The 72089-nt window shown below is 45.2% G+C and overlaps 1 pseudogene; it reads right to left on the reverse strand.

Moving 5' to 3' along the window:
- Nucleotides 1-5555: 5555 nt before the first annotated feature.
- Nucleotides 5556-32698, reverse strand: LOC146830222 (uncharacterized; annotated as a pseudogene).
- Nucleotides 32699-72089: the final 39391 nt, after the last annotated feature.

A 72089-nucleotide genomic window follows, 5' to 3' on the forward strand; every position in this document is an offset into this window, starting at 1 on the left:
CGCAGTCCTGGGGCAAAGCGAGAACGACACAAGATGACAAGTACAGACGACGAGTTGAGACGGCGTGTCCAGCACGAAGAGAGGCAAACCCCTAGGTTTGTTTGCACTTTGCAGTTGATTGTTCGTGATGTTTTTCCCTCCTTCACTTACAGATTAACCAGGACACTTCCACTACTTTGGGAGAAAGCCCCGGGCCGCTGAAAGGCTGGTGTATGTAGGAAAAAACAAATAGGGCTTTGAAAAACAAACGCCTCTCTGCGTGGCTTCCCGCCAGTGAGGGCGCGTTTCACCAGGGACCCCCATTGTCATGCGGGAATGTGCGAGGGACTAATGTACTCGAGGAGGCCAGCCGATGGGTGGAAAATGGCTGCATCGCACCACGCGAGTCTACAGCGTGTCTTGCTCATGCTGCCTGCACGCACCAGTAGGCTCTCTGATTGGTTGACAAGGTCCACCAATCACAGTGCTTATTTGGTAGTTGCCAACCAATCAGAGAGCCGACTGGCGCGTGTAGGCAGCGTGAGCAAGACATGCCGTAGACTCGCTGCCTTATGGGCGTGTTAAAAAAAGAGAAAGAATCGAAAAAACACGCCCACGAATCCGATAGAGACGGGGCTTGTTTGGAGAGACAAAGCTCTTCTCCAATGGCTGACCAGCATTTAAGGCCAGCCAATGGAGAAGAGGGGCGGGTTGAAGCCCCATTTCTCAAAGTCATTAAATCTCACGAGCGAGACTGCGCAAGCGCAGCCTTCGCTAGCCGAGACCTAAAAAGGGATGGATATCTGTACTGAGGCTGAAATTATAATGTATGAAGCAAGAGTTACCTGAGAAAGTTCCATAAAATATGGAGTCTGTGGTGAGAACACATCGGACTGATAGAAGAGGTGTAACCAAAGAGGGGAAGGGAGCTCTGTAGATGGGAACCATGGAAAATGGAAGGTGATTCAGAGGAGAAAACAACTAAACTACTGTAAAAGACCCTGGCCTTTGGAAATTATAGAAGAGGTGACCCGAGTGTGATAACTTGTCTGGGATACTGAAAAACTATGCTTCTGATTAAAATAAGTAAATCAATATTGTATTTTAAAAAATAATATCAAATGATATGTTTAAATTCTGTTTCTTGCGGCGTTCTGTGATGCCCCGTACCGTACATGAGAATTGTGTTGAAGGGAGAACCACGTTGTCTCTTTACATTTTACAGAGATTGCAGTAAATGCAGGGATGGCATATTTATTAAAGCGCTATATGCCACCTAAGTGATCCTTCACGGGACTTTAGAACTTTGCTGGAGAAGACAGCTTACAACACAACTGGACAGTACGAGTTGAAATAAAAAAAAATATAAAATGGATTAAACCCAGAAGGATGAATAAATTAAAACATGTAAATAAATGTCAGTAAACAGTGCTGCTCTAATAGCTCTCTATATCCTAGGCTTCTAACAGTGTTTTGAAATAGACCAATGACTTCACGTGTTTAGGTTTGTCAGAAAAGTTACTGAACAATACTGCGCCTCTGTCTCTTAGTCTAATAAAAGTACACCAATCTTTAAAAATAAAATGTCGCTGTTGTTTCCCGTTTCGAAGCACTGGCTATTCTGACTGGAATGGAAGTGGGACCACTGGGATTCGATGCCACCATGTGATTGGCTTCCGTACAGCTGTCAAGCGGCCAGCTGTGACGTTAAGACCACCTCCCAAACAGCAGAGGCTCCACACGAAACAGAAAATAGAAGATCTGACTCAATGTTAAAAGGAGCATGTTCTCGAGGCAGCTTTTGCTATTTTTACCCCAGCCTTTGAGTCAGTCTAAAAGCTGCTGAACATAACGTGTTTTCAATTAGGCGAGACTGTGCAGTAAATAAACATCGGCGAGTGCGCTTCATCCACCCAGAAAGTAATGTACAATTCACAGCGCCTGCATTAAAGGGCCGACTGCTTTCCAGGCGGGAACTCGTCAATTAATCTAACGCTACACCCTCTCTCTGGGGATGCCCGACAGAACCGTGTACTCATTCCATCAGCATTAAACACTACAAGAACAGAATCATAAGAAAAGTTTTGGGTTACAACTCCTGGCTAAAACGGCATCTGCAAAATACATTAACAAGTAATCACAAATCTATAACCAAAAGAAAAAGTGGGTGACAATGATACAGCCAGAAATTCTAAACATCGAGGGGGCTTGGTGTGCTATTGGCAAGCAGGCTCTGCAGTACTGATTTCTGTGCTGGTTGCCAAGGACCGGCCAGCTTTCTCCATGAAAATACGATACATGTCAACAACGGCCCCAGTATTGTGGGAATACTAAGCCTGCCTTCAGGTCCAAGCATGGCGGGCTTGTAGTTTTACGCTATCCAATGCGCGTGTGGCCTACATGTCCTAGGATGCAAATGTAGTGGGTTCAAAAGCCCAGACAGGCTCAAAGTCACAGTGTCGTCGTTACATTCAATGGCTCGATAACATTTTGGGAACGTGGAAGTGTCTGCAAACCCTACCCATGATTTCACTGAATAATCTGCACACACAAAATGGCCGCGCCGTCTCTGCGTATGGCACCGCAATGCGTGCCAGAGCAGGAAAGACTACGTGGATATGTCCACACCCACCTCGTGCTCAGACCAAGCCATGTGGCAGGGCAGCCCCTGGGTTTGCTGTTTTTAAAAGTGCGATCGCTACAATTATAACCCTATTTCTCATTTTATCTGCACCAGACGTAAATCTTTCTGGCCATTTGCTTTCTAAAACAGTTCCAAGTGAATATTTTCGAACACAGGCAGGCACTGTGCATTACTGCAGTCCACCGAAATGCAAACAACGCGTTTGCTTTTCCTATGTGTACAGAGTAATTTGACCCGTGGCTCGAGAAACTCGATATATTGAAGCCATTATGAAAGGTTCAAAGTTCACCAGAATCCGCCTAGTCTTTTAACAACACCTACACAGAGGAAGCATGGTTACCAAGGAGTAATAAAGCACATTACATTTCGATTACCTTTTGCCTCTTATTCGGAAGAAAGAAAACTCCAAAGCTTTGTCGGAGTGCTGCCTGCACGAAAAACTGTCCTAATTCAGTAACCAAGCTGTGTATTCTCGGGTTTTTCTCGAACACGTTAGGTAACGCAACCCTTCCTCCTTCGCATCTGTGCAGGGGTCTCAAATGGATCAAAGGCCTCCCAAAACCGCTAGCATTTCCCTTATTTATTTAGTAAGGCGCTGACTTGTGATGATGCCACTTCGTAGCGCTATCATTTGTCAGGCGTTTGGCTGTGGCGCTATACAGACATGTAGACTAAAACATCCACTGAACTGATGCAAGATTGCCCCGATGGTCTCGGGTTTAAATCTGTGTGGGCCCACTCTGCCTTTCATCCTTCTGAGATAGATTAAATGAGTAGTACAGAGTTAGGTCACAAAAACACATCCGATATCGGAGTACGAGACCCCCTCGAGGTATCCACAAATGCTGGGGTTTACGTCGAGTTTCTGTCTGCAACGCAGAGCAGATTCCCAAGAGCTGTCAGGTATATAAATGCATGTTCAAACAGCAACCCCTGGGGAATTACATTTTGAGATAAACGACTTTCGTGTTGTGATTCTGTCTAGCGCAAGCAAGTTCCATGCGCTGTTCTACGATACAGGCAGACCTCCTAACTCGTGATTTTTAGTGGGCCGGCATTATGTGATTGAACATGAAGTAAAATGTGGGAGAATATTTCTTTACCAGCTGCGGGCCGTGACTGAGATCATTGATTCCAACCAAGATCAATGATCCGTGTCATGGCGATAAATCGACATTCCGTGAGCGCTACGTGGCCAATGCTCTAGGGATTCATATTTTTGTTAAAAATGTAATTGTACATTTTCCTGTTAATGGTGTGACACTGGGGAAGGGGAGTAGTCACCTGTCCCAACTTAAGGGTGCCAGAGACCAGATCGAACACACGTGACTTGCCGAGGATCACACCTTTTTAGTAAACATGGACCACAGGGTAGGAGTTTTTCTGTTAAGGTGTTTCCACACATGGGCAACTCTTGCTCAGCAAACCAGACCCCCTCCCAATAATGTCGACTGACTTGATATTTCCACCCCCTGCTCCGTTCTGAGATCAGAAACTTTAAGCGAAGCGCGCTGCCTCCTAACGACTAAATACCAGATAGATAACGCGACCCAATTCACCGTTTCGTGCATCATTAATTTCACCACTGTATCAACAACAAAAAACAACAGCAGAATACACATTCTGTTCAAAGCGCCTGAAACGGGATCATGCCAAACAGCTGGGGGAAAAGACTTGCATGTGGAGTTTGCTGGTCACCGTGTTTCGGGGGGCGATGACGGCGCTGCTCTTCTGCCGGGTAGCCTCGGAGGCGGCGGCCGCGAGCCTCTCGGTGGATTTCTCGAGCTCCCGCTTGCCAGCCGCCCTCACCTCGGTGTGCAGGGCAGCCCTCTTCGAGGAGGCCAGCCGATGGGGGGAAAATGGCTGCATCGCACCACGCGAGTCTACAGCGTGTGTTGCACATGCTGCCTGCACGCGCCAGTAGGCTCTCTGATTGGTTGACAAGGTCCACCAATCACAGTGCTTATTTGGTAGTTGCCAACCAATCAGAGAGCCGACTGGCACGTCAAGGCAGCGTGAGCAAGACATGCCGTAGACTCGCTGTCTTATGGGCGTGTTAAAAAAAGAGAAAGAATCGAAAAAACACGCCCCCGAATCGCAAAAGGACGGGGCTTGTTTGGAGAGACAAAGCTCTTCTCCACTGGCTGACCAGCATTTAAGAGGCCAGCCAATGGAGAAGAGGAGAGAAGAGGGGCGGGTTAAAGCCCCACTACTCCAAGTCATTAAATCTCGCGAGCGAGACTGCGCAAGCGCAGCCTTCGCTAGCCGAGACCTAAAAAGGAAGTTTTTGGATTTGCCACAGGTAAAAATCGCAAAGTAGAGCTAGCAGTTTTAAAGCTGCTCTGCCAGCCTGCAATGGCAGTGTGGGAGAGATGATACACCTGGTCACACTCGTGGTGCCACAATAAGTATAGCAGTCTATGAGGAACACTTAACGTATAGACCCCAGGTACATCAGGAATCATACTTTAGGGACCAATGTATTAGTAAACTTATACCAATTGGAGATAAGCCAATTAAACATACACTTTTAAGGGTCAGAGTACTTGCACAGAGGCCTGGGATGCAGGGTCCAAAGGCACTACAGAGTAATACACAGCAATAAATCCAGCAATAGTAGAGCAAAGGTTGTGTGGGGAAAAGCCTGCAAAAAAGAGTCTCTCCTCACACTTATCTATATAACTAAGCATTGCTTTTGTCTTTTTGCTACATACAGCCAAACAGCATAGCATTTTATCTACTCATGAAATAAAAATACGTTTTCAAAAACAAGGACAATACATAGCATATCACATGTTACGGATCTTCATACGGCATGATGTTTTATCATGAAACTTAGTTATAAATATTTTCTCAAGTCAATTACTTGCATTGAGGCTAGAACATGGCATTTTGTCACAGTAAGAAATGTTTGAATCTTGCTTGTTCCAAATAGTGTGTTATTGCACATTTATTTTCACAGGTGTTTTTCTACATGTGTGAATACAAATTCATGATACAAGAAGAATTTTATTAAAGCACAAACAGCATCATTGAGAGGGAACATTAGAAAGTGATTGAATGGGGTATTCCGGTCTTTGAAAAAGTTATTGGTCTTACACCAATGCGATTATGATCTTTACCTTTATACTTTCAACAATTATGCACATAATTATAATTACCAGTCATGTACCCCTGTGCAGGGCAAGGCGACAATGTTTATAATAGGAAGAAAATGTCAAATAATAGAATAAGTGAAGTGAAATAGAGGAAAATTATTATATTTTGAATTTGTCTTCTGGGTTCACTTTTGTATCCATTCTATTGCCCCAATGCGGATATATTTCAAGTCCAGTTGCTTCTTTAGTATTCCATATTCTAGGCTTTGAGTTTTCTACAATGAAGGGATTCTCTGATTATTTTAAAATATCTGAATTTTTGTGAACCTTTTCTCATATTTGCCACAATGAATTGCCTTCAATGAGGGTATCTGAGTGAAGCTTTTTCTAGATTTGGAACAATGAAAAGGTTTTTTATCAGTATGGATTCCCTAACAGATATTTCTTATCAGTGAAGCTTTCCCCACATTCAGTGCACTGATAGGGTTTCTCACCAGTGCGGGTTATTCAATGTTTTAGATGGCTTTCTCCGTAGTGAACTCTCTCCCTCATTCAGTACACCAATACAGTTTCTCACCAGTATGGATTCTCTGATGCTTCAACAGTGAGATCATCTGAGTGAACCTTTTCCCACATTCAGTACACCAATAGGGTTTCTCACCGGTGTGGATTCTCTGATGCTTTAACAGCGTACCCTTCTCAGTAAAGCTTTCCCCAAATTCTGAACACTGAAATTGTTTCTCACCATTATGGATTCTCTGATGCAAAAACAAATGGCTTTTCACAGCAAACGTTTCCCGCATTCTGTACACTGATGGGATTTCTCACCAGTGTGGATTCTCTGATGGCTCAACAGGGTATCCTTCCAAGTAAAGCTTTTCTCGCATTCTGTACACTGAAATGGTTTCTCACCAGTGTGGATTCTCTGACGTTTCAAAAAAATGGCTTTTCAAAGTAAAGCTTTTTCGGCTTCTGTACACTGATAGGATTTCTCACCAGTATGGATTCTCTGATGGGTCAACAGCATACCCTTCTGAGTAAAGCTTTTCCCGCACTCTGTACAATGATAGGGTTTCTCACCAGTATGGATTCGCTTATGATTCAACAGTGTGCCCTTCAAAGTAAAGCTTTTTCTGCAATCTGTACACTGATAGGGTTTATCACCAGTGTGGATACTCTGATGATTCAACAATGTGCCCTTTGAAGTGAAGCTTTTTTCGCTTCTGTACACTGAAATGGTTTCTCGCCATTGTGGATTCTCTGATGATTCAACAAATGGCTTTCCACAGCAAAGCTTTTCTCACGTTCAGAACATTGATAGGGTTTCTCACCAGTGTGGAATATCTGATGGTTCAACAATGTGCTCTTCAGAGTAAAGCTTTTCCCGATTTCTGTACAGTGATAGGGTTCTTCACCACTGTGGATTCTCCGATGCTTCAATAAATGGCTTTTCACAGTAAAGCTTTTCATGCATTCTGTACAGTGATAGGGTTTTTCACCAGTATGGATTCTCTGATGGCTCAACAGAGTACCCTTCTAAGTAAAGCTTTTCCCCGCATTCTGTACACTGATGGGGTTTCTCACCAGTGTGGATTCTCTGATGCTTGAACAAATTGCTTTTCACAGTAAAGCTTTTACTGTGGTCTGTGCAATGATAGGGTTGCTCACCAGTGTGGACTTTGAGGATCCAACAGTGTGATCTTCTGAGTGAATCTTTTTCCACATTCTGTGCAGTGGAAGGGTTTCTCTACAGTATGGATTCTCTGGTGTTTCAACAAACTGTTTTTCTTAATGAAGCTTTTCTGACATTCTGTACACTGATCGGGTTTCTCCCCTTTATGAAGTCTCTCATGTACCAACAATCTGCTCTTTGCAGCAAAGCACTTCTCACATTCCTTACTCTGACAGGGTTTATCAGCAGAATGGGCTGTCTGATGCATCAACGGTGTGCAGTTGTCACTGAAGCAGTTCCGACATTCTGTACAGTGATAGGGTTTCTAACCAGTATTGATACTCTGATGAATGTAATGTATGCTATTACAAGTGATGATTTTCTCGCAATCGGTACACTGATAGGGCTCCTCACTAGTATACACACCATGCTTCACCAGTTTGCCCTTATCAGTAAATATTTTACCATTTTCTGTACAGTCCCAACAGTGATTTCTTCTCAGTGAAGTTTTTCCAACATTCATTACACTGAAAGTGTTTCTCATCAGCACAAATTATCTGTTGCTTGACCAGTGTGCCATTCTCAGGGGAGCTTTTCCCACATTCTGTACACTGGTATGACCTATCCTCAGAATGAACTATTAGATGCCTGTGAGGTGAAGAGCCCTCAGTTCAGGTTTATCCACATTCTATATATAGCTAGATTTTCTCCCCTGAAAACATTCTCTTATATTTCAACAGAAATGTTCTGGGGGTCACGCTTTTCTCACACTCTTTATACTGGTATGGTTGATTCTCAGGATATTCAAATTAACTGCACTAATTTCACAAAAGAATTTGAATTGTGAGAGTGCTGAGTGAAGCTTATTTCCCATTCTACACTAGTATTTTTTCTCACTGGAACAGATCTGAGGTAACTATCTCGGGTACTAAGTCAGAGTAAAGGTTTTCACACTCTGTATACTCAAAGAGATGATCTCTGGTGTGGATCTTTTAAATTGTCCATAAAGATGAGCTCTGCATGAGCTTTTTCACACACGAGGCCTGTGTTTCTGCACTGAACCTACATCATCGGCTGTGTATCCAGGTCCAACCTCCAGCTGAGAGTTTTCTCAGACTCTGCACACCGATACGTTTGATCATCTGGTGATGCTGCCAAGGGCTCTTCTAGTGCTGGGGTGCTGCAGGTCTCTTCTTTAGGTTATTTGATTCTGTGAATGAGAAACAAATATCTGTGAGGGTGGGAATTAAATCAAGTAACTGTTTTCATCAAAGGGACTATAAAGATAGAGAAACTGAATGAGGAAAGCATGATTTTGAAGGGGGAGGCACAGAAGGAGAGAAGAGAAAAGCAACAGGGGTCAAAGATATTAATGTTTAATGTCATAGATAGAGCATAAATGTCATTTACACTTTTCTGGTTTCAACTGGTGACGTAGTCAAACCTGTTTATCTGATTGGCGTCCGCCAATCAGATCAGAATCATCGGACTGTTCAGTTTTGAAAAATATTGTGCCCCTTAAACATGACACTTAACTGATTGGTAGCCCAACTACAGCACCACAACTACGAAGATTGACTAGTAAATTCCAGGACTAATAGAGTGTTCCTCTACTGACTCAGACTCAACATACCAGATCCCTGGAAGCACAACTGGAACCGCCCTAGGATCTTATTGACTTTGTGAAGTAAACTTCCATAATGCAATTAATATTGGATTACTTCTCTGAACAAATTAGCAGCATTTCAGATCTAAGGAGCTATTTCATACCATTGCAGACATACAATGTTGTAAGGCAAGTTAGTTTTCTCCCATAAAGCAGTGATGTGAGGACGTGTCATGCCAATTCAAAAATCCATACAGATGTTTTTCAGCATCATATTTCTTCTCTTGTACTCATTGACTCACTGGGTAAGGAAGCATAAATCAACCAACAGAGAATAGACACAGAAAAGTGGTATCTGGAGGAATATAGTCTATATTTAGAAACCCACTACTAGTAATAGACACACATCAGTGAATCATAAATCACACATGCATACATGGGAGTACAAAGCCAAGAATTATTTATGATCCCAACACAGGTAGCCCTACCTCGCAGAGCACACGTGGGATCCAAGACAGCCAAGGTCTGGTACAGTGAGGAAGGGCAAACAACCTCCTTCTGTCGCCATATAAGAATCCAGGACCATGAGAGCCCCCCTAGTCTTGCAAACGTAAGTTATACCCCTAAGGAAGCCAACTCACACCCATCAGCAATCTTCTTCTGAAGGTGTTCCGCCACCATAGCACCATGCTGTTCCAAGGGAATGGGGCTTAGGGTAAGAGGTGTGATAAAGGTTCAGGGGGATCTGGGAGGGAGACACCCTTCTCTGCCAGGGACCACGGAGCATGCTCACCATAGAGTTGACTGCTGGGCAAAGAGTCACCTCTCTAAGACTGACCATGACAGGGAGTGTCTGCCCACCTCCTTGCTGCATGGCATAAATGTTGTTACCTTAATAAAGAGGAGATTTTTGAGACGCAAAATAAAAACCTGGCCCTGATACACAAAAACTGGCCCTAGGCTAACCCCAGACAACCTTTCACTCCTACATTTTCTACACAACAATTTTGCCACAAAGTCCCTCACTCTTTATGCACACACTCCCAAAACACAAATAATTATTTCCCAGCTCTCTATGCCTTCCACACATAAGGGAGAAACATGAACCTTCCAAAGAGGATAGTCCACAGGGAAAACATCACTTTCTAGAGAGAGCTCTAATCTACAATCATGCAGGGTCTGACATGACATGTGACCTGAGGTGCAGGGACGGGGGCAGAATTATATACCCTCCTCAGCACACCAAGAAACACAATGTGCAAAGAAATCAGCCTTAGCAGAGGGGTAGCGTGTAGCCAGGATGATGCCTGCCACTTTAACTGCAACTCAAGAGTGCTCATATATCCTTGCTCAGTATCAAACCACAAATGTGGAGAAATGTTTTTTTCAGGTTGTATTCCTTTAACCCACATCAGGCCTATTCTGACATAAGTTGAGGCGCTTTATGATTCAATACATATTAAAGTGAACACTATATGTGCAAGAGATTTCAAAGGTAACTTACAGTGTGAGACGATTATAAAAAGAACACTGAATGTATATAGTAATTACAAACAATACAGGATCATTATAGTGTATGCACTCGTCTGATACCAATTACCATTTTAATATAAGTGAGACATTCAGCAATGACTAAACACATTCCCAATCAGGGTCCTCACCCCATTCTCAGTGATGCCTCATCTTTGTCCTCAGTAATATCCAGCCACACTCACACGTCGGATCAGTGCCCCATCTATCAGTGATGTCTATCTCTCTCTCATGTAACCGGTCCTAGGATGCTTGTTTCCAGTCCAGGGAGGACCTGGCCTGGCAGTTCGGGATGGACTGTTCTCATTGGGAACAGTGTCATGACTGATTTGCATATGGCTGGGTTCAAACTGGAATGGCATGGGGGGCAAAAGAAAGTATGAATTTAGGCTCAAATCTCTGTACTGGGGTGAATGTATGACATTGTTCTGCATTCTGTCTATCAATTGTTCTTTTTGCATTTATCTTTCTCGTGACCCATGGAAACATGCCAAAGGCATCGCTCTTTTGCAAAATCCCTCACTTGATGCAGCTTGACCAGGAAACTATCAACCAATCTCTCTCCTAGAGCTTCTATTGTTAAGTGTTCCTATGATGCTACCGGAAACTCAGAGGAGCACTGGGGCTGCAGAAGCCCTGGGGAACACAGATTGCAGAGAGCCCAGGGGAGCACTGGGACAGCAAGAAGGCTAAGAGGAGCACTGAGGCTGCAGGGGGACTCACTCGAGCAATGGGGTTGCAGGGGTGGGCTCAGAGAATCACAGAGGATGTATGCAACTCAGAGAAGAACTGAATCTGCAGGGTGCTCAGACTAGTACTGAGGATGCAGAGGGCTCACAGAAACACAGGATGCAGGGAACTCAGAGGAGTACTGAGGCTGCAGGGGTTTAGAGGAGCACTGAGGCTGCACGGAGATCAGAGGAGCAGTGAGGCTGTAGGGAGCTGAGAGGGGGATTGAGGCAAGCAGGGGCTCAGAGGAGCATTAAGGCTGGAGAAGTCTCAGAGGAGGACAGGCTGCAAGGAACTCAGAGGATTGCTGAGGCTGCAGTGAGTTCAGGGGAGCACTGATGATTCAGGGCACTCTGGGGAGCACTGAGGCTGCTGGGAGCTAAGGGGAGCACTGAGGCTGCAAGAGCTCAGAGAAGCACAGAGACTGTAGGAGCCTAGAGGAACAATGATGCTGCAGGGGGCTCAGATGAGTACTTAGGCTTCAAGGAGCCCAGGGGAGCCCTGAGGTTGCAGGACAGTCAGGTGGGAACGAAGGTTGGAGAGGGCTCAGAGCCGTACAGATGCTGCAGTGGCCTCAGAGGAGCAATGAGTCTACAGAGAGCTAAGAGGAGCAGTGAGGCTGCAAGAAGTTCAAAGGAGCACTGAGGCTGCAGTAAGCTCGGAGGAGCACCGATGCCCCAGGGAGCTTAGAAGAGCACTAAGGCTGCAGGGAGCACAGAGGAGCTCCAAGGGTGCAGAAGCTCGGAGGAGCACTGAGGCTACAGGGAGCTCAGAGGAGCTATAAAGATGCAGGGAGCTTAGGCAAGCAATGAAGCTGCAAGTAGCTAAGAGGAGCACTGAGGAGGCAGGGGGCTTACACAAATACGGAGGTCGCAGGGAGCTCAGGGGAGCACTGAGGCTGCAGGAAGATTAGGGGAGCACTGAGGTTGGAGACCTCTCAGGGGAGCACTGAGGCTTCAGGGAGCTTAGAGGAGTAATGATGCAAGCAGTGGCTCAGAGGAGCATTGAGGCTGAAGAGGGCTCAGAGGAGGACGGAGACTGCAGGGAACTCAGGGGAGCAGTGAGGCTGCTGGGAGTTAAGCAGAGCACTGTGGCTACAAGAGCTCAGAGACACATTGAGACTGCAGGAGCCTAGAGGAACAATCGTGCTGCAGAAGGCTCAGAGGAGTACTGAGGCTGCAAGGATCACAGGAGAGCACAGAGGTTGCAGAGAGCTCAGAACGGACACTGAGGCTGCAGATAGTTATGTGGAGCACTGAGACTGCAGGGAGATTAGGGGAGCACAGAGGCTGCAGGGAGCTCAGAGAATCACTGAGGCTGCAGGGCGCTCAGAAGAGCACTGAGGCTGTAGACGGCTCCGAGACATACAGATGGTGCAGTGGTCTGAGAGGATCACTGAGGCTGCAGTGGGGTCAGAGATGTACTGAGGCTGCAAGAAGCTCAGAGATGTACTGAGGCTGCAAGAAGCTCAGAAGAACACTAAGCATGCAGGGAGCTCAGAGGAGTACCATAGCGGCAAGGGGCTCAGAGGAGCACCGAGGTTGCAGGAACCTCTGAGGGGTAATGAGGCTGCAGGGAGCTCAGATGTACACTGAGGCTGCAGGGAGCTCAAAAGATCCCAAAAGCTGCAGGAGCTCAGAGGAACACTAAGACTGAAGAGAGCTCAGGAAAGCACGGAGGCTGCAGAGAGATCAGAGTAGCATTGAGGTTTCAGGGAGCTCTGAGGAGCATTGAGGCTGCAAGGGGCACAGAGGACCACTGAGGCTGCAGGGAGCTCAGAGGAGCATTGAGGCTGCAGGGGGCTCAGAGGAGCACTGAGGCTGCAGGGAGCCAAGAGAAGCACTGAGGCTACAGGGAGCTCAGAATGGACACTGAGGCTTCAGGGAGCTTAGAGATGCCTTGAGGTGACGGCTAGCTCATAAGGGAACTGAGGCTGTTGGGAACTAAGAGACATACAAATGCTGCACTGAGGCTGCAAGGGGCCCAGAGGAGCAGTGAGGCTGCAGGGAGCTCCCTGGAGCAGTGAGGCTGGCATAATCTCAAAGAAGCACTGGGGCTGCAAGAAGCTCAAATGAGCACTGAGGCTGCAGGGAGTTGAGAGGAGCAGTGAGGCTAAAAGGAACTCCGAGACTAACTGAAGCTGCAGGGAACTAAGAGACGTACAAATGCTGCACACAGGGAGCTCAGAGGAGCACTGAGGCTGCGGGGAGCTCAGTGAAGCAATGAGGCTGCGGGGAGCTCAGGGAAGCAATGAGGAGCTCAGGGAAGCATTGAGGCTGCGGGGAGCTCAGGGGAGCACTGAGGCCGCAGGGAGCTCAGAACAGACATTGAGGCTGGAGGGAGCTCAGGGAAATATATTGGATCGCTGAGGCTGCAGGGGCCTCAGAGATGCACTGAGGCTGCAAGGAGCCCAGAGAAGCACTGAGGATGCACGGAGCTCACAGGCATACTGTGGCTGCAGAGTGCTCAGAGGAGCAGTGAGGCTGCAAGAGGGGGGAGCACCTGGGCTGCTGGAACCTCAGAGGGGTAACGAGGCAGAGTGAAGCTCAGACAAACATTGAGGCTGCAGGAGATCTCAGAGGAGCATTGAGGCTGCAGTGGGTCAGAGGAGAACTGAGGCTGCAGGAGGACTCAGAGGAACATTGAAGCTGCAGAGGAATGAGAGGAACACTGAGGCTTCTGGGGGCTCACGGGAGCACTGAGGCTGCAGGGGGCTCAAGAGAGCACTGAGGCTGCAGGGGGATCAAGAGAGCACTGAGGCTGCAGAGAGCTTAGAAGAGCACTGAGGCTGCACAGAGCTTAGAGGAGCACTGAGGCTGTAGCAAACTCCGAGGAGCAGGGAGGTTGCAGAGGGCTCAGAGGAGCACTGAGGCTGCAGGAAGCGCTAAGAAGTACTGAGGCTGCGGGGAGCTCACTGGAACACAAACGCTGCAGGAGGCTCACAGGACCAATGAGTTTACAGTGGTTCAGAGTAGCAATGAGGCTGCATGGAGCTCAGAGGAGCACTGAGGCTACATGGGAGTTCAGAGGAGAACTTAAACTGCAGGGAGAACAGAGGCATCAGGAATTCCTGGGGAGCAATAAGGCGTTAGGGGGCTCAGGGAAGCAGTGAGACTGCTGGAAGCTCAAAGGAGCACTAAGGCTGCAGGGACCTCAAAAGAAGCAAAAGAGGCTCTAGGAGCTCAGAGGAGCACTAAGGCTGCAGGGATCTCAGAAGAACAGTGAGGTTGTGGGAAGCTCAGATGAGCACTGAAGCTCGAGGAGCTCAGAGGAGCACTGAGGCCTTAACAGGGAGCTCAGAAGAACACAAATGCTGCAGAGAACTCAGAAAAGCACTGAGGCTGAGGGGGGAGGGGGGTCAGAGGAGCACCAAGTCTGCATGGAGAGTCAGAGGACCACTGATGCTTCGGGGGCTCAAAGGAGCACTGAGGCTGCAGGGTGCTCAGAGGAGCACTGAGAGTGCAGGGTGCTCAGAGGAGCACCAAGGCTGCAGTTGGCCTCAGAGGAGCACCAAGGCTGCAGGGGCCTCAGAGGAGCACCAAGGCTGAGTTGGCCTCAGAGGAGCACTGCGGCTGCAGTTGGCCTCAGGGGAGCATTGAGGCTGCAGGGGGCTCAGAGGAGCACTGAGGCTGCAGGGGGCTCAGAGGAGCACTGAGGCTGCAGGGGGTTCAGAGGAGCACTGAGGTTGCAGGGCGCTTAGAGGAGCAGTGAGATTGCAGGGCGCTCAGAGGAGCATCGAGGTTGCAGGGGCACAGTCAGAGGAACACTAAAGCAGCAGGGAGCTCAGAAGAACACGGAGATTTACTTCAGGGGGCTAAGAGGGGCACTGAGGGTGCAGGAAGCTCAGAAAATCACTGAGGCTGCAGGGAGCTCAGAGGAGGAGTGAGGCTGTGGGTAGCTCAGAGGAGAAGTGAGGCTGTGGGAGGCTCAGAGGAGCACTGAGGCTGCGGGGGTGGGGGCTCATAAAAGCACTAATGTGGCAGATAATTCAGAAGCACTGAGGCTGTGGAGGTCAGAAGAGCACTGAGGCTGCAGGGTGTGTCAGAGAAGTACTGGGGTTGCGGGGGCTCAGAGCATCACTGAAGCTGCAGGAGCTCAGAGGAGCACTGAGGCTGCAGGGTGATCAGAGGAGCACTGAGGCTGCAGGGAGGTCAGAGGAGCCCTGAGGCTACATGTGGTCAGAAGAGCACGGAGGCTGTGGGGGCTCAAAGTACTGAGCCTGCACGGGGCTCAGAGGAGCACTAAGGTTGCAGGGAACTCAGAGGAGCATTGAGGCTGTAGAAAGCTCAGAAGAGCTCTCCGGCTGCATAGTGCTCCGAGGAGCATCAAGGCTATGGGTGGTTCACAGGAGCACAGAGAATGTGGGGTGCACAGAGCAGCATCAAGGCTAAAGGCAGCTCAGAGGAGCACCGAAGGTGCAGGGAGGATCAGAGGAGTAATGAGGCTGCAGGGAGCTCAGAAGAGTGCAGAGGCTGTAGGGAACTAATAGGTGCACTGAGGCTGCAGGGACACAAAAGAAGCACTGAGTCTGCAGGGGTTTATGGAAGTAGCGAGGCTACACAGGTGGAGTGGAGGGAGCTCAGAGGAGAACTGAGGAAGTGGGGGCTCATAAGAGCACTATTGCTGCAGAGAGCTCAGAGAAGCACTGAGGCTGCAGGGGAGGGTCAGAGGTGCACTAAGGCTGCACGGGAGGGTCAGAGGCGCACCAAAGCTGCAGGGGAGGGTCAGAGGAGCACCGAGGCTGCAGGGGAGGGTCAGAGGAGCACCGAGGCTGCAGGGGAGGGTCAGAGGAGCACCGAGGCTGCAGGGGAGGGTCAGAGGAGCACCGAGGCTGCAGGGGAGGGTCAGAGGAGCACCGAGGCTGCAGGGGAGGGTCAGAGGAGCACAGAGGCTGCAGAGGAGGGTCAGAGGAGCACTGAGGCTGCAGAGAGATCCAAGTAACACTGAGGCTACAGGGGGTCCAAGGAGCACAGAAGGTGTAACACCCCAGAGGTGCACTTAGACTTCATGAGGCTCAGAGGAACACGGAGGCTGCAGTGGCTTAGATGAGCACTGGAGTGTAGGACACTCAGAGGCAGCAACACAGACTGGTCAGATGTGCACTAAGGCTACACAGGTGCTCAGAAGCAGCCATGCCAAGTTCCACGTATAGGGTGTTATACTAAGACATGCAAGTGTGGTGGTCGCCTTGACTCTACTTGCACGCTGCTAGGCAACGGACCAGGAGAGTGACCGACGGAGGAGAGGAGCTACATTATTAGCAGAGCAGCGAGTACTATGAACTCCTTGCTACAGAGGAGACCCACTCTGCGCACAGGCCTTAGTCTCCATCTGTTTAAATTCTGACAAAATAAAATGTGACACTACAAGCAGTCTGCAACTGAACCCTCACCACAGCACGCCGTGGGCTGGGGCGTGACTGACTGCATTGATTCAAGCACAGACCCAGTCGCAGCTTAGGAGGCCGTACCATGTCACTTGGTCTGCCTGTCACAAGATAATCATTCTATCCAGAGTCAATCATTACCCTTTAGCAGTGCCCTTACACGAATCTGGGGGGTGGCACCTTGCCCACCGTTTTTCTGACAACTGGTGCCACCCCACGGAAGTAGTGTCACTGACCATTACTGGCTTGCATTTATGGGCAAATTCATTTTGCTCTTTCATAGTATGCGTTGCCCACTGCCAGGGAGTGGGAATGGTGACTCTCAGCTTCATACGGCATGGCCATGAGATAACAGTGCATCACAGTAGCCGGCTGCTTGTCGGCTAGACCGTGGAGGATCGGTCGCTCGACGGGAATATTCACAACTGCACAGCACCATCTACTTTCCTCCAGCCCTGCCTGCCGGCCCGATGATGACTACTCCAGCTGATCCTGGCAGCGGCTGTTGTGACTCTTCACACAATTGAGCCGTAATAAACAGGACTTCACATAAAAGGCGGTGTTATTTATTGTTATACTGTTTTTCTGCCTTTGTTTAATTAGCAATCATTTAGGCAGCTCTCGAAGACATTTTTAAAGTCCTTTCTTAAAATGTTGGTTGTTTAAGTATGCACTGAAAAGAGGTAAAAATATCGACTTCAGGTGATTGCCTTTATTTTTGTGCAGGCCAGAAAAAAACAGCCATGTGGCGACCCTGTGGTTCCAGCCGATGTGCTTGGTGGTGGAATGGTTTGAGCTGGTGTTTGAACGCACTGGGCAGGGCTGGCTGGTTCAGATTGGGAATGTGGCTACTGGAGGAGACTGGGCAGGACCACGCTGGCTCTGATGCGTGTTAATGGGCTAGAATGGACTGGGCATGACCACACTGGTTTTGGTAGGTGCGAGTGGGGCTAGAGTGCTTTTACCTGCCTGGGCTGGCTCCTATGGATGTAAAGAGGGTGAGAGCTGATTGAGCATGAGTAGACTTGCTGGATGTGTACAGGGTTTAAACACAATTGGTCTGGCCAGCTGTTTCCGATACTGTTAATGAAGTTAGGGTGGACCGGTTTGGTTCAGGTTAAATCCAATGGATGGTCAAGAGGTTACAATGGACCATATAGTCAGTACAGTGCTCATCATTGCACAGGCGGTGATAATGCCTGATATTTAGCTCTTCATATTGACTTCATTACTTGATTTTACTAGGGAGAAAGTGTCACACTTTAGGTAGGTGATTGTCTCTCTGGAGTACACAGAAACCATGGAAATGTAACACATAAGCAATATACAAACTTGGCAGCTATGCAGAAACCTTGTAAATGGAGCAGGTGAGTCTGCCTGCCGAGTGACTGGGACTCTGGCTACTACAGGATCAGCAGCAGGGCAATGACCGGAGGAACTACAGGGTCAGCATCAGAGCACTGACCGGAGCTACAGGATCAGCAGCAGAGCACTGACCAGAGAAGCTACAGGATTAGCAGCAGAGCACAGACCGGAGGAGCTACAGGATTAGCAGCAGAGCACTGACCAGAGGAGCTACATTATCAGCAGCAGAGCACTGACCAGAGGAGCTACAGATTCAGCAGCAGGGCACTGAGCAGAGGGGCTACAAGATCAGCAACAAAGCACTGACCATTAGGGCTACAGGATCAGAAGCAGAGCACTGACCAGAGGTGCTACAGGATCAGCAGCAGAGCACTAACCTTAAGATTTTCAGCAGAAATGAACAGAGGATCCTAACTCCGCTCTTCGTCTGAACTAGTTCCTGCTCTGCATCTCGAGTCGAGTTAAGAAAGCAATAGAGATAGAAAACGGACTGAACGAGATATAGACTCTCCACGCATTATCTCGTTTAAAGATGCCCACCCCACAAGCCTCCAGGAAGTAGATACAGCCGTTGAAAGCTTCTCCTGGCACCATCTTGGAGCGTGACAGGTCTCCCTTACAGTGAAAGATGCGGAGCCATGCAGTTAAACAAACAACGCGGCGTCTGTAACTCAGCTGCCTGCTCAGTGCTCACCTTCTATATTCAGCAGCACCGCCTCCCTCAGGCCCCTGCCTCGTTCTCCCATGGGCCCCAGTGTCCCCTGCTCCCCGGGGGGCTGCTGCTGGTGGTGTGCTTGATGCACCCCTCACTACACATGGACAAAGGGCAGAGACAGTTTTATGGGAACAGGAGCAGATGCATCAGGGAGCTCTGAAGACACGAGCAGGCAGGGATACATCATTTCATTGTACACCTTTTGACATTATAACTGCGAATAACCAGTATTTTAAGGCGTGACATTTCAAACTTAATTTGGGCACACAAATGGCAAGTTTAATTAGAGGATGCAGTTGAAGGAGTTTTTTTTTTTTTTTTTTAAATTACCATTTTGAATTTTCTTTTCACAAATTAGAGCTATACATCATGTCACCTGGATAATTAATAGGTCCATTAAGTGCAAAGAGAGAAAAAATAATTTTATATTATCTAGTCATCCAAATGAGGAAAAACACTTGTTATAATTTGCAGACTTCGAAAAGGAACAACTAGTGTTGCCGCTGGGCTCTTTTATACCCGTATGACCAGTATTTTTACGTCATAGATGTCAAGTTTTCAAGTTGCTTAGGTGTAAAATGCCTATTGTTTCAGTGTACATTTGAATGACATTCAACTGCCAAATGAATGACACTTAAGGGGATACTTTCACACAAGTTACAGCAAGCAATGACACAGCCTCAATAATTGTATGCAGTTCAGTTGCTGGAGCAGGGTTTTCTGTTTAAACCCGAACATCAGCTTATATTTCTATATGTCATAATTAAAATTACTAAGGAATAATTACTAGATATTAATTTTGTCGAGTTGAGTGTTCTGACTAATCAACCTTACTAATAAAAGAATTACACGTGGGGATGCAATCACATGGCTCAAATTAATATGTGAACTAAGTTGGTGAGCAAATTAATTAAATAAGTGTGGCTGAAGTGCTATTTGTTATGTGTTTGCGCTTTGAAATAATATGCTTTAATGCTTCTTTATGTCGCAGATGGCTAGGTAATTACATACACATAAGGGTATTAGTGGGAATTAACACTGTATAATTATTACGATGTAGTAACGTTGTTTTGTGTTTCTTTTAATTAAGATTGTCCATTTTGGCCTATTGAAAGATGGCCGACATTTACAGTCTGCATTTGAGTAGATGAAATACGAAGAGAGGCCTCGCTGAATATGGTTGAAAACCTGACCTCGGCCTCTGTCTGTGCTAAAAGTTTCCGAAAGGACAGCAGCTCTGGGCTCATCGCCAGATATCCTTGGAGGGAAACAATTGCCACAAATGAACATTTGATAAACTTGTGGTGGCTTCACTATAATTCCGGAGAAGAGCATCCATGAATGTTGCAGATTTAGTTTGTGCTTCCTCTTCCGTGTTTTTATTTTTGTGATATTCGAGAGAGGAGGTTTTTTCTAAATGTTGCGAGCCAACATCCTTTCCTGCTCGCTCTGCTCCACGGACGTTTAGAGCTTGTTTGTAACTTTTAATGTGTAAGTTTTAGTATAAATATTGTTAGACTAGAGAGGGTCTAGGGCCACTTCTTCCCGAACTTATGCTCGAGAGGATCGATGCTGATTGAGAGGACGGCGACTCGAGAGACTTTGAGAGACCTGTCCTGACCTATAATACGACATTTAGCTAGAATAGGTAACTATGAGAATAATGATTTTGCTATTGAATGACTTTTCATTTGAACTAATTTAGATAAAATAACCTTTGATTGAATTACAGTGTCGGGTGGTTATTTCTTTGTCATTTATTGAGATCTCAAATGTGTTCTTATTATTTAAATCATGACTCGAGACAAATCAATTAGGTTGCATTGACCTCAGATTAGATGCAGATTGATTTAGGAGAGTTCTCTCGTATATTCAGTATGGATAGAGTAATAGAATGAATGTTAGTGTGATGGGCCCTAGCGTATGGTGAGAGTATGTGCGTGTGACTGTGGAAATACTCTATCCGTGGAAGTAGGGAGAATTTATAAGCTCTGATCTGCAGCAGTTTCCTGGTAGCAGTATGATGGTTTTGATTATTGTCTTGATCTGATAAATTGCTTGTACATAGGTTTCAGATTTATTGATTTATTGATTGATGTTGATACATGTACTAACACTAAATGTTGAAGTCGTCGTATTGAGTTATATGTAGTGTGCACGGCTTCTGGGACGTAGGGAGTCGGTGACAGTTCCGTAGTAGGGCAGAGGGAAGTGAGTGCTGCTCTCGGGAAAGACGGGATTGTTGGCCCTGTACGCATGCAGGGGAAAGCGTGTGACAATTGAAGTTGCGCGTCGCATTGTCTGGGTTCGGATTCAGTGAAATCGTCGTGTGTTACTACTAGAGATATATTTTCTGTATAAGAGAAGTGAGTATGGTAGCGAAGATTATCTATGAAACTCTGGTCTTAAGTCCCAGAGATCCGTAAGGTTTGCCGTTAAAGCTTACTGCTGGAGAAGTAATAGGTATTCTCTGAGCTTGTTTGAAGGACTGGGCAGAGGTAAGCGCTGTTTGGTTAACGTGTGTTATAATTCTGTAGCAGGACAGACTGTTCGCTGTTCTCGGGAAAGGCAGGATTCTGTGTAAATGTGCTACATTTTCTGGTATGAAAGTGCGTGAATGTATGAGCATTTAGTTAATTGCGAAACTCTTTGGAGCATTCCGGGAGGAAACAGTTGATGGATGCATGTTAGAAGGGTAGAGTAGAGGGATGTGCTACTGTGTCAACGAAAGTAATAATTCCGTAGTGGAGCAGAGGTAAGCGCTGTTCTAGAGAGAAGCGGGATTCTTGTGAGAAAGACCTTTCTTTACTATTCTGTGGTTAGCGAAACAGACAATGGAGATGTTTATATGTTGTAACTAATAGATTTTGTAGAATCTGAAATAGAGTCTACTGAGAAGGCTTTGTTAAGGAGGGGTAGACGAGTGACAGAAGACAGGAGTAGAAGCGACTGCAGCGACTACTGACGTCAGAAAAGACCGCGCTGTGATTGGATAGTGGGTTAGAACAGCGAAAGCGCTGTGATTGGTGCGTTGGTGTGAGCCGCGCAGGGATTGGAAGGAGTACAGGGTGACGTAGACGCTCCGGGATTGGTGCGTTAGCGTGAGTCTTGCTGTTATTGGACAAAAGATCGTACAGTTGTAGAGAGGACTAGAGGGTTGTGGTAAACGCGAAAATGTATTATCAACCGGAGGAAAAGAAAAAGAAATCCTTGTTCGGTAAAATTAAAAAGTGGTTCGACAAGGATAAGGACATAATAACTAGAGAAGGTGAATTACTACCTCCGACAAGAACCCCTGCATCCTTCATGGTTGTGAAATATGGGTATCATACCTGTATATGGTTAGACAATTGGGCTAAGTACACTAGAGAAGATGGTGTTCTAGCATTCCCGGAACATGGTTCATTTAATCTGGCTGTGTTGAGAAATTTACAGGAAAAAATGATGTGTCTAGAGCCTAGACCAAGGCCGACACAGTTCGAGGCATTGGTAGAATGGGAAGATGAGGTGCATGAGCGAGAAAAGCAGAGGAGTGGAGGTGACTATAGGTACATTTTTGGGAGGAAATATGATCGTGAAACTCATCATGATCGAATGAGGAGATGGCGAGATGCTAGTATGTCAGAAGGACTGTATCCTATGAGAACCGTTGAAGAGACGGAAGGGAGGAAAGGTATGGACAAGGTACAAGATGCAGAGTTGAGAAGGTATGGGGCTAATGACTATGAGGATGAAGTCTTGGATGACATGATTTACAAAAGACCGCCTCCATATAGACCAGAACCAGAAGTGAGAACACCAGTTGTTACTCCAATAAGAGATACTTTGCGGATTGTTAAAACAGAAGTTGTGACACCTGATTTGAAAAGTGGTAGCTCTTTCACGGAAAGAGAGAGAGAGAGAGAGATAGAATGCAATCTGGGATGAGAAAACAAGAGAATTAGCAAGAACGACATCTGAGTTGACTGAGAAAATTAGGGAATTAACGAAGAATTTGGAAGCTGTTACAGTGCCTGTAACCATAGGTACGGTTGTGCCTATTTTTGATAAGCAAAGAATGGGTGAAAATGGTTTGACAGTTCCATATGTAGGAAATGGACTAGTTGGTTCTCCGGGGGAGTCAGGATTGAGGACAAGAGAGAATCAGTTGAGACATACCATATGTGGTGGAGAGTCGGATGTACAGCCTAATTCAGGATTGAATACTGGTTGTTTAGGGGGATCGATTTTGGAACCACAGAGGATGGTAGAAAAAGTGAGTACAGTGAAAAGGTCTACAGAAATAACAGCTGAGGATTTGAATGATTGGTTGAAAGTTCTCCAAAAGAAGGATAAAGATTCTCAGGCAATTGATGTAGCTAGGTTGCGCATAGAATTGGAGGAGCTTATTGCGGGAACAATTCCTACAGAAATATTGAAAAATCATCATGATGGAGAGTTGTTATTCATGAGTAAGAGTATCACCTGGAGGGCTAAGAGTACACATGATAGGTTAAAAGGAATAGCGAGTGAAATGGGAGTTGACATGGATAAAGTGAAAGCTTTGCAGAAGCCTTACAGAGTGGATTTCTCTGACAAGGACATTGAGAATTTAAATGATGTTGGCAGAACAGGGCATATTAAGGAAATGATTTCCTTATTGCGAAAATGGGGTGATGTGGAAAAGTGGAAGGATAGGTGGTACAAGAAAAGGGAAGATTCAGTGGACAGGACTTATACAGCATTTCCCATGAGAGAAAAGGAAAAAACAGTGGATGCCTATCCTATGAGAGAGATTCCTGGAGGAGGATATGTACATGTCCCATGGACTAGACAGGATATTTTGTCATTTACGAAATGATTTCCCTCGACTGAGAGAAAAGCCCGTCGAGTGGTATAGGCAGGTATTAGGTATAAATGGCCGCACACTGCTCGTCACACCAGCAAGTTGCCCCATGGAACTGTGGGCGATGTAGTAGCGATGGCGAGTACGCCTATGCTACGAAGTGTATGAATGAAGTAGTATGTGTCGCATTAGCCATCCCTGGACACGTGTTTCGAGGTAGTTGCCTCTCGTCAGCAGGGAAGTGGTATAGGCAGGTAGACAGGTTTGTGAAATTGTCAAAAGTGCTGTGGATTGATCTGAATAGTCTGTTTGATATAATTGTTCCAGCAGACTTGTGGGCAGAGTGTAAGATAGTTGTAGATTGGCCTGCTAAGGAATACCCAAGAGATCAGAAAACAGGCGCTCCCGACCCGGAGGTTATGAGGAAATATGAGCAGGTTATAGTGTTCCTGAAGAATAAGGTACCCCCTAAAGAGACAGACTGGGTGAAGATAGATCGAACACATCAGGAGGCATGAAATAATCAGTTCATGCTTTTTATGAAAGGCTGATATTGGCTTTTAAACAGTTCAGTGGAGATGAACACCTGGGTGATAAGGATTTGAGTCATTTTGTATACAGATTTGTATATGGCTTGAGACCTGAAATCAGTGAAATGATTCGTGAGCACACAGTCGATTGGCAGAGTAAGAAGATTGATGAGATCTTGAGACATGCGAAGTACTTCAGTGATGAAATTGAGGCAAAACAAAGAAAGCTGAAGGAGAAAGCAATGTGGGCACAGGTGAAGGTTGCGGAGAGACAAGAAGCACAGCTGGTTGAACAAGCAAATAATCCAGGAAATAGGCCTAGATATGGTACAGGGAAAGTAAAGGGAAATTTAGAAGAGGCGAAGAAGAAGTTTCCATGTCACAACTGTGGACAATTGGGACATTGGAGATCCGAGTGTACGAATCCACCATTAGTGAGTAATGAGAATAAATCCTTGAATCAACAGGTGCAGAACGAGGGGTGTAATCATCAGCAGCAACAGCAGAAGGTTGTTAAGCAGCAGAATCAAGAGCCAAAACCGCCCTTGCCACAGAACAGAGGGTCTCAGAAATATAACCAGGACTCAGGATTCTACAATGATGAACAGGTAAACAAACCGAGACGTACTAACCCAGTACAGCAATACTGGCTAAAAAATGAGGGGAGTGTGTCTGAAGGGGACTACTGACGGTGCCGAAGAGAGGAGGACGAGTGCATACTTGGAGCAACTCTAGAAATAGACCAGGCAGGACCATTTGTAGATGGGAAAATAAATGGGGAAAGTGTTACTTTTTTAGTAGACACAGGAGCGACGAGATCAACTGTCAGGTCAGCAGATGTAAGAAATCCTCCTCTCTCGGACGAAGCAATCCAAGTGGTTGGTGTAGCTAATACACAGATTAAGACTCGTCTTACTGAACCAGTAAGGGTAAGAATAGGGAAATTTTCATATATGCACCGATTTGTGGTGTGCGACACCAGTCCAGTGAACTTACTAGGTAGGGACTTATTGTGTAAAATGAATTGCACAATTTGTTGTACTCCGGATGGAATAGCCTTTGAGACACCAGATGAGGATGTCTTATATAGGATGACTCTAGACAATAGAGAAAGTGAGATTGTTGGAACATATGCTGTATTCAATCCAGATGACTTGCCTCAAGAATTGAGAAACACAGTGAAAGCAGTAGTCTGGGATTTTACTGGCGAAGATGTGGGATTGATGAATAATGTAGATCCAGTAAAGATTACAGTGACAGAGGGAGTTACTTACCCTAATATCCCACAATACAGATTGACACCAGAGATAATTGAAGGAATAACACCTATAATAGATAAGATGATTCAGCAAGGTGTTTTGAGAGAGTTACTGAGTAGCCCATGTAATTCACCGATAATGGGGCTGAAGAAACCTAATGGGAAGTTCAGGATTGTGCAAGATTTGAGAAAAGTTAACAAGATTGTGGTATCATGCTGTCCCATTGTGCCAAATCCATCAGTGATTTTGTATCAGATTCCTCATGATGCTGAATGGTACACAGTAATTGTTTTGTGTCATGCTTTCTTTTCGATTCCATTGCATCATGACAGCCAGCCGATTTTTGCATTTCGGTTTGGACAGCGTATTTTGGCATGGTGCCGAACCCCACAGGGGTATACAGAGAGCCCTTCAATATTCAATCAGTTGCTGAAAAAGTCTTTGGAGAGTCTGACTATGCCTGAAAGTTCAGTTCTAGTACAGTATATCGATGACCTACTTGTGGCATCGAAGACACGTGAAGCTTGTGAAGTAGATACCATAGCTTTACTGAATCATCTGGCAGATGGAGGGTTAAAGGTATCTCCAGCCAAGTTGCAATTTTGCAAGAAAGAAGTACATTATCTTGGACACAATATTGAAAAAGGTCTGAGAAAAGTGACCATTGACAGGATCAAAATTATCAGAGGAATGAGAGCCCCAATGACCCAGAGAGAAGTGCGAATGTGTCTGGGAATGGTGGGTTATTGTCGTCAGTGGATAAGTAATTTCTCCTTGATAGCAAAGCCATTGGTTAAATTGACCAAAAGTGAAGTAAAAGACCCCTTGGAATTGAATGCAGAACAAATGGCAGCATTCGAAGAATTAAAAAGCAGATTATGTGAGGCTCCTGCTCTGGGAATGCCAGACTATGAGAAGGAGTTCGAACTGTACTGTAGTGAGAGGAATGGCTGTGCACTTTCAGTGGTAATCCAGAAACATGGACGTATGAGGAGGCCAATTGCGTACTTCTCATCAACACTTAACCCGGTAGCTGTGGGTTTACCAGGTTGCCTGAAAGCAGTAGCTGCTACATGCAGAAGCTTGGGACAGAGTGAGGGTATAATAATGGGATATCCTGTACGGGTATTCGTACCTCATAATGTGGCAATTCTTTTGACAAGAAGCAGAACTCAATATATGTCACATAGTCGGCTGACTAAATATGAGAAAATCATTCTGGGAGCATCAAATGTGACTCTTGAAAGATGTGTGAATGTGAATCCAGCGACATTGTTGCCAGATGCTGAAAATGTGAGTGTGAGGGATGATATTGATCATGATTGTTTGGATGTACTTGATTTCTGTACAAAACCGAGGCCAGACATAAGAAATCTGCCACTTCCTGAGAGTGATCATGTGTTGTTTGTGGATGGATCATGTTTGAGAACAGAGGAAGGTGTGCTGAGTGCAGCATATGCGGTGTGTAAAGTTTCAGAAGTTATGGAAGCTTCATGTTTGAAAGGAGTTAAATCTGCTCAAGTACTGAATTGGTGGCATTGACAAAGGCTTGCAAGATTGGGAAAAATGTGAGAGTGACTGTAATGACTGATAGTCAGTACGGATTTAGAGTGGTTCATGATTTTGGCCAACTTTGGCTACAGAGAGGTTTCTTGACTTCGAGTGGAACTCCTATAAAGAATGCTGAAGTGATTGGGAAATTGCTTGAGGCGATACAGCTGCCTAGCAGTTGTAAAATGTGCTGCTCATGGACAGGGAGATGATTTTGTTACCCTTGGTAATAGGTTCGCAAATGACATAGCACAGTATTGTGCAAAGAACAATCAGTCGATTAACAAGGGAAGAGAGAAGGAAATGTCTTTTTGTTCCGTGATGTTTACTAATGTCCTGGAAACATGGGATGAGGTGAAGCAGTTGCAGGATGAAGCAGGAGATGAGGAAATGAGAGATTGGATCAAGGCAGGTTGTGCACCAAGGGAAAAGGATCATGTTTGGATCTATAGAGATGGAAGACCAGTCATGCCAAATTCCATGTTGTCAACAATGGCAAGAATGTATCATGGCCAAGGTCACCTGGGGAGGGATGCTATGATTAGGTCTTTTAAACAGACCTGGTACAATGCAAAGTTCAGGCTGATTGCAGAGAGCATCTGTCAAAGATGTTTGATTTGTCAGCAGTTCAATACTGGGAAAAAGACAGTGGTGAGGCTAGGAACAATAGGCAGAGAAGGAGGTCCTTTTACCAGAATGCAAATAGATTTCATTGAAATGCCTCAAGTGAACAGATTGAGGTATGTTCTAGTGGTAGTCTGTTTGTTCTCAAGGTGGGTGGAAGCCTATCCGACTAGGAGAAATGATGGAATAACAGTGGCTAAGTTGCTGTTAAGAGAGTTGATTCCTAGGTACGGGTTTCCAGTGACAATTGAGTCAGACAGAGGGGGACACTTCTACAATGAGCTCATGAGTTTGATTTGTGAAGCATTGAGCATACAGCAGAAGCTACATTGTGCATACAGGCCAGAGGCTTCTGGCGTTGTTGAGCAGATGAATGGCACAATCAAAAACAGGATTGGTAAGATGTGTTTAGCCACTGGAATGAAATGGCCTGATGTCTTGCCTCTAGTACTAATGACTATTAGGTCTACTCCAGACAGAACTACAGGGTTGAGTCCACATGAAATATTGATGGGACGTGCAATGAGACATGCATTCGTGCCTGTCAACAAGTTAATGACAATAACTGATTACATGATTTTGGATTACTGTAAAGGCCTGGCTGACGCAGTTCATTCTGTGTTTCACCAGGTTGGAGAAGACGCCACTACACTTGAAAAGAAGCAAGCCCATGATTTGAGCCCAGGGGATTGGGTGAGAATAAAGGTGCACAGGAGAAGAAATTGCTTGGTTCCAAGGTGGGGAAGGCCAAGACAAGTCATTCTGACTACAACGACTGCTGTAAAGTGTGCTGGAGTGAAGAACTGGGTTCATGCAAGTCATACTCTGAGAGTTCCTAATCCAAAAGATGGGACTGGGAAGGAGTATTTTGAGGAGTCAGATTCCAGTGATGATGCAGACACTGAGACAGTGAGAAGAAAAAAGAATCCTGAAAGGGGGGAAAGAGAGTCAGAAAGAGAGTCAGGTGATTCTTTTTTCTTACCAGAAGAAGTTTCAAGAGTTTCAAGAAGAGCATTGAGAACCTCAGAAGAGAGTTCAGATTCTGGAAAGGTGATTGAAGTTTCAACGAGCAGTGAAAAAGAAAAAGAGAAAGAAAGAAGAGAAAAGAGCAATTCCACAGAGACTACACCTGAGTCAGATGAAGAGATTGAGAATCCACCTGAGATTACTTCTGAAGAAGTAGGGTCAGAAGAAGATAGAGAGGGACAGATTGCGGAAGACCCCCGAGGAGGTGTTGGGAACATTCCTGATAAGCTAGGTGAAGGGACAAGTAGACAGCAAGAAGATTGCGTGTCGGAGACCCGAGGAGGGACAGTAGTAGGGAAATCTAAAATCGGTGGAAAAGAAGATTGTGGAGCAAAAGAGAGTTGTTGATGAACAAAAGGCAAATGAGACAGAATTGGATGAGAGTGAGAATGAGAAACCAGAGGGTCGAGTTCTGAGAAAGAGAACTTGGATTGGAGAAAGAAACAATAGAGAAGTGAAACAGAAAAGAAGTGTAAAAGGAGATCTTTGGCCTAACAAGATAAAGAGGCTGAGATATCGACTGACATGAGTGAATTCATCGAAAGCGGAACAGGTGAACGAGGTGTCAAGTCAAAATCAAGCGAAAGAAGAAAAACAGAAAGAACCACAGAAAGAACAAAAGGAAACAGAAGGGATCAAGAGAATCAGAAAGCCCAACCAGAAGTATAGGTCACCGGAATGGACGTATGTGGCACTGTCTGAAGGAGAACAAGAGGCAGAAAGTCAAGGAAATCCAGAGGGGACCTTACGGAGAGTGGTTGAGGAGGAGAAAACTGTTGGAATCCGGAAAGTTATCTTGACTGACATTGGAGAAGAGTCAGAGGCTCAGGATATTGAAGATCTGATATAGTTTGATGTTGCTGAAGAAGAAGTGAAAAGTGATGAGAATCCAAACTGAGTGAACTAAAGGAGTCACTTGGAGAATAGTGAAGAAGAAGAAACTGAAACTAACAGATTGAAATAATCTAGTGTTCTAGAGATTCAGTAGTGGAGTAGTAGTAGAGGCTAAGTCAAAAGACACAGTCAAAGTAGTAAAATGGCTAACACAGTGAATAATCAAAGTAGATGTACCTTTCTGAAGAGATGGTGTAGAATGTGCTGCTGCTGTACAGGACTATTAATGCTATTATGGAGTGTGCTTGCTTTATTAGTTACCTTTAGAGTTACAATAGACACTTTTGGAATAAGTACTGAGAATGTGACTAACATAGGGAAAAGTTCACGGAAAGAAGTACCAACTAGAATTAGTAATATATACATACATAAGGATAGGTCGATTAATGATTTTTCTAGCAATGTTTTTTCTAAATTGTTGTACGAATACGTAAAGAGAATGGAAGTAAGGGATTGCTACTTTTGTATGTAATCGCCTGCATCAGTTTCAGAGGGAGTTACTTATCATCAACTTCCAGCTACGTATGGGATTTCATGTAGTGTGTTAAGTAGTATTTTCTATTTACTAGGGAAAATAGATTATGAGATGTCTAATAAGGATAACATTTTTGGGCAATTGCCTATGAATAAAAAACTGAATCCTGCTAAAGAAGCTAACATTTTTGGTGAGATTTTTATTGAAAGAGAAGAATTAACAGTAGATTACATTTTTAGAAACAATTTAACTTGTAGTTTGAAGGATGAAGAAAAAGCTTTCCTGGACATGGTAGAGAAAAGGAGAATGAGCATGCATGAAAAGGCAGGAGGATATAAATTGAGTGAGACAGTGTGGGACATTGAGATGGGAAAGGAGTTGAAGAATGGGGCCAGTCCAACTTTGGCTTTAGATGCACCACAGAAGGGTAAACTATGTATTACTAGAAGGAAATCCCAATATGATAATTATTTCGTTGGGACTAGTGAGTGCCATGATACATACTTTATTGCAACGGGATGGGGATTTAAAGGAGGAGAGGATCCAGTTTTCCCAGGAGTGTATTATATTTGTGGGAATAGAGCTTATTACAGGTTGCCTGACCATTGGTATGGCACATGTTATGTTGGCCTGGTCTTCCCAAAAATTTTCCATATGGATAGAATAGAAGATGTAGAACACATTAATCTACTAACACGCTTTAAGAGAGAAACCTGGTCAGAAATTGTAGGAGATATTTTTGGAGCTTTGATTCCAGCAGTGGGAATTTCATTAAATGCATATGGAATTCGGAAGCTGTCAACAGTGGTGGATCAACAAGTACCGCTGGAGGGTTTCTGTTGGTAAATACAGAGATGGTTGCCATACGCGCCATGTCTATGCAGAATCGACTTGCTCTTGATATTCTATTGGCCAAGGAGGGTGGAGTCTGTGGAATGCTGAAAGTTACATTCCTGACGAAAGCAAAGATCTGAAGGTCTATATCAAAAATATTACTGATTTGCATAAAGAATTAGTACCACTGGAAGCTGAAAGTATCTGGACTAAAATGGCTAATAAGATGATTGCTGTTAAGAATTTTATTGCTAAGATAGGTAGTACCATTTTTGGTAAGATATTATTTCCATTGACATGTGTGATTGTTGCTTTATTGATTCTTAGATTAGGGTGTTTATGTTGTAAAAACAGGAGAGGTAAAAAGAGAATAGAAAAAGAAAATACTGAAAAGAAACAAAAGAGGTCAAAAAGAGACCCACAAGAAATAGAATTAGAAGAATTTAGAGAGAGTGTGTACTTAGAATCGAAAAGAGATGATGAAAGAGAGACTGGGGTGTAATGTGACACAAAAAGACATTTGAATTTCTCCTAAGAAATGCGAACTAAATTTTTGGGTTGGATTTTTGTGGTGATAATATATCACCAAAGGGGGGATTGCTGGAGCAGGGTTTTCTGTTTAAACCCGAACATCAGCTTATATTTCTATATGTCATAATTAAAATTACTAAGGAATAATTACTAGATATTAATTTTGTCGAGTTGAGTGTTCTGACTAATCAACCTTACTAATAAAAGAATTACACGTGGGGATGCAATCGCATGACTCAAATTAATATGTGAACTAAGTTGGTGAGTAAATTAATTAAATAAGTGTGGCTGAAGTGCTATTTGTTATGTGTTTGCGCTTTGAAATAATATGCTTTAATGCTTCTTTATGTCGCAGATGGCTAGATAATTACATACACATAAGGGTATTAGTGGGAATTAACACTGTATAATTATTACGATGTAGTAACGTTGTTTTGTGTTTCTTTTAATTAAGATTGTCCATTTTGGCCTATTGAAAGATGGCCGACATTTACAGTCTGCATTTGAGTAGATGAAATACGAAGAGAGGCCTCGCTGAATATCGTTGAAAACCTGACCTCGGCCTCTGTCTGTGCTAAAAGTTTCCGAAAGGACAGGAGCTCTGGGCTCATTGCCAGATATCCTTGGAGGGAAACAATTGCCACAAATGAACATTTGATAAACTTGTGGTGGCTTCACTATAATTCCGGAGAAGAGCATCCATGAATGTTGCAGATTTAGTTTGTGCTTCCTTCTTCCGTGTTTTTATTTTTGTGATATTCGAGAGCGGAGGTTTTTTCTAAATGTTGCGAGCCAACATCCTTTCCTGCTCGCTCTGCTCCACGGACGTTTAGAGCTTGTTTGTAACTTTTAATGTGTAAGTTTTAGTATAAATATTGTTAGACTAGAGAGGGTCTAGGGCCACTTCTTCCCGAACTTATGCTCGAGAGGATCGATGCTGATTGAGAGGACGGCCACTCGAGAGACTTTGAGAGACCTGTCCTGACCTATAATACGACATTTAGCTAGAATAGGTAACTATGAGAATAATGATTTTGCTATTGAATGACTTTTCAGTTGAACTAATTTAGATAAAATAACCTTTGATTGAATTACAGTGTCGGGTGGTTATTTCTTTGTCATTTATTGAGATCTCAAATGTGTTCTTATTATTTAAATCATGACTCGAGACAAATCAATTAGGTTGCATTGACCTCAGATTAGATGCAGATTGATTTAGGAGAGTTCTCTCGTATATTCAGTATGGATAGAGTAATAGAATGAATGTTAGTGTGATGGGCCCTAGCGTATGGTGAGTGTATGTGCGTGTCACTGTGGAAATACTCTATCCGTGGAAGTAGGGAGAATTTATAAGCTCTGATCTGCAGCACAGTGCTCTGCTACACTCACCTTGCCGTTGTAAGCAAGGCCAATGGAATTCTCCATCCCCATATTTTTTCGTCATTATTAATGGTTTGCCATATTATCCTTTCTGTTGCTTATGTATTTGGTTGTTAAACCAGTACTAATGGACTTAAATCTTTGCCCAGACAGTATTACCATGTGTTAAAACTACAAAATATTGAAGAAAACCATCAAAAACTGTGCTGTGCTATACCACACAATTTGCCTTTTCTTGCCGCATTATTTAGTTATCACTGCTGCATAATTTGGTGCTCCCCTGCCACATATTTCTAGTGTCTCTAATTATAAGTGCCTTCTCAGTGACTGGTAGGCAGAAATAGACTGTATTCAGGCCGGGCTAGCCAGGGGGGCCTTCCAGCTGCAAGCAGTGCTGATTGTAGGCTTAAGCGCCTCTGTAGTGTTTGGCTTTAGAAGGCAGGAACTCTGAGCAGCAGCCCGTGTCATTGCTCACTATCCTAATCACATTTCCTGTTCTGCTATACCTGTTCTGCATCCCTATTCGAGACCACAGTATTAAATAAGAACTCTTACTTCGCTGGCATCCCATTCTCTCGAGCCTCACCTTGGCCACTGTTAACCCTCCTACACATCCCATGGCCAGTGTGCCATGACACTTCCCATTTTGCACCCTCTTCTCCCCTGTACACTGCCTTTGCTACATTCCCGCTTTATAAAATTCACACATATTTAATTGAATTGAAGTAGGAAATCCTCTTTAAGAAAAACATTGTTTTATGGCCTGCATGAATTTTTAGAGCAGATTTACAAGAAACAATTCTGATCAACTCTAGTGGTCCAGCTGTATCCCCCAAAGAGGCATTACTCATGCCTTTTTCCTGTAACACCCCCTCGCTTGGACCGCATTGTGAATTTATAGAAGACGCTTGCATCGTGCATTTTTTAATAGTTCAGGATCACAGCAGCAGCAGAGCAGAGTAGAGAGTGAGATGCCGTGAGGAGCTTGGTCTGTGAGGAAAGCCGCGAGTCGGTGAGACGGTGGTCCCTGTGAGCAACGGGGACTGCGGCAAAACCACCGCAGAACCACAAGGCTAACAAGGTGTTTCGAGTCAGATCTCCCAGCCTGCCAGTGCGCGAGATAGAGAGCAGGCGGCGAGGACGCTGAGGATGCTGCTCTGTGCCTGCTGGTTGTAGCACTACCGTTGCCGCTACTGACTCCCCCCCCTTGGAGCTTATCAGGGGTAGTCCTTCGCGGGGTCTCTCAAGCAGGGGGAACGGATATCCTGTGTTGTAATGTAGGACAGATTGGATCCCCCATACTTTGAGGATTGTTTGCACCTCCAAGATTTTATTTACAATTTCCGACGACCTCCAGGTTGCTTTTGTAGCTTCCAAGTCCTGTATTTTATCGACTTTTATAAATTCTACTGAGAGGAGGTCAGCTGAACATAGATCATTTAGGGTTGGTATGGTGCTGAGGAGTCGCAGTAGGTTCCCCCTGTTCAAGATGTCAAATGGACCCTTTGATTCGTATTCTGGGGTAAAAAGAATGATGGTAGGATTCCTAGTTTGGTATACCGGCTGAACTGTTGGATAATTGACATCCAATTGGGATCCTCTGTTGTTTGTGATAGACTGTTGTGAAAGTCTAGTATAAGCATCAGGGATAAGAGGATCTTGAGACTTGAAAACTATGGGAGCCTTAGAAGCCCTGTCTAGATGGAGAGGTGGTGGGATCAGGGAACCCGGGAGTCCAGATGTCGTGGGTCCTCGCCCAATGATTGAGGCGGATGGAAGATAGTCGTAAATTCCAGTGCCGGGTCAATACCGTGTGTAAGTGGCACCTCCTTTAACTCATTCGACGATGGTTGTCTAGGGGGGATTGACATCCTTCCCATTTCTAATTCCAATAGGGTCCGTAATACATTGGGTGCCAGTTTGGCTGCTGGACTGGGCCCTTCCGGCCCCCAATGTTGGAACCTCTTTAGATGCTACCGGGTTCCCCCCCATTTGTGGATTCGCTGGGATCAGTGGAGGTTTGTTCTGTACCTGTGTGAGGTGCTGTAATAGATTCAGATTCAGGTGACTGCTGGCTGGTTTCTGTCCTAAAAAGGGGGTAAACCTCGGGAGGAGCTGAGGTTAATTTATTGTTACGGCCTTTCCTTCTTTGTTGACGGCGCTGCTTGGCGTTCTGAGTTAGGTTTTGATTCTCTGAAGGTGGAAAGGAGCATTTGGGCGAATTGTTCACTGGAGATGCCAGTACAGGTTTGTCAGCGGCTGCAGAGGGATCCCCTTTTGAATTATCGAAACTGGCTTTTATGCAAGGATTGGTATCGGGGTCCGCTTTGTGATGCCCCTTTGGCAGGCCTTCTATCAAAGTGGATACTATTTCCAGAAGTAACAATAGTTTGTCAATGATTGGGCCGCAGCTGCAGATCAGCTTTGCTTCCTGCTGAGCTCTACCAATTAGAAGATTTAGTTGGCCTAATTTCTCATCCATCCGCCCCACAAAAAGAGCCAGGGTGTCAAGTAAGGTCAATTGTAAGTCCATTTTATCAGACTGATAATAAAGGGTGTCAACAGTTTGTTGCATTGTATTTAAAAGAATGTCCCATGTTTTAGACGTGTTCGATGTTTGAGTCCCTAATTCGATCCCAGATTGGTTTAACAGACCGGGGGATAGCGAAAAGGCAGAAAAACGTTGTCGAGTTGTTGAATTAGAAAGAGGTGCCTCCTGATGGGAAGCCTGATTAGCATACTGATTTTCATTAATTTTAGCTATAGACAAGGGTTGTTTGCCAGGAGTGACCAGGGTGTAAGGGGCAATTATGTCCGCCCATTCCTGTGATCCTAAGTAGGAAAGGTTGTCAGGGCCGTCGCACCCTGAGTCCTGTGCAGTATCGGTGTCCTCCTTCGAATGCTCGTAATGGCCCTTTTCATTTACAGTTGCAGTTACTTCAGTAGGCAATTGGATGCTCTTAAAGGCGTCCAGATGGCAAGGGGAGGCGTTGATGGTCTTAAAGAGGTCATTTGAGTTGGATCTGCTAAGGACCTCTTGCCCTCGGTTAAAATCCTTGCCAGGGCTTATCGTAAAGCTGAGAGAATGTTGTCTTTCCTTCCGATTGTGTGGAGTCATTGAAATGGTAGCGGACTTTTGAGGAGACGATAGACCGGAGGGGAACTGCCCCCCTTGCCTTCCTTTTGCAAAGCGACTGTGCTGCTAATACCCCTGTTATCAGGCTCCTTTTTGTCTGTTTTTACATGGGCGGGCGAACAAGCCGTGGAAAGAGGCGTATTGATGGTATTGATGTCTCTAGGGACATGAACCAGAGATGCTGGTACTAATGGTTCCCTGCAGGGTAGGGGAAGTAGGGGGTCCTGGAGGCCCAACATTTTGCCACTAAATGAGAAGATGGATGAAGGTGGGTCTTTTAGGAGTTGAAATTTTTATGTGATTTTTGGTTCATGAGGTTAAGAGTGGTGGGCTCCAGCCTGAAGGGCTTGAATCGCTGAGAGTCCCGGCCTCGTCTGGGGACGTGTCCAAGCTCCCACAGGCTGGTTTAATATTTTCAGTTTGTTTGACTTTGAGCTTTGGCTTGGTCACGGGCTGACCTCTTTTCTTGCCCGACCTCATTGCTACGGTTGCTTCAATTTGCTCCACGGGGTACCCAGGGGCTCTAAAAATGGCTAAGAGTGACTGAGAATGACTAAATGAATGACTGAGTGATCCCACTCCCCTGCCCACGAGCCCTTGTGCTGAGAATGTTGAGAGAATGTTAAAAGTCTCGCCGAGAGGCACAGAGGGCCACAAAAGCCAGATGGAACCATGTAGAGCCGCAGCTAAGGCTTAGGCTTAGGGACTTGAAAACTTGAAAGCTTAAAAAACTTGAAGACTTGGAGCGCCTCAGGCAGTTTTCTGACGCCGTTGCTGACTAGCTCAATGGACGATAGGAGGAGGGAGGGGAAGGTGACCTGGAGCCTGGAGGTTCTGGGGGTCCTGCGGTTCAGCTGACTCGGCTGCTCTCACCGCGCTCTCCGCTCACTGCTCCTCTCACCTCAGCTTTGACTGCCATCGGCCATCATACTCCAGCGTGATTCAGTAACACCGCCGCTGCCATCACAGACCTCTGGGCCCCCCCGCACGATGCCTTCCCGCTGGCCCCCACTTTTTGTTCACCTTTACGCCTCTGCCGCGGCTCCGGTCGCTCAAGCACTGGACCAGTCGACCGCCGAGCGCTGGCTGACGATGCCAGCAATGGCTGTCAATGGCGACACCCCGATGATGGGCGAGGTGAGGTGCGATGCGTGTGCGTGGGCAGGTGGGGGCTGATGCGAAGGCATCGTGCGGGGGGGCCCAGAGGTCTGTGATGGCAGCGGCGGTGTTACTGAATCACGCTGGAGTATGATGGCCGATGGCAGTCAAAGCTGAGGTGAGAGGAGCAGTGAGCGGAGAGCGCGGTGAGAGCAGCCGAGTCAGCTGAACCGCAGGACCCCCAGAACCTCCAGGCTCCAGGTCACCTTCCCCTCCCTCCTCCTATCGTCCATTGAGCTAGTCAGCAACGGCGTCAGAAAACTGCCTGAGGCGCTCCAAGTCTTCAAGTTTTTTAAGCTTTCTAGTTTTCAAGTCCCTAAGCCTAAGCCTTAGCTGCGGCTCTACATGGTTCCATCTGGCTTTTGTGGCCCTCTGTGCCTCCCGGCGAGACTTTTAACATTCTCTCAACATTCTCAGCACAAGGGCTCGTGGGCAGGGGAGTGGGATCACTCAGTCATTCATTTAGTCATTCTCAGTCACTCTTAGCCATTTTTAGAGCCCCTGGGTACCCCGTGGAGCAAATTGAAGCAACCGTAGCAATGAGGTCGGGCAAGAAAAGAGGTCAGCCCGTGACCAAGCCCAAGCTCAAAGTCAAACAAACTGAAAATATTAAACCAGCCTGTGGGAGCTTGGACACGTCCCCAGATGAGGCCGGGACTCTCAGCGATTCAAGCCCTTCAGGCTGGAGCCCACCACTCTTAACCTCATGAACCAAAAATCACATAAAAATTTCAACTCCTAAAAGACCCACCTTCATCCATCTTCTCATTTAGTGGCAAAATGTTGGGCCTCCAGGACCCCCTACTTCCCCTACCCTGCAGGGAACCATTAGTACCAGCATCTCTGGTTCATGTCCCTAGAGACATCAATACCATCAATACCCCTCTTTCCACGGCTTGTTCGCCCGCCCATGTAAAAACAGACAAAAAGGAGCCTGATAACAGGGGTATTAGCAGCACAGTCGCTTTGCAAAAGGAAGGCAAGGGGGGCAGTTCCCCTCCGGTCTATCGTCTCCTCAAAAGTCCGCTACCATTTCAATGACTCCACACAATTGGAAGGAAAGACAACATTCTCTCAGCTTTACGATAAGCCCTGGCAAGGATTTTAACCGAGGGCAAGAGGTCCTTAGCAGATCCAACTCAAATGACCTCTTTAAGACCATCAACGCCTCCCCTTGCCATCTGGACGCCTTTAAGAGCATCCAATTGCCTACTGAAGTAACTGCAACTGTAAATGAAAAGGGCCATTACGAGCATTCGAAGGAGGACACCGATACTGCACAGGACTCAGGGTGCGACGGCCCTGACAACCTTTCCTACTTAGGATCACAGGAATGGGCGGACATAATTGCCCCTTACACCCTGGTCACTCCTGGCAAACAACCCTTGTCTATAGCTAAAATTAATGAAACTCAGTATGCTAATCAGGCTTCCCATCAGGAGGCACCTCTTTCTAATTCAACAACTCGACAAAGTTTTTCTGCCTTTTCGCTATCCCCCGGTCTGTTAAACCAATCTGGGATCGAATTAGGGACTCAAACATCGAACACGTCTAAAACATGGGACATTCTTTTAAATACAATGCAACAAACTGTTGACACCCTTTATTATCAGTCTGATAAAATGGACTTACAATTGACCTTACTTGACACCCTGGCTCTTTTTGTGGGGCGGATGGATGAGAAATTAGGCCAACTAAATCTTCTAATTGGTAGAGCTCAGCAGGAAGCAAAGCTGATCTGCAGCTGCGGCCCAATCATTGACAAACTATTGTTACTTCTGGAAATAGTATCCACTTTGATAGAAGGCCTGCTAAAGGGGCATCACAAAGCGGACCCCGATACCAATCCTTGCATAAAAGCCAGTTTCGATAATTCAAAAGGGGATCCCTCTGCAGCCGCTGACAAACCTGTACTGGCATCTCCAGTGAACAATTCGCCCAAATGCTCCTTTCCACCTTCAGAGAATCAAAACCTAACTCAGAACGCCAAGCAGCGCCGTCAACAAAGAAGGAAAGGCCGTAACAATAAATTAACCTCAGCTCCTCCCGAGGTTTACCCCCTTTTTAGGACAGAAACCAGCCAGCAGTCACCTGAATCTGAATCTATTACAGCACCTCACACAGGTACAGAACAAACCTCCACTGATCCCAGCGAATCCACAAATGGGGGGGAACCCGGTAGCATCTAAAGAGGTTCCAACATTGGGGGCCGGAAGGGCCCAGTCCAGCAGCCAAACTGGCACCCAATGTATTACGGACCCTATTGGAATTAGAAATGGGAAGGATGTCAATCCCCCCTAGACAACCATCGTCGAATGAGTTAAAGGAGGTACCACTTACACACGGTATTGACCCGGCACTGGAATTTACGACTATCTTCCATCCGCCTCAATCATTGGGCGAGGACCTACGACATCTGGACTCCCGGGTTCCCTGATTCCACCGCCTCTCCATCTAGACAGGGCTTCTAAGGCTCCCATAGTTTTCAAGTCTCAAGATCCTCTTATCCCTGATGCTTATACTAGACTTTCACAACAGTCTATCACAAACAACAGAGGATCCCAATTGGATGTCAATTATCCAACAGTTCAGCCGGTATACCAAACTAGGAATCCTACCATCATTCTTTTTACCCCAGAAAACGAATCAAAGGGTCCATTTGACATCTTGAACAGGGGGAACCTACTGCGACTCCTCAGCACCATACCAACCCTAAACGATCTATGTTCAGCTGACCTCCTCTCAGTAGAATTTATAAAAGTCGATAAAATACAGGACTTGGAAGCTACAAAAGCAACCTGGAGGTCGTCGGAAATTGTAAATAAAATCTTGGAGGTGCAAACAATCCTCAAAGTATGGGGGATCCAATCTGTCCTACATTACAACACAGGATATCCGTTCCCCCTGCTTGAGAGACCCCGCGAAGGACTACCCGTGATAAGCTCCAAGATCACGTCAGTGCTTAGGGGCACCCAGGGACGATCACTGCCAAAAACGCAGGCGCTGAACTCCCAAGAGAGTATAATGGCTCCTTACTCAGACAACTTAGAGAACTTCTGGATTTTTAGGACGATTGACACCACGAACTACCCACAATGACAGGGCAACCCAATGAGGACGGGTTTGAATCTGGATATTCCGCTACTGAAACTATGCTCGTGGAACATAAATGGGCAAAACAACAAGGCTGCAGATGCTGAATTTCTTCAATATGTAAAATCATTTGATATCATCCTATTACAGGGAACATGGCTAGAGGAACCTGTGCAAATAGAGGGCTACACTTGTTTTCACTATTCAGCCACAAGAAAAAGCAAATATGGCCGGCTAGCGGGTGGTCTAGCTACCTACATCAAAATCACAAAAATCTACAGTGCTCAGGAATTAACTCCTCACTCGCCAGCCATAAATACTGTTAAGATCAAACTAAACCTTAGGGGGAAAAAGAAGAGGTGTTGCTGACCAACATTTACATAAATCCAAAAAAGAAAAAACAGGAGTAGAAAACTCTAATGGATCATCTACATCAATTAATACCTACGCACATTCTCTCCAATTTTATTCTGTCTGGGGACCTTAACCAATATATCCTAGGCTCTTCCACAAACATTCAAGCCCAGTCTTTCTATTGGAACATCCCAACCCAATCAATCCCCTAATAGCCAGGGAAAAATCCCCAAGTTGGGAAAGGAGCTGCTAGAAGATTTGGAGCATTTAGGGCTGAGAGTTCTAAATGGAAGATTTGCCGACGATTCACCACCTGCCGCCTCATTTCACTCAGGTAATGTGACCTCTAAAATAGACTATACACTAGTATCCCTCCCATTTTTTCATCAGCCTAGGAGACAAAGGGGACAGTGACCATCGACCCCAGGAAGTTTCCATCCTTGCTTCTCCAGATCCTGTTGGATTAAGAAAAGTTGGATCACAAGCATGTCGCACTATAAGTCTCAAAAGAATTAAGTCCTCTGTTGCAAACACAAAGGAGGTACTTCTGGCAGCAAAATTTCAACTAAACAGTCTGAACTATCCCATGGGTAACCCAATTACCTTATGGGAAACTTTTATGGCCGCATTTGCAAATTCATCTTCAGCTACAGCATGGCACTATTCGTCTTATGGCTCAATGGTCAAAGGGAAGATTTCAAGCGTCCAAAAAATCGGCCCTGAAACATCACAAAAAAGCCATAAACACATTACTAAGGCTGCTGAGAACATGCCCAGGGGGTACCGGTCCTTCCCAACAGCTTCGTAAACACAAGGCTGATTTCAAAAAGCTAAAGTGGGAGATCAAAAGATCTAAAGAAGACTATTTTTAGGCCAAACTTAACCACACTACGAAAGGAAACAACAGTGCCTGATTCTGGTCCACTCTGAATAAATTTCTAAATCCTAAACACGGAGGTCTAATATCACACGTAACAGACAACTCCTGGGAATTCTTTCTAGATACTCACTTCAACCAGCGGGTTGTGGGAATGAACAGGCTTCAGGATGTCCAGGCGGCTAATTCGTTGCAAACAACACCACCATATGAAGACGCGGTAATAGAAATCAGCACTGCATCGATCAGGGAATTCGTTTCTAATGGGAGGAAAGATGGAGCGCCAGGGCCAAACGGAATTCCACCAGCTCTTTTTAAAAACAACCCGGAATACTGGTCAGAATCTCTGACCCCCCTTTTTAACTCGGCCAGTCAGTCTGGGTGCCTTCCAGCTTCATGGAAGGGTTCTATCATTTCACCAATATACAAAGCAGGTGATAGAACCCTACCGAAAAATTACCGCCTGATTGCCCTACTGGATGTCGAGGCGAAATACTTTGCAGGGCTTCTATTGATACAGCTATGCGAATGGGCTACCAAGAACAATATAATTCCGCCCAGCCAAACAGGATTTTGCAGAGACGCCGGAACCACAACAAACCTCTGAGCAATATCACTACTTATTGATAAAGCAAAACAGACTAAATAAACTCTTCACCTTTGCTTTGTGGACTTCAAAGCGGCTTTTGATAATGTCAATCGAGCAAATCTTTGGAGGAAACTAGCTCTTTGGGGGATCCCTGCACTTCTTCTAAACCTCCTGATTGAACTGCACTCCAACACGTGGGTCCAGGTGAAGCTTGGAAATGGTACCCACCTCTTGAGGCATATATCAACAACAAAAGGCCTCAAGCAGGGGTGTGTTTTAGCACCGACCCATTTCAACTTATACACAGCTGACTTGCCACCAGCTCTAGAAGCCTGTAATGCACAAGCCCCTCGCCTGGGGGGGGGATCGAACCCTGTCAAGCATATCCTATGCAGACGACGTGGTCCTGATCAGTCACACCAAAGTAGGACTACAACATCTCATCAATACACTGCATGGATATGCGGAGGATAACCTGCTTGAAGTCAACATTGATAAAACCAAAATACTGTCAATAACCGGGAAAAAAAAGTCCCACTCTTGGTTCCTTGGAACAAGGGCAATCGCGAACTGCTCTGAATATAAATATCTTGGCGTCATAGTTGACAGGGGAGGCCACTTTTCAAACCACCTTGAGGCCAACAACACTCCGATAGCTGATTGCAACAACACTCAGACAACTCAAAACTAAACTGACCGGGCCTACCCTTCTGTCAGTGCTGCGTGTTGCTCAAGTTAAAATTCAGTCATCAATTACTTATGGCAGTGAAGCTTTAAGAGGCACAGACGCAAAATTGCTGGACATTACTATTTCAAAAGCGTATAGAGTCCTCTTAAACTTACCATCATATACCTCACAGGCTCAGATCCGGTTAGAACTTGGACTAACAAAACAACTGCTCGCAAGGCGAGGATCATATATCAAGTGCTGGTACAAAATAAAGAATTCACCTGAAAACACACTGAACTACCAGCTTTGGAACGATCTGCGTAGCAGCTTCACCGCACCTGCAAAAAAATATTTAAAGGAGTCACTACCTATTACAGGTTTAAAAGAACTATGGGAAATCTCTCTACCGCATGTACAATTCAAGCGTGTAGTCAACAAGAGCATAGAGAGACTGTCCTTTATAGAGGACAAAGCTACCTTTGCCCATAGGCGCCACACATGGATGATTTTGAGCACCTACAAATCACCTGGGTTACAGGCTTACTTCGGACTGGCGTATTGCAGGAAATTAATAGAAGTCTTTTTAAAACACAGGCTAGGAATTTTACCAGCCATACCCCACCTACAACCATGGCTGAGAAGGAACTGCGGGACTATATGTAGGCTGTGCGGCGCAGGGAAAGAAGACATTGAACATTTGCTATGCTCCTGCAAGAAGCTAAAAGAGGAAAGAGTAGCTCTCCTGAAAATCACCTTTAACAAACATAGTATACGTACATAGAGACAAGCAGTCATTGCATGCTTTGACCCAAGACTCCCGCAACTGAATGGATTGTTGGTAAAATTTATGAAACTAGTTGTGCTCAAACAATCCAAAACAGACGATGGTGGCTCAGAAAAATAAGGAACTATGGACATTTCTTAAACTTTTATTTTATAATCATTGCATTTTCTTAAAAATTAAGATCTCTCGTTCTCTTTTTTTTTTTTAAAAAGAAAAAAAAAATTTAATTGATGAAATGTGTATTTAATATGAACTTTTGTAATGGTTTTAATTAATCAGAAACAATAAACTTTTACTTACTTACTGTAACACCCCCATGCATTCATGCCTCTTTAAATACTCTTACCCATGATTTATAGTGACATACACTTCTTGTGGAAACCGTCTGATCATCATAGCAATAAGTGATGTAATTTTGATGCAATTCAAGACACTCATCTTGAAAGCAAAGACAATAGAGGGCAACACGAAATCTGGTACATTCTTGTTGCCTAGAATCGGCAAGCCTTGACCACTGAAATGGCTTTTACCAGTCTCAGAATAATTTACAATTAATGTTTGGTAGCAGAAGTTCAACATAACAAGTCTGTCAGCACATGCCTGCCATGACCTCCTGGAGCAGAGCACTTATTCTTACGTCGAAGAAAGAAAAAGGAGTAGTTGGAAGTTTAGAGAATAAGTACTTCTAGGTATGCTTCAGAAGTGACAGCGAAGGCTGTTTGTATAGATAGGAGATTCCTCTTTCGGTCCGAGAAGTGGAGACCTACAGAGTTCCTGCATCTATTAGCCTGGGCACATTCAGTGACTCTGGTAACAAGGTTTGTGTGTTTGTCAGGATAGGCTCTAGTGGGTGGTGGCTGACAAGCTTGTGCCACTAGAGTGGCTGGTTTGTTAGGATAAGTCTGGAAAGCGTGCGTCTGAGGCAGAGCGTTCCTTTGGGAGGCTCAGGGAGGCCACTAAAGACAGCAATGATCCTTATGTAAGATTTTAATGACAAGGCTCTCTCTGCTAGCAGTTACAGAAACACAAATTTAACAAGTAAAAATTTGATAGACTTCGATGTTTGAAATCAAGACAGCCATGAGGCCTTCCTCTTGGCAGTACACCAGTCTACTGCATTGTACGTTGTCTCCACTATTAGAGATGGGGATCATCTATATCAGTGTTTCCCAAACTGTAGGTCATGACAATGTGGTGAGTCATGACCTGGTGGGTTGTAAAAGTCCAAGCAATAAATAAAGATGCCTTTAAATTCTGTATTTAACTTGTTGCATTCATTGCGCTTCAAAATCAGATGGGTCAAATATCAGTCTATGTCATCTGACAAATTACGGCCTATTTTTTTAAACATGGGTATTGGTGTTTACAAACTCCTCTCACTTTGCAGTTACAGAAAGAAAAGTGATTCATATGACAATCTTACTGTGGTACAGAGAAGGTGAAAGGAAGGCTGCAGGGTTTTGTAATACACAACAAAATGTAATTCCCTGTAAACGAATTGTACACATTCAGCAGTAGGAAAGTAAAAATGAAGCACCTTTTTGGAATTCTGAAGTGTGAGGCAAACAAAGATTTTAATAGGATCAATACAAATCAAGACACTTTACCTGATGATGCACAAATGATATTCACTGAAATGCGATGTCTACATATTATCATCTGCGTGCAATATATTTTTTCAGTACAATTGATGGTCTGTGCAAATTTAGTGGCCATTTAAACGGAAAATGTGCTGTTTGTAAATTACAGTGCCCTACCACACTATGCTTTAGTTACATTGAAAAAAAACATCCACCTCGTGTCCATTCAAACTCGCAAAAGGATCGCAAAAGTTTGTTGATCTAAAAAGTGGGCCATGGTTCTTAAAAGTCTGGTAAGCAGTGATCTATATACTAGTCGGTCTTTCTTTAATCCCAAATGGGCAGGCCAGCCCTTACTCGCACATCATTTCCCCTCTAATTGGGAACACAAACAACCCAAAACCTTTCTCTAGCCTGGTTGGTCCTCGTCACTGTAATGAGTAGGTACAAAGGTGTGTATACACCTCTTAGGTAAGGAGAAAAGTCTTGGAGCAAAGAAGATTGTGCGAGGTGACAGATAAAGACCATTCTGAGTAGCATGAGGCAGATCGTCATGTAGCGCTGGAGTCACGTGGCCGGGGAGCACTCAGGACGGTGTTCTGTGTCGCTCAAGGAGGGTGACCCCTGGGGAGGTGAACCTGGGATTTAGGACAACAAACCAAGGGCCGAATGTAGGAAGCTCTTTTGTGATCGCAAACCCTGCGAATCGCAAAAATCAGGGTGTTTGCGATCGCAAAACAGACCGTTCCTATGTAGGAAAGGTTTCCGCTGCCCAAAAATGAGAATCGCTAATTTAGCGATTAGCATTTTTGCGTAACGCAGATTGTGCGAATTATTTTGCGTAATCGCAGTCTGCGTCACATCAACTGCGAAAATCACTATAACCGATCACGCACATTGCGATTGCGCAAAAATAGATGTTGGAAAAATTCTCAATTAGCGAATCCACGAAAATCGCTATTTTGCACTTCTCAATTACCACCAACTCTGAGCAGGTGGTAACCCTGTGCAACCTATTTAAACAGGCCCACAATGCCACTGGGACTTCCCACCATGGCTGGCCTGTTCGTGATAGCCAGGAGGCTGCGAATCAGAGATGCCACACAGAGAAGGAGACGCCAGGAAAGGATCTACAGAGCACGCATCGCCCTCTTCCAACTGACCGAGGAGGAGATCCATGTGAACTACAGGCTGCACCCAGACAGCATCCTGGATTTACTAGAGGAGCGGACACCCATACTTGAACACCCAACACGCAGGGCACACACCATTCCCACCCATGTTCAGGTCCTGTGCTCACTGCACTTCCTGGCATCAGGGAGTTTTCAGGGGGTGATTGCCACAGCAGGAGGTGTCTCTCAAAGTGCACTTTCGCGCTTCTTCCACGCTTTCCTTGATGCAATGGTACAGAGGCTGCATCACCACATACAATTCCCAAGCACACAACAGGCATTAGATCAGACCAAGCAGGAATTCTACCAAATTGCCCAATTCCCCCATGTCATTGGCTGCGTAGATGGGATCCATTTCGCAATCTCACCCCCATCACAGAATGAGTAGGTGTTTAGGAACAGAAAGTCACATCATTCCCTGAACATCCAGGTAGTGTGCAATGCCCAACATATTATCACTGATATTGTGGCCAAATACCCAGGAAGCACACACGACTCATTCATGTTTCGCCACTGTGCATTACATCGCAGACTCACAAATGGCGAATTTGGAGAGGGCTACCTGCCAGGTAAATGCATGCCATACAGACACAGAACCAGTAGAGTTATGCAGTGGCAGGACAGTATTGAACATGAATCTACTTATACCCTGCAGGTGACAGTGCGTATGCTGTACGCGACTACATCCTCACACCGTACCTGAATCCAGCAACGGCAGGTGAGAGGAGGTACAACAGCACACACAGAGCTACACGCTGTGCCATTGAGAGGACCTTCGGAATCCTAAAGAGCCGTTTCCGATGCATCCATAAGAGTGGAGGTGCGCTACAGTACAGCCCTGAGACATGTTGCAAAATTGTGGTTGCCTGTGCAATGCTACACAACATCGCTACCAAAAAAGGAACCCCAGTGGATCTGACAGACTCTGAACCATCAGATGAGGAGGGACCAGCTCCACATCGCGGACCAGCAGGTGGGGCCGGTGCGGCTGCCGGGCGCATGAAACGAGATGAGATCACACAGAACTACTTCTAAGTGAGTAATGAGGACACAATGCCACTGAATGGTGTTTGACAGTGATGTTTATTTCCTTAGGTGCAGGAATACATCTATCACATAGCGTGACTTTATTGTTCGTGCTTGCACATGTTTGTGTCACAGTGCAATATCTGCCATCAGCCACTGAGTCACTATGGAATGTGTTGCTTCACACATGGCCATTAGTCCCTGGTGTCCCTTCACCTCCTACGTGCACGCCTTGTTGCCCCTCGCTCTGTCTGAGCAGTACCCTCCCTGGAGTCACCATCCACTCTCCCCTGGCGTGCACTCCAGCGTCTGTCCTGTGGAATTGGGGGGAGTGATGTTGCTCCTGCTGGACTGTTCGTCCATATCCATTGCACTGAGTGGGCCTATGCCACCTGTGGCAGCTGCGCGCATCTGGTCCACCGCATGTGTTACCTGCACCAGGAAGCTGCCCACGTCCTGGCAGCAGTGGGCCATCTCACGGTGCATACTGACACATATTCTGGCCAGCAGGGATGTGGCGGTTGACTGCTCTAGTGTATAAGTCCAGCCGTGTGTGAAGGCGATGTCTCTCCCTGCGCCGGGCTGCCCTGTCCCTCATGATCTCCCTGCACAGTCCCTCCAAAGCACCAGTCATGGCCATTACACCAGCCTGCAACTCGGTCATGATGTGATTGTGTGCAGCCAGTTGCCGCTGTATTGACCGTATCCCCTTCACTTGCAGGCGCTGTTTAAGCATGCTGCCCTCAAAGCCCGAGAACACAGTGTCCTCTTCGGCAGGAACAGTGCTGGTGGACGGGCGTGCCCTGCGTCTCAACCCTCTCCCTTCTCGGGAGTGTTCAGGGGACTGTGTTGGCTGCTGTCCTGCATGCTGCCTGTGCACTGGCTGTGGCTCTGCTGCTGTGCCTGGTGCCTGTGCCTCCAACAATGACAGTGGTGACACTATGTTGCGCCGCCTGCATGGTGCAGAGTCTGATGTTCTTGCTTTGCTGCCCTGCCTCGTCCTCCATTTCTGCAGTTTCCTCCCCTTCAGGCACGATTTCCTGTGTTGGTGGTGCTGTTGTGAATTGAAAGGTACACATTAAGTCTGTGTCCTGTCTCGCATTTGTAATGCATTATAGTTTACACAATAAAATTCACATGGGTACTATCTGTCTGTTTCCCTATTTACATGATGGAGTCCTCCCTATTCCACCTGGCTGGGTCTCACTGGCCCAGTTATCAGTGCATGTGACTACATCTCTCATAATGCATTTCTGGGTGTGCTGGTGGACATGTACTGGAGTTGCACTTAGGTTGCCTTTTGGGGTGTGTGAGAGGGTTGGGTATGTATCAGGGGGTTTTGGCATGCATCTTACCTTGTCTGGTGTGTGTGTGTTCGGAGCTGTCCAGGCCAGCCACGCCACTCACACTCTCAGGCTGAAGTGTGCCCTCCACCAGCTCCTCCAGGGGCATTGGGTCTGTTGCTGTGGACGGCCCACCAACGGTCTTTTTGGCCTCGGCCAATCATGTAGCCACCCTCTCCTTTGACCTTTGCCGCATGTCGTACCACCTTTTTCTGAAGTCTTCGACTGTGCGGTGTGTCACGCCAATGGAATTCACTTTTTCCTGGATGTCACTCCATATTTTTATTTTTCTTGCCTCTGGCACACGTAGGGAACTTTTGCCAAACAGGAGGTCATGGCTGCTGACTACTTCCTGAGTGAGGACCTCCAGCTCCCTTTCGCTGAATTTCGGTTTCCTTTTTCTTGGTGGTTCTTCCTGCTGCTTCTCTGGCCCCTGGGACTCCATTTGGCTTGCTTTCAGTAGCTGAGCACAACTGTTCTACACTCCACTCCGGCTCTCACACAGCTACTAGCTCTCACACAGCTGCTGGCAATCAGGTGCAGCATGGGCAGTCACACTTCCTGGGTGTGATGTCATCATTCTGCACCTGAATTGCAGATTCCCAATTCCTTAATTGCGTTCTCGCAATTAAGTAATCGAAATTTTGCTAATCGCAAAAAAATTCTGCGAATATTTGGGAATCGCTAATTATTTGCAAAAAAATATCTACATAGGAATTTGCGATTCTCAAAATGCGATTCGCGGAAAATCGCAATTTCAGAATCGCAAATTCTTCTATACCTATATATGGCCCATTGTCTTTTACTTATGCTTTTTGTAGTGGAGTGGGTGTATCTTGTTTGTAGTGGATATAGGTGGTTTGAATATGAATTGTTAACTGTGGAATTGTCAGGGGTGGATTTGTGTGGTGCGTATTGTATTTGTGGAGTGGAAGTATGTGGTATGGTGAATAGATGGAGGTGAGCGCTGTATAAAATAAATATAAAGTAAGATTGAGAGGGATAGGTAGTTTGTGTGTGAAGTGGTGAATGAACCGTAGATAAAGTAGGAGAAATATTGTGTGAGAAAGATAAAGAAGGGGAGAAAAGGTTATAGATGCATAAAGAGGTTGTGTTTGTGTACGCAGAAGACAATGAAAGATGAAGAGGATAATGTGTGTTTGCGGTTTGGATATTTAGAGAAGTTATAGTAAATAAACTGTGCCTTTTAATGCAGTATTGTATGTAAGAATCAACACTTAACAAGAAGAAGCACTATAAAACGAGGGTAAAGCAGGAGAAAGCGCTTAGGAAAATTGGGGAGAAGAAGGAGAAAGTTGTGAAAAATTATGCAAAAGCAGGAGAAAGCACTCACAAAAACTGGGAGAAAGCAGAGCGGTGCAGCAGTGTAGGAGAGCTGGGCCTGAATCCAATCTGAGCTTGTGAGATCTGTCTGACTAGAATTATATCTCTACTGTCTACCAGCTTAAATGAGATCTATGGAACTTTTAATTTTTCTGCCCTGCCTACTACAAACAGAATCTTACTCATAATTTAAAATATATATATAATAGATGACTCTACCTGGAATGGGGAGGATGAGAAAATGAAAGGAGGTGAAAGACTCAAGTGAAGATAGGTGCTATATACTTGAAGAATTATATGAGGCCATGTAGCACTAGCTCCCAAAGGTATTTGAATTGTATGTAAACCTTAAGGGGCATATGTAGGTAAATTACATTTACCGATTCTTAAATACCGAATTTTACCGATTCGGTATTTATGAATCGGTAAATGTAATGTAGGCGAGAATCCTTTATGCTGAATCTGTTTTTTATGGTGTTTGATCCTGTGTATGTTTGACCAGCAGTCTTTATTGTCACTAAAGTACTTCAATAAAAAAAAAAAATTTAAAAAAAAAAAAAAAAAAATGTAATGTAGGTAAATTATTACCGATTCGGTAAATATCGGTATTTAAGAATCGGTATTTACCGAATCGGTAATAGGGGAGGCATTATCATGGGTGGCAGGGTGTCACATTGACACCCTGTTGCACCCCTGATTCGTGCATGTGTGCACATGTGGCACACATACATGCCCTAAGGGCATGTATGTCTGCCACATTGCACACTTCAAATAGCACAATAATGCTTTTTTACAGGTATTCGTCATTTACCATCAACTTTTAGTTGGTGGTAAATAACGAATCCACACACCGACGAGACACTCCCCCTACATATCATTTCAGGATTCGGTATTTACCGAATCGGTAATTTTACCGATTCGGTAAATTACCGATTCGGTAAATTACCGAATCCTGAAATATGCCCCCTACATAGCAAAAGCCTAAATACCGGTCGGTAACGGGATATTTACAGAAAATCGGCCATTACCGACCAGTATTTGACTTCCTACATATGGCCCTAAATCTTTTGGCCAATGGTCAGGGAATTCAAACTGGAAAATACACTGTTAATTACAGTTTGCTGTAATGTTTAGATGGAGCAAGCTCAGGTTTGTTTGTTACACATTAGAGATGTTAGAATAGTTTTAAGAGTGCCTCTTCAGAACAGCTTGTAAACCCTATAGCTATTTCATGAATAAATAAAAAAAATTGCCAGGCGAAATACATATTTGGCCCCATTTTTAAACATTTATGGAGGGAGACAGAACCCAAGCACCTTGATCAAAGGTTCCCGGGAGAAGTCATGCTTCATTTTTTGACGAAATGTGGGGCAGCTTTTTAAGCACCACAATATTAAAGGGTCAGGCCAGGGCTGTTTTACGCAGAATTCATGCATGTCTGTTAAGCAACAAATTCCAGCGTGGGGTTCAAGTCCTACCACCTTGCATCGCTCGGACTTGCTGAGCCAGAACCATAATGGAAAAAAAAAAACTACAAGTTCCAGAACACAAATGAGATTACCTAGAAAACAGACTGTAGGTGTCTCGCATAACAAGGGGGGGTAATTGGGAGGAAAGAATAAATGTGTAAAGGGTATGATTTGTACTTATTCTTTCGTCTAAAAAAGTCCATAACTACTTACAGTTGTAGAGAACAATAACAACAACACAACGGCACAAATTGGTAACATCTGTAAATGAAAATAACCAGAGAGGCACAGCCAATCACAGATCTTTGACAACAACTAGTTGCAAGAAGAGGGCTGCCCTTCAACGCACATCTTATAAAATAGTGCTGTTATTGATTTTAAGCCCAGGTTAGTTTTGCTCACATTTAAAGATGGTTCATACATTTTTTCTATTCCCAAGTAACAGAAAATACAATTTTTCTGCAAAACAGTTTAGAACTGGAGTATCGCTAAACCCTTCTAATGACCTAGCTATTCATTAACTACAACAAACAGAGTGGCTACCTGTTCAACCCATTCTCTCTTCCAGGGTGTATTTGAAAGCTCTGAAATGAAGAATTGGTTACAAAATTCTCCAAAGCCTGGATTTCAGATAAAAAAAAAAAAACCTGCTCCATAGCACAGGCAAACAAAGATACAGGGTGCGGTATTATAATGAAGTTGCTGCAAAAGTAGCGTCTGTTGAATGTAGGATTTTTGCTCCTGTGAGGTTATGAAAGCTCCAAACTCCAAACAGAGGGATATCGTTCATGGTCCAGGGTTGGAGACTTCATGCACTAATAATTTAGGAGCTGGTGAAGCCGCTTCCACATTCTTCTAAGTGAGAGCTCTGCGGCGGACCAGTCGCATGCTCAGTGTAGGATCACCAGCTCTTACATGACTCAAGTTAGTGTCAATGCTCACTGTGAGAACATAAACGCAGAGATCGTATTACCTGCTTGTATTGATCACTAGTGAATTTTAATGGAACAGAGTCTTACTCACATTTGTTTTAGCATGTTTTATATCATTAAAATTAAGGTATTGAAACAACTGCATATACCTTGCACAAGGGACTTTTTAATAACTGTGTTTAAAAAATACAGGCCGGACGTGGTGGTGGAAGGATGGCAAGGGGAGAATAAGTGAACTTGACGGGCGGGAGGTGGTGGTGTAGGGGACAGCTGGGAGCCAAAGCTGAGCACACACCAAAGAGCAAGCAGAAAACAAATAATAAACATGCAGGAGGGAGGAGGAGAAGGCTGCTGCAGCCCGAGGAGAGGGAGTGAGCATGGGCACGAGCAAGTTCCTGAGCCTAAACAAGCAAAACTAAAAAAAAGAGTGCTCACAAAGTAATAAATACCATGAAGAGTAAGAGCACATGTAACAGAGGCAGTCCTCATGGGAGGTTACATAAGTAAACAAGCATTTGCAATGCAAAAATGTTTCACATTTGTGAGTTAGAGCTATTGGCGTTGTAAATGGCAATGTTTTTTACCTACATGTTTTATTTTTGGAGTAAATGTATGGAGAATGCAAAATCCCTTGGAAGGGTCCTGCACTTCGTAATGAATATATTGAAGAAGATGCAAAGTGTGAATTGTGTCAACAATTGCTTGGCACGTACCTCATGGGTGAAGTGTCGCCACACATGCACACAGTGGTGCTTTACTAATGCGAAACTCATTAATAAAATTAGTGCTTACAGACTAACCAACGCGATCGGGATCGGAGCATGTGAATCCGAATCCCGGCTTCTCTTTCATTTTTTTTTTTAGACTATTTGACTCACTCTTCTGCATCTTGGTTATCCTCCAAACACTGGGAGGCAATGAAGGTTGCCAAGGGGGCGGGAGGGCTTCGGGGGTACATGAAAATGTATTCATTGCCTAGTTGTCAAAGGTCGCCGGTGCCATTAGTTAAAAGTGTGCAGATTTCATTAAGATATTAAGAGTACTTTACACGCATCTATGAGAAAATCAACATTAACTAAACAAAATGCCAGAATGCATGTCAGTTTTCACTGTGTTTTAGACAATACTGGTTGCTTAGTTTCATTGCATTAATTTTTGTATGTACTCTTTTACACAGCATCCAAAGTAGGTTACCTAACCCCAAAGCCCAGAGTTGTTAAATGACCCATAGAAGGGAGGTTTTTTTCTTTTTTTTGTTTTTTTTTTTACAGTTGAGCAAATGTAATTTTGCCATGGAATGATCAGCCAATGAGGTACTCGATGAGCAGGTATTTAACTACATGTTCAAAACGTACGGTATTGTGGAGGTTTGTTTGTACACAACCACGTCTCTGAATGTGTTTAATAACACAGAGCTTCATCTACCAGACAGTGCTCATAGAGGGGCAACTAAAGCACAGAACAAAATGTATTCATATATCCTGAGTGTGAAGGCACCCAGAAGGCTTGGGTGCCCGCCCTGAGAGGCTAGGGATCCCAGCGCTTCTACAGACTCAGCATTGCTCCTCTGCACCAGCAGTGCACAGCTCAGAATCTGCCGCTTCTACTAAGAATAGGTGAGGGGGATGAGGTTGGGGAATGCGAGAGTTGCCGGCAGATTTCCAGGTTATTGAAAGTGAGGATTCTGACGTGAGGCAATAGAGACTGACTTTGTCTGTTTGTTTGCACCAGTCTATTTCTCTACCATCTACCGGGCTCACTGTCATGTATGCATTCATCTCTCTTTGTTAGAGGTGCGCGAGCCAATATATTAATTAGCAGGAATAGCCAGCCGGAGACGAGCCAAGCGTATACGAGCCAGTGAGCGAGCCGTGAAAATGATCGGCATGTTAATCATACAGTTAACATGATGTAAATGTGCGATAATGTCTCTTCAGAATTAAAAAAAGTGCATTTCTTTAGCGCGTCACCTCAGTGCACAAGATTATAGCTCTGAATTGAGAGGAAGTTATCAAAAGTGCTTGTTTTAAGCATGAGTTCAAACACTGCCACTCCTCCTGCCCGACAACAATGCCATTTGTAAACTAACCCATTCCATGCGAGCGTTGGCCCACTCATTAGAACTCCCGCACCGCCGCGGTTAAGGAGCTAAGAGGAATCCGTTGCCATGCATACCCCGAATGTGGCCTAGAGTCTTATTATATTTAGAGTAACATTAAAATCTAGTTCATTAAACACGAGAAGTTTTTGTACAGCATGCATCTTGAACTCACATATTTCAAGGAGGCATTAATAAAGAAGAAAACGGAAGTGCCAGTAGGCAAGAAAACACGAACGGGAGTGGGGGGGGGGAGTTGGGGGGGGAGGGTGAGAAGTCACAGACTGAGGGAGGGGGCTGTGGGGTGGGGATACGGGGAAGAAAATAGTGTTGGGAGTAAAGGGGCCAATAGCCGTGGAAGGATACAAATGATGAATGAGGAGGGACTAACAAGCCTCAAACCAATCGGAAGGCAGCATTTAAGACAAAAGCCAATGGGCAGAGTTTCCAGGAAGCTTCCACACTACAGTATATACTGCATGCCTCGCAAAGCGATGGCAGCGCATTCGCGCAGCAACGCTAGGCGAGACCTAAAAAGGAGGGACTACTGAGCATATTAACCAAAGAAAAGCAGGCATTTACAAAGGACAGTAAAATGAACCAATTAGAAAGATGGGATGGTGCTTAAAGCCCATATTCTAGATACAGCATGTCTCAAAAGAGACAGTGCACAGGTTGCCTAGGCAAGAACTAAAAATGATCCACCAGAATGATCACATACTTCTACCCACCCTTATCATACAAAACTGTTCCCAAGATATCCACTCCAAGAGTTTCCTACACTATCTTAGGACACTATCGGACTTAAAGTGGGACGGAAGGTATTACGTGTTTTGTCTGCATTGCAATAATCTACACACATCCTCACCTGTCTTTCTGTGTCCTTATCTACTCCAGGTCCCCAATACGATCCTTTAACCCTTCTCTTATATTTCACTATTCCTAGATGACTAATGTGACAACTGTAAAATCCTGTCTCTCACATTCACTAAAAGGTATAATTTTCTCCCCTCTCCATCCATAATAGACACTCCCACTCAATTAATGTCATACCTCCCAGTATTTCCTGAGATTGACACTCAAAGTTCTCTTGTGTAACCAACCTCCCTTCAGATAACGCCGGACTGCGAAAATGTCACCATCCTTCTCAGATGCAGTTGTCTGCTTACTCTAATACTGTATTCCTTGCAATCTTCTCTACTGGCTACAGCTAAGTCCTCACATTTATCCATTGGCACTTCTGTTAATGGTAAAGGTAATCTGCTGAGAAAATTAGCAACCCGATTTTTTACCCCAGGTATATACAATACCTTATGAACAAAATCTTGCAATCTTACAGACTTTATGTAATACATTTATACACTTTTTGTACCCTCTAGTGGTATTTTTGCAAGAGGCTTTTGATCTGTTCTTAAACTCCTTACCCCCACCCAAATGGCCTAAAATGCTCCTTGCCACACAAGCATGACAAGATCTCACGTTCAATCGAGAGTATCTTTCTTCAGTAGGTGCCAAGCTCTGTGAAGCAAAGGCTATCCCTACTTCCTTATCAACTGCCTCTATCTGTGTAAGAACAGCCTCTGTTGGACTGCGAATGAGTCTAGCTGACTCCTTTTAGCACTGTGCGAGTTAAGTTAGCATTCGCGGCTGCATTTTGTCTTTAGCCGCCATTTTGTACTGTGATCGAAAGTAAGCTTCTGTCTCATTAACTGTCTGCCTCAGCTAAAAGCTGCCTTGAGTTACTTCTTATCGTATTCAAGGTTGAATCCTTATGCACTAATGAATATCTTATACTGTCTTTGCATGCCTTTCCTCTACCGTAGCCCTGCTCCCACACTAGAGAGCATTGAGCCTGAATAAGGCAAACTTGAAAATGTGATAACATGTACTCGTCCTGCAGATGGTAGCTCATCCTTTTGTACCTCCTTTGTTCATCAGTGCCCGAGCTGGAAAATTCCAGTCTGGGCGGGTCTTGAGAGGTGTTGGAAATGCATATTATGTTTTACCAAGTGTTCTGAAGTCAGTCCCCTCGGTAGCATTTAAAGAAGCTAGTCTGACTGGATTCCGCTCAAGCGCAATTACTAATAAATAACTTGGTTTGTTTTCTCTACTGTTTCAATAACTCTTCATTTCTTGTAGAAGGCAGAGAGGTGGTCGTGAGGGACCCGGGTGGCCCAATTTGGGTCACTTCCTTCAGTTGGCGCCCGAACAGGGACCCCATCGGGCTGACCCATCTTCGCCCGCGGATGGGTGGAGAGGATGGGGCCACGTCGGGTCGGATGGGCAGGTCGGGGATCCCTGCATGAAAGAGCCTAGTACTCACAGCTGCCCAGCTTGTCTGATCGGGCAGTGCCTCGCCTAGCGGTTATCCCGGCTGGGGTCCTAAATGGCGAAATCCTTGGATGTGACCGTTTGGTTCGAAGAGTCGGCAGTGGAGAATACCTTTGTTCGACCTGTGTGCACCAGGTGAATTTGACTTGATTCTTGATGAATATGGTGCCATTTTGAATAATCTTGGGTAAGGTCTGAAGACCATTTCTTTGCTTGCTTGAACTTGGTAGGTCTGCAGACCGTTTAGATACAGTGCCAGGCAACATAATGGATTTGGCGTATTCTTGAAAATACCCGGGGCTTGAGCCTGTCTCTTTGGTGCAGTCTGACTGACTCTTGGTTTCCTTTGTTTGATGCGGTTAACGTGCCTTTTATTAAGATGCCTTGTTTGAGTAAATGGTGGTTTTTGGGGTGCCGTTGTTGTTTTGCTGATGCTCGATTGGAGGAGAGACAACCTGCACCTCCGGAATTCACCCGAACTTTGATATGTATACCAAGCACGGCATTGGCCCGATTGTGTGTACTATGGCACAAATATACGAGGGACAATGCCGAGCTGCAGTGGCCACTAACCGGTACCTTTGATTAACAAAAACTGAATTTCTTGCAGGATAAATTGTTTGCACAACAAAGTAGACAGTCAATGTTTGATTCTCTTAAGGTATGGCAAAAGGAAGCTAGGCTAAGGCGTATAAGAGCAGAAAAAGAGGCCTGGAGAGGGAAGATGCAAACAGGGACTCAGAAAGCAGTAGCATATGATCGAGAGAAAATAGAAAAAGGTATAGAGTGTACTGAGAGGAAGTTTTGATTGCATTGTGACAAATCCTACATCGCCCGAGAGGAAGATGATACATTCGTGGAGGAGCTGTTGGATGCTCGACTTCCAACTCTCTATGCCCCGCATAGAATATACCCTGTTGTTCCAACGCCTCATTCTACCACTCCTCCTGCTTCCACCTTCTTCTGCTCTTGACCTGCCTGCATCGGCTACGGCACCTCCTGCTCTTTCTCTAGCTTCACATGCTGCGGATGCAATGACTGCAAGTCTCCATGCTACGCCTATTGTTTCCGCTTATGCTCTTTCTCCATCCATCACACCCTCGACACAGCCATTAATAATGTTAGTGCCCGCCCCTTTGTCTATTGTGTCCTCCTCAACTGTCTCTTCCCCAACCTTGCTGAGTACTGGGACACCGGTGCATGGACCGGATGAAGGGAATTGGGCAGCTAGAGAACAAATGGGGCGGGTGCTGATTTGATCCGATGTAGGGAATGAGGAGAAAAAGATGGTAGCTGATCAGGCTGCTCAGTGGGCTCGGAATCAGATTTACAGCGTGGAGGATGTGTGGAGTGTGGTGAAAGATTATGAGCCGTTTGTGCAGCAGCATACCCGCAAGCATATGTCGGCCACACTAATAGGGTTGTGGGAACAGTGCTTCAATAGTGTTGCACCTCAGATAATTTATGACATCCGGACTGTGTATATGCTGCAGGCATGGCTTCTAATGACATTTTCAGTAATGTTGCCACACGGATTGGTTATCGAGGTAGGTTACAACAGAAAACATCAACGGCAGTTCCCAATTTCCGATGAGGGAAGTACATCCTATTTTTCATCCTGAGATACCAAAACCGCATAATCAGTATGATGCCGTTGTCAGACAGCGATTAACCCACTTTGAAGAACAATGGGTTTACACTCCTTGGAAAAGAAGTGAGGTTTTAGCTCTTAGGAGTCAGTTGCCAGACCCTAGGAAACATCCGACGGCATATTACAAAGAATTGACAGAGGCCGCCTCGTCAACAGTGATGACACTGGCAGATATTGAGATGTTTTTCAGTTTGTTGGTACCGGTGGATATTTGGAGACAGGTGCATACACAGGACCACGTTGTGGAGTTGGGTGGCACTTGGAACGAGATCAGGGCATGGGATAAAGAGAAAGCCTGGGGAGAAGCCTAGTGCTGAGATACTAGCTTTGCCGAGTCGTATTATTACTTTTATGTAGTTCCTCATCCCACCTAGACGGGTAGATTGGGACAAGTCAGCAGCATGTCGTCAGAAGAAAGATGAAAATGTATCCAATTTCTTTACTAGGTTTGAAGGTGTTTTTGAATTTCAGTGGGCAGGATTTGTCAATGGAGGGAGGTGTCCGATTGTTCATTAACAGATTTTTTAAAAACCTTCGGAGAGCACTTGGACTACATCTTCCCCTTCTGTGATATTGAGTATGGCCCAGTATTATGAGCATAAGGAAAATGAGAAGGACAAGGTGGAGAAGTAAAACAAAGAGTTGAAGATGAAGGTGTTGATGCACCAGGCAGGTAGGGAGAACAGTAGAGGACGTGGCGCCGGTCCAGCCTGACAGTTGCCCCGCACTAGCAGAAATAGTACATCTGTGGGGCCGAACCAGTGTGCGTATTGTAAGAAGGAGGGACACTGGCGAAGTGAGTGCCCGGAGATGTAACAGAAAGTTGTGGCCCCCAGAGGACGGGGTCATGGTGGAGGTGGTTGTGATGAGGTTCAGGCAGATGAGTCGTCGCAGGGTCGCTCTGATCAGAACTATTTTGATGACCCTCGAGGAAGACAGTACTATCACGATGATTATGATCTGTACGAGGTGACAGGGATGTCTTACAGTTAGGACAGCCAGGGACAGGGTGAGGGACCAGTTCAGATACCTGTAGATCAGTGTGGTCCTTATGTCACAGTGGATTTGCATGGCTCGGTTAAAAGGTTTGTGGTGGATACAGGTGCAATGAATAGCAATGACCTACTGACAAAGGAGGAAAGGAGACTAACACCTGAACGCATTAGTGCTATTGTTAAAATGCTCATCCCTAAGACTCAGAGGGATGTGCGAGCCTTCATTGGAATTACTTCGTATTCGGATTGCTAACTATTCTTTACTAATAAAGCAGCTGTTGCAGCTAACCACTAAAGATGTGCATGAACCCTTGACCTGGACGCCTGAATGTCAACAAGCTTATGAGCAATTAAAAGTTGCTCTTTGCTCTGCATCTGTGCTTGGCACCCCAGATTATACTAAGCCGTTCGTGTAGTACGTACACGAGATGGCTGGTTGCGCGCTCTCTGTTCTAACACAAGCCTTTGGAAGTAAGCAGAGGCTGTGTGCTAATTCTTCTGCTTTGCTTGATAACATCGCAAGAGCCCTCCCGAGCTGTTTAAGAGCTGTCGCGGCTGTGGCCATCTCTATTTGACAATCGGCGTGGCTTGTCCTGATACTGATCTCACAGTTATGGTACCTCATGCTGTGGACACACTTTTGAAAAAAACGAAGACACAGCACCTTACCAGTACACGTCTGACCGGCTATGAACTGACCCTCTTTGCACCACATGTTACGATTAAAAGATGTGCCATTCTGAACCCAGCCACGTCACTACCCCTCCCTTCTGAAAGTGAGGACAGAGATATACAGGATTGTATCTTCCGAACAGAGGAAGAGATGATGGGACGAGTAGACCTGACTGATGTTCCCTTATCTGACCCACAAGGGGAACTGTATGTCGATGGCTCTTGTTTTAAACTACCAGATGGCACCACCACTGCAGCATACACTATTACTATGCTGCGCACTGTAGTTGAGAAATCACATGTTCCTTATCAATCTGCCCAAGCTGCAGAACTAGTTGCTCTCCTTAGAGCTTGAGAGTTAAGTGAGGGACTGACTGCCAATATTTATACAGACAGCCAGTATGCCTTTGGGGTTGCCCATCATTTTGGGAGGCTCTGGGCAGAGAGGGGATTCTTGACCTCACATGGGCTAAAAATCCAGAATGGCCCACTGATACATAGGCTTTTGTCAGCTCTGACACGTCCCAAAAAGCTGGCAATAGTGAAGTGCAATGCCCACAAGGCAATTACTGATGATGTGGGGGAGGGGATACTAGTTTGCAGATCAGACAGCTAAGGAGACAGCCAGATCTAAGATGAAAAGAATGTTTCAGGTCCTGCTAGATGGGTACCCGATGGTGCGATGTTTGAAGATACATTGGATAATGTTAGAGATACAAAGTGAGGCATCAATTGAGGAGTTCGCAATATGGCAGGAGAGAAGAGGACGATTAGAAGAGGGAGGGTGTTGGACTGATAAATCGGAGAAGCAGAGATGGATGTTACCCAATGCATATGTACTCCCTGTAGTCACAATGGCGCACGGGCCAGCCCACCTTAGTGCAAAGGGAATATGTCAATTGTTGGATCCTATATGGAAGAACGATAACATCCCTAAGGTAGCTGCTCACCTGGTGATGTACTGCATGGTCGGCATGATGCATAACTGTGGGAAAGGCACCCCTACACGTTCTGGTAACGTTGCACCACCTTCCTTCCCTTTCAAGGTTCTACAGATGGATTTCATTGAAATGGAATGCGTCAACAATTTGAAATGTGTTAATAGTTGTTTGTCAATTCAGAAAATGGATTGAAGCTTACCCCACTAAAGAGAACACAGCCATGGCAACGGCGAAGGCATTCTTAAAAGAGTTCTTGGAGTGACAACGGAAGTCACTTCAACTCAAAGGTTATCCAGTTAGTGTGCATTGGTTTGTACATCAAGCAGAAATTCCATGCAACAAACCATTCCCAATCAGCAGGTTTGGTTGAGAAGTACAATGGTACTCTCAAGCTGAAGTTGGCAAAGATCAAAGAAAGCACAGGATTGCAGTGACCAGATGCGTTACCCTTAGCCCTGTTGTCCACAAGAGCGACAGCCCACTCTAGAACAGGATGGTCACCATACGAGGTTGTTTTCACCTGCCCGGCAAATGTGTGGGGCATCCCACGACCCCGTTGTTTTTCCCAGATAAAGTACCCTTTGCTTGTGGACTACTTGTGCGAGTTGACTAAAAATGTTAGTTCTATTCACTAACAGATTCACAAGGCTCTGCCGCCAATACCTGTTGGGCCAGGTCACGATATTCGACCCAGCGATTACACCCTGGTACAAAACTATCAGAGGAAGGGGAGTTTAGAGCCACGCTGGAAAGGACCTCTGTAGGTCCTCCTCGCCACCCGGACGGCAGTGAAGGTGGACGGCCAGAAGCATTGGATCCATTCATCTCACTGCCGGAGAGTCCCGTTACCCCTCCCCTATGACCAGTGGGTCCTGGACAGCGTGGGGGACCACAAGACAGAGAAGGTACCACGCTTCGTCCCTTTTTGTGATGCTCAACTGACATGGGCGCAAACAGAGGAGGAGAACGATGCTGTTTTGAACGAGGCAGCCCCCCCAGAAGTAAGGGCTGCCCAGGATCCTCCTCCATCTGACCCACAGGAGCTGGAGTCTCAGTCCCTTGGCCCCTCTGAATTTAAGATCCTTTTTCGTGACGACAGTGCCCGGAGTGGCTAGGTACAATTTACGCCTCCGACGGAGGGATAGTTCACCAAAGGAAAATTCAGATTAGTAGGGATGGACTGCATGGATGAAGAACAGGGTGCATGTACCCTGTCCGCGTAAGCAATGATAGATCAGAAAAAGGGAGATTGGTGCATTATCCAAGACACTGGACAGGGTAAGTTGAGGGTGTCTTCCCAGGAGGGAGAGTGCCCTATCCTGAGCGACGTGGATTTCTTCAGAAAGGGCTGTGATCGTGCAGCTCCACTGTGAAGTGCTCCATGGCACCACCATGGAGGAACAATAGTAGTCTGCCAGCGAGGCTCTGAAGGACGCTGGGTTTTGTGCCTCTCTTCTTTGTTTTATCATCCTTGGCTACATTGTATGACCTTTCCTCTGGTAGTCTGATTTAAGAGCAAAAAAAAGCACCCAATTGGCTGCCTAATTATGGAAGAACAGCCCTTAGAAGCCCCACGTTTTGAGCAAAGTGGACCTGGTTGGACTAGCTGGTCTACTAAAAGCAATATAGTCTTCGTAGTAATTGTTATGATCCTCTTAATAACTGCATTCAGAATTATGTGGTTTCAGGAAGAGAAATAGCCTGTGCATTCTTTGATTTCTACTACCCCTGTTCCCCCTGAGCATGTATTTGTTACTTTGGCCCCTCATAAGGAGAGACACGGACAAACATACGTTTACAATGTTTTCTTACAGATGCTTCATCAGGCGCACCATACCTCTAATGTTACTGATTGCTGGGTTTGCGGCTTGCTCTCTTCTGTGATGCATAAAGATTATGTATTGATGTTCCTGCTCTTCTCTAATTTAGGGAGCTGTGAGGCATGGTCTCAACTGTTTACCATGGTGTATATCCATTTCCATACTGATGCAATGTAAATGTGCTTGTACTTATATAGCGCACAGCTACCCCGGTTCGGGGTTTCCCGGCGCTGTACTCATACCGCTAGGGAACCCTTCCTGGCTTTTTCCCTGTGAAATGTCCACTCCTGGGCATCCCCAGGGTGAAGCCAGGCATCCCAGCGCTGTTGGGGCCGTTGTGGAGATTAAGCAAGCTATTGCCCAGAGTTGCAGCGTGGGACCTATGATTAGAATAGGCACTGAGGCGAGAATTTCCGGTCCGCGGAATTTATAGCCAGAGACCCTGCCGCGACGGGAATCGAACCCTGGTCCCGGACCAGTGCTCTGCATCGAGGTCTGCCGCTCTAACCATTGAGCCACACTTCTCCACAATGAATATGACTTACGCCGATTACAAGACTGTGTTGGAATATATCAGTGTACACCAGGGGTTCACTCCAGGAGAACAAGGGGCCCCTAATACTTTACATCCAAATGCCTGTATGAATGTTTACAAAGTCAAAAGGAATGTAACGTGGCTCCAAAATAAAATGTTGGATTTTCAAGATTTTTAATGTCACTGAATGCTTCAAGTCCTTTCAAATGCGTAATATTACTCAGGACAAAGCAATGCCAGTGCCAATAGTTAATACGACAGCTAGTTTCTGTGTCCAGTGTTTCGGGAGTGTTAAAGTGGGAAGGAGCATTTGCAATTATACTTATGACTTGAGCACTACCAATAGTCCACCTTTACTACCACCCCATAATGTGCATTTTGTTTGTGGGTCCCAGGCTTATGTTTGGCTTCCCAGGGGGTGGTCTGGTATATGTTATGTCTCTTTCCTCCTACCCCCAGTATATATAGGACTGTCCAGTTATCACAGAGATCATCGATTGCAGCGTAGGAGCATATACTTGTCCCGAGTTAGGAGGGTTCTCAACACAGAAGACATAGATTTTTTTTTTCTTTTTGATTGAGAGCATAGCTACCCAAGGGCTATCCCAGTGCTATAGCAGTAGCAGAGAAGGACAGCGCAGCACATTTAAGGGAAGAGCCAGGTCTTCAATGACTTCCAGAAAGCTAGATGGCTGGGTTCCCTCGTGGCAGAGGGGAAGGGTGCTCCACAGCTTAGCAGCATTGTAGGTGAATAGAGGACCTCCACTTCTGGCCCTCTTAATCCTGGGAACAGCAGCCAGATGGTAATATTCAGAGCACAGCCGTCTATCCCCACATAAGGCTGGACCATGGAGTGTTTGATCGTGGAACCATTCCCTGTTAGGATCTTGTGAGCAGTGCACATGGCCTTAAAGTGAACTCTCTCCCGAATAGGGAGCAAGTGGAGGGACTTCAATGTGGGATTTGTGGATTGCCCGTTCGAGATCCCCACAAGCATCCTTGTAGAGCAGTTTTGAACTGTTTGTAGATTTGTGAAGGTCGAGACTGGAGCTCCAAGGTTAAGGGCGTTCCCATAGTCCAGGCGGTAAAGAATAAGTGCCTGTACCATAAGCTTTCTCGCGGAGAAGTGGAAGCACTTTATGGAGCATCCAGAGGATGCCATAGCAAGAAGCCACAATTTTCCATGCCTGGACAATAAAGCTGAGAACCTGATCCAGCCAGATACCTAGACTCTTCATCTGGGTCTTAGGGACAGGGACGGGGCCCATACAGGCTGGCCAAATAGCATCTGCCTTGAAGAGGGATAGATTGCCAAGGATCATCAACTCAGTCTTATCACCATTTAGCTTTAAGTATGATTGATTCATCCATTTGACTACCTCTTCTAGGGCAGGGACAAAGGCCGATAGAGGCATTATCAGAGTGGCTTAGTGCTATGACCAGTTGGGTGTCGTCAGCGTAAGTCACTGTATGAACCCCAAATGGGAGCACAATCTCTGCAAGTGGAGTCATATAGACATTAAACAGGGACGGACTAAGGGACGGCCCTTAGGGGACTCTGCACTGGAGAGGCAGAGGTTTTGAGGAGACATCACCCTCAAAGACCTGGAAGGATCTCTCTTCCAAAAATGATTGCAGCCATGTAAGAGCTACCCCAGTCACCCCCAAACCTCTTAGTCGATGAATCAGAATTTGGTGGTTGACCATGTCAAAGGCAGTGCTAAGGCCCAAGAGGATAATCGCTATTGAGCCTCCGGCAACAGTGCAGTCTCTGTTCCTTGACGCAGGTGGAAGCCCGTTTGGGAGGGATTTAGGAGGTTGTGGGATTTCACATGTGTCAAAAGTTCTGTGTTAAAATGTTTCTCAGCTATTTTACTAATCCCTGGGAGGAGCGAGATAGGGCGGAAATTACCCAGTAGATCTGGATCAATACTAGGTTTTTTCAAGAAAGGCTTTACCATGGCTCTTTTCCATAGGGGTGGGACCACTCCAGAGGAGAGAGGCATTGATTAGGTCAAGAATGACTGGGGAAATTATTTCGGACACTTGTTTCAAAATATTAGGTGGAGCTGGGTCTATAGGTGACCTACTCTTTATAAGTGCCGAGATGGTTTGGAAAGATTCACAATACCAGGAAAAATGCATCAAGGGAGTGGTCTCTACTGCATAAATCCGTATCCTCTGAGTGGAAATTGTTTAGACTGTCCACCGGCGAGCATGACGAGTAAATTGTTTGGATTTTATTATATAAGTAGTTAGCAAGTTCATTGCAACGTTGGCCAGTGGCATCAGGTCTATCCCGGGGTGAGGGGGCTTTGAGTAGTGTTTTCGCTAGGCGAAAAATTTCGCTGGGGAATTGGCTGCCGGGGAAATTCTTTTGTCAGAATATGAGGCCTGGGCCAGTTTGATTTCGGCTTTGTATGCTCATATGGCTTCCCTGTATTCCGTTTCCTTGTTTGGCGAGAAATCCGTTCTCCAGACTTTCACATTTCTTGCAAATCTGTTTTAACGCCCGGAGCTTGGGGGAATACCATGCTGTTCTGTTGGGTCCCACTTTCAGTTGGGTGAGTTTTTTTAGGGAGAACCTGTTATAAAGTGCTCTCGATCCAATTATTGAATCTTTCATTGGCAACAATTGGATCACTATCGGTGCACGGCTTGGTGTTTTCTAGTTCCCGTCCCCACTGTTCTGAGGGGAGTTTGGTCCAATGGCATGACCAAATTCTTATTGGCCAGGATGAGGGGGTGACGCAGGTGGGGGTCCAAGAAAAAGGGATCAAAAAATGATGGTTATAGGGATAGGAGGCATTCCAATTAATTCCTCTAAGTTGGAGAAAATGGGGTCTAAAAGGTGACCTTTCGCATGGGTCACATTGGTGACCTTTTGTTTAAGTTGATACGAGGCAGGATCTTTGGTAATCTCTGCCACGGCCACGTGTGATGGGTCATCAAAATGCAGATTGAAGTCGCCTAGAAAGGTGAAATAGCAGGAGATCTGGTGAGGCTAGCGGCAATCTCTGGTAACGTTTTATAGAATTGACCTAATGCACCAGGAGGGCGGTAGATAAGGACGCCTGACAAAGAAAGCATGAGGTAAAGCCTATTGTAAATAAGAGGTTCTCGCAGTCTGGTAAAGGACCCTCAGAAATACGGCAGCAGAGGTGGTTTTTGTAAATTATGGCAATCCTGCTGCCTTTACAGGAACTTCAATCTATCCTCTGAATTAAGTAGCCGGGGGAAGAGAGCTTGGACAATGTCAGGATCCGATCCTGCATTAAGCCAGAAACACGATTTCTGGGCATTGTCTCCTTAGCAGAATAGAGCTCACCACCGCATGCGATTTACAGTTCAACAGGAACCTTTTGTATGGTTTTGGAAGAGGCCGTGAGGTTTAAATAAGGGGTGATAGTCTGAAGGAACAGTGCAAGCAGCAGAGACCAGCCTGCCCGGGACAATGGAATGGACACAGTGTGACATAGGGGCTGTGTTTAATAGTCTCAGCTGTTTTCAGAAATATGGGCAGGGGTGCAAGTCTCAGATCAGACAGACACTACTCTGCAGAAATTTGCCAACGCTATGAAGGGTATCCTGCCCTTCTAGGGTCCTATGTCCAATAGCCTTAACATTCACACTCACAAGGGCTATGGAGGGAGTTAACACCATGGCAGGAATACTGACCAACATTACAGCCGAGCTTTAGGCTACGAGACTTGTTGCTCTTCAAAACCGGATGGTGTTAGACGTCATCCTTGCTGATCGGGGTGGGGCCTGTCGCGTCATCAGTAGTAGCTGCTGTGTGTACATACCGGACCATGCTCCGAATGTCTATGCAGCAATACAGCAGTTGCACCGACTCGCATCCTATATTCACCAAGAGAATGGCACCTGGTCCCTTTCTGGTTGGTTCTGGGGTTTAATAGCATCCTGGGGTTGGAAAATACTCCTTTTCCTAGTAGCCATTGTGGGTGTCATTTTCACTTGTTGCCTGTGTATTAATTGTCTTCATGCCTGCTGTACATATTGTGTTAGCAAGTTAACACCTGCACCCAAGGCCCCAGGGCATGATACTAAGCCCTCAGCAATGATGATGCAAGCTGTCCATGCTTTAATGAATATTGATGAGGGTATTTCTGAATATTAGCAATACGTGTATTGCTCTGCATTAATCATATTCTTATTATGTAAAAATAGACAAAATTGTTAGCAAACTCTAAAAAGGTCTGTTGGACTGCGAATGCGTCTAGCCGACTCCTAGCATTGTGCGAGTAAAGTTAGCATTTGTGGCGCTATTTTGTCTTTAGCAGCCATTATGTACTGTGATCGAAAGTAAGCTTCTGTCTCATTAACTGTTTGCCTCAGCGAAAAGCTGCCTCGAGTTACTTCTTCTTATCGTATTCAAGGTTGAATCCTAATGCACTACTTAATAGCTTATACGGTCTTTGCATGCCTTTCCTCTACTGTAGCCCTGCTTTCACTATTGTAAGGACTATCTCCCCCATTCCCATACTTTATCATTGGAGATGCCTAATAACACCTTACAAGTGTTATTTCCAATTGGGAACAGATGTCGATTTGACGTTTAGGGTGCCTGAACTCGCAATTCAAAAATACATCTTTTAGTGAAGTTGGTCTTTAAATTTCGTGTTTGAAAATGGCACACTTTTGAAAGTGGGTATTGTTAATGTTAATATTAAAGGTACTTATAGAGCGCAAACAATCATCCCAGGTAGGATATCAGTCAGTCAGTCAGTCAGTCAGTCAAAGTACTTTTATTTCGATAAATAAATATCATAAAAAGACATAGGAACAATACAATACAAATTCATAAAGAAACATTATTTCATTAAGACAACTCAATCATTAAAAATGTTAAAAAAGAGGTCAGTCAGATAAAACCATCTATTTACATCCATCTAAAAATTACGTTTATATACAAGAATCCCCCAAGAAACGAGATCCTGCTGACAGTGTTAGTGATATCACCATTATAAATTGATATTTGTCTGATTATTGGGTAACTTGCTTTTCTTAATCCTAACAGCCCCCACCAGGAAACTAGCTACATGATACATAATCCTGGGGGTTTGTAAAAGCTGTAAAAAAAGGATTGCAGGCTTAACTTGAATAAACCCTGCCTCCCTTAAAATAGGAAGCAAATATTTCTTTCTTGGGGCAATGTAATAGTCACAGAACATCAAGAAATGTGTAGTATCCTGAATCGAAAAATTATCACATTTACACGGACTGGCGTTTTCTGGGATACACCAGGTTGGGAAATGTCCAAGTATTAGGTGAATCATATTAAACCTGAAACGAGTTAAAAGGAACCGGTGAAAAGGTAGGTTTACTATGGTTAGGTAGGGTTCGGTACCTATGTGAGTACTCAAAATAATGCTACTCCGAACCGAAGGTTTCTCCAATTCAACTCTTTCCCTTTCTGAGCTTAATAACTCGCCCATCATCGTCTTAATAAGACCAATACCTTTCGCAGTAATCCGTTCCGGGGCGGAAAAGAGTTCCAATCTCCCTAACTTAACAAAACAATTTTTAATGTAAGCTAGCCACGGTATATTTAGGGCTCTATCCAACTGCAAACAGTCTTTTAAAATGATGTGGTTGAGGGGAATTTCTTGATTCAGCCATGTTTTTAACCAGGCCACGACCGGAGCTACTCTAATCAGGTCTGTGATGTAACCCATTCCAAGTTCTGTATGGACAATATATGTGGGAGAAGACTGCGGTACGGAGAGTACCGATCTCAAAAATTTATTTTCAGTAATCTGTATACTGTCAGAATTGCAATTGCCCCATATAGCACTTCCATATGTGGCAACAGCAAGACATTTTGCCTTATAAATTTTAAGTAGCGATGCTATTGGCCTAGCTCCTAATTTTTTACCAAATCCCTGAAGGGCTGAAGATGATCTAGCTAGGGCAATGTTTCTATTTTTTATCTGGGGGCCCCAAGTGCCTCTTCATCAAATGTGATCCCCAGGTAAGGAAAAGTAGCTACCTTACACAGCTCTTGCTTCCCACAAACAAATGTCTTTGAGATCTTACTCTTTTTACTCTTGCCCATTATCATGATTTGGGACTTTTTAGCATTAATCTTTAAGTCCAATGATCCCATAAAATTCTCAAATGCGTCCAATAATCTTTGTAGACCCACCCCAGTGCGTGAGAGCAGGACGGCATCATCGGCATATAAGAGAACTGGAATACCAAGTTCTCCTACGCGTGGGATGTCTAGGGTTGCATCTTTGAGAATAGGGTCCAGGGCGTTTATATAAATGGTAAATAGTAGCGGCGCCAGAAAGCACCCCTGCCGCACGCCCCTATCCGACTTAAAGTGACTCGTGCAGCGCCCTTCTGACGTTACTCTAATCGAGGCTGTTAAATCAGTATGTAAGTCTACTAATAGATTGACAAGGGCCCTATCTAGTCCAATGTCTAGCAAAATTTCCCATAGTTTAGAGCGATTTACCAGGTCAAACGCTGACGAGAGGTCCATGAACGCCAGGTACATAGAACCCTCTTTAGCCCTTGTATATTTTTCAACTAGTAAGTGCAAATTGAGCCCTTGGTCTATTGTACTTCTTTTTGGTCTAAAACCATACTGGGCATTTGACAGTACCCCTTTCTCTGTAAGCCACTCATTCAATTTTGTTAAAATAACTCGTCCCAATATTTTCACTGAGGTATCAATCAGAGAAATAGGTCTGTAACAAGAAGGATCTTGCCTGTTACCCTTTTTAAAGACAGGAATAATGATGGATTTTTTCCAGGAATCTGGGATTCTTGCATTAGGAAGAGCATTAAAAACATTACAGAAAATTTTTGCCCAAAATTTCGGCTCACTTTTATAGACATCCCCAGGCACCCCGTCAGGGCCTGGGGCTTTATATTTTAGAGTTAAGTCTATCGCCCTTTCAACGTCTACTACATCAAAGGAGACAGCAGTGTCAACAGTAGAGGGGGCCCCTACATCAGTTTCCGGAATCCCATCATTTGCAGCAACACTCATTGTTGCTGAATATATCTGACTAAAATATTTGATCCAGTCTTCATCTGGGATATTTGCCTCCAAGGGGCTGTTGGAGTCCTCAGAGAAAAATGGCTGGTTTATTATTTTCCAGAATAAACTACTATTTTTAAAAATTTCTGGGTCAAGGAGTTGGACCAGCGCATTTTCTTTCAAGACCCTCTTTCTTTCTAAGATGGTTTTTTTATACACGGACCTTGCACTGATTATGTCAGCACGAATCGTAGGGGTCGCTTTAAGTGCTTTTAATAAGACTCCATGTGCTTTCACGGCGCTACTGTGGCAGTGAAGAAGTGAAGAAGTGGCGAGAGGTAAGCACGAGATGGTAACTTTTAGTCGGGTTTAGGGAAGAGAAATGTTTTTAACTGCTTCCTGAAGGACAGGTAGCTCTTTGTTAATCTAAGGTTCACAGGCAGCTCATTCCAACTGGTTGCCGCCAAGTGGGAGAAGGCTCGCCCGCCCATCTTTGCAGTTTTCACGCGTGTGGTTCTGGCTCTAGCAGTAGTTTGGGAACGTAGATTCCTAGATGGGACATAGATTTTGACTTTATTTTTTAGAATACAGGGGCCTATATTATGCAGTGTTTTATGCGTTATGCACAGTAGCTCTTTGTCTCATTGGCAGCCAGTGCAATTCTCTCATACAGCTCTTGGCTGAGTCGTATTTTCTTTTGTTGCATATTGCCTTGGCTGCAGCGTTTTGTACAACCTGTAGTTTGGAAAAGAGATAGTCACTCATTCCGACAAACAAGGAGTTTCCATAGTCCAGCCTACTCATTAATAGAGACTGGACCAAGATCTTTCTGCATTCCATAGGAATCCATGGAAAGACTCTTCTTAGCATTTTCAGTAATGTGAAGCCTTTACCACAGATTATGGATACGTGGGTTTTCATACTTAAGGTGTTATCTAGTGACACCCCTAAATTCCTGGCCGTCAAAGTCGGGCTAGGGGGGGTGCCTAATGTTGTGGGCCACCAGCTGTTGTCCCATAGTTGTGCATGTCTGCCAAACAACATTATTTCAGATTTGTCTGCATTCAGTTTAAGACAGTGACTATGCATCCAAGTGGCTAATTCCGTAAGGCAATTGAGTAGTCTATCTTTAGGGTCGTCCGCCTCGTCCAGTGTGATCATCAATTGGGTGTCGTCTGCATACGAACAAATACCGACACCCCATTTTCGTCCTATTTTAGCCAATGAAGAGACAAACACATTGAACAGAGTCGGGCTTAATGAAGCCCCCAGTGGGACCCCATACTTGATGTTCCGGGGAGGGGATGAGAAGTCACCCATCTGTACTGATTGTGTCCTGTCTTGCATGAAGGACTGTAGCCACCCTAGGGCTTTTTCCTGGATTCCTTTTGCTGCAAGGATTTCCAGTAGCCGATTGTGGGGTACAGTATCGAATGCCGCCGAGAGGTCCAATAGTATCAGGGCGACTGTTTTCCCCTGATCTACCTCGGTTCTGATGTTGTCCATTACTGCTAAGAGAGTTGTCTCCGTACTGTTGTTAGTCCGGAACCCTGTTTGAGATATATCCAATAGATCATTGGTTTCCAGGAAGTTGGACAACTGTCTATTGACTAGTTTTTCTAACACCTTGGACAAGTAGGGTAGTTGAGATATAGGTCGATAGTTTGCCGGGTTGTTAACATCAGTACCCGCTTTTTTTAGTAGAGGGGTGACTATGGCGTTTTTCCAGATTTTAGGAAATTCAGCGGAGTTTAGAGAAGAGTTCAATGCTTTTGTAACGGCAGGACATATTATCGGAGTTAATTGTGAAAAGATGTGATGAGGACATGGATCTGAAGAGGAGCCTGATTT

Source organism: Triturus cristatus, chromosome 5_1 (genome assembly GCF_964204655.1).
Source record: "Triturus cristatus chromosome 5_1, aTriCri1.1, whole genome shotgun sequence".
NCBI lineage: Eukaryota > Metazoa > Chordata > Amphibia > Caudata > Salamandridae > Triturus > Triturus cristatus.